The sequence below is a fragment of the Momordica charantia genome (genome assembly GCF_013281855.1).
Source record: "Momordica charantia cultivar OHB3-1 chromosome 9 unlocalized genomic scaffold, Mcharantia_2.0 BLBB01000009.1, whole genome shotgun sequence".
NCBI lineage: Eukaryota > Viridiplantae > Streptophyta > Magnoliopsida > Cucurbitales > Cucurbitaceae > Momordica > Momordica charantia.
The window spans coordinates 16,790,258-16,862,346 of NW_028275167.1; the positions used below are offsets into that span (position 1 = coordinate 16,790,258).

Below are 72,089 nucleotides of genomic sequence, written 5' to 3' on the forward strand. Positions count from 1 at the left end.
TGCTATCCTTGGTCATCCATCTTCCAGTACCGACACTGATCCTAGTCCACAACCTCCGACTTCATGAAGGGGAGGTTTCTTCTTTGCTATTTTTTGTGTTTTCTTCTTTTTGTTAATGACGTAGTTTGCATATTCTAGTATTACTACGCATGTTTTTTTTGTATTGATTATGTTTCGAGCTCAGTTGAAGCATGAATAAATTAGTATCGTTTATCTTCTGATCACTTAAAGTATGCCTTCACTTAACCTTAGTTTAGCTTTTCACATGCCTATTTTGAAGCATCTGTGCTGTGCATGTGATTTCATGTCGATGATGATTATAAGAGATTGTTGAGTTTTCTGTTCTATGCCTGACTAAGCTTTGAGCTATTTCCTTTGTTTATGTGATAAACTCATTTTCTTTTATGTCTTTTTGATCTTTACAGACTTTAAGCTTTTTCTTTGCCCCTATATAGGAAGTCCTTGTCCTTTTTACTGTTAAGCCTTTTTCATCCGATGCAAAAGTCTTTTCCCAGTGAGGACACTGTCTCTCTTAAGTTTGAGGGGGACAGTTGTTGTATCAGTCGTTGTTTTAGAAAGATAAAGTGTTATTTATATTTGAAAAATCATGCTATTTTCTTTTGAAAAAGAGTCAGTTGGAAAAACAAATGCTATTAAAAAAAGAAAGTGTTGAAAAGGAGAAAAAAACACAAAACAGAAAAAAAAAAAAAATTTTGCAAAAGAGTAAAAAGAGTCTTGTTGAGAGAAAATAAGAGTGGGGAAAAGACTTGTGTTAGAAAGAAAAGAGTGGTAAAAACAATGAGAGTTAAAGAAAATGTAGTTATGATTTCCGAGTCCTACTGTAGACACCCATTTAGTTTTAGGTTGGGTGTTGACTTTGAAAATAGCAGTAAGGATGGTGATAAGTGACTTCGTGTTTCTCATTGTCGTCGTTTTATGACCTAGCTGTTAGTTTCAAAGTCTTTCTATGAGTAGCTGTGGTTGAAACCGATGTTAGTGTGTGGAAACCTCAGGGGCTAGTAGCCGGTCTTTCAGATGTAAAAGTCTTAGTGTAAGAAGGGAGTGTGCAGATTCCTTAGGGGTATTTGAAAACGTTTTCTGTTTTTGAAAGAGAAAAAAGATTTTGAAAGAAAAAGTTTTTATCATTTCAAACTTGGTTTATAGTAACTAAGTTTACAAAGGCAATAGAATGGTAGGCTCTGACATCTTTTCCTTGAGACAATTTATGATTGAACATCTCGGTTGCTTTTGCTTTTCCTTGTCCATGTGTTAGAAAGCTGATTAAAGTTGCTAAGTTTTGCTTGAGGACAAGCAAAAAGTTAAGTTTGGGGGTGTGATTACGCTTGTTTACATGCGTAAAAAGAAGGTTTTAGATGCTGTTTTTACTATGTTTCAGCTTTGTTTCGGATTTTTCTCGATCGTTTGAGTTCCAATTCATGCAAAATTCATATACTATGGTTTGTGGATGGCTTATATTGTATTTATGACATTTTAGGACCATTTGGGAGTGCAAATTAATCAAAAGAAGCAAAAAGACGAAAAAGTTACATGGGAGGCGCCAGGCGCCTGGGAAGCCTGCAGAAAAACAGGTTTTCTTCCAACTTTGCCCTTAATGAAACGCGTCTTCCAATGCGTTTTGGTGGTTCCAACCGATGCATACGTGTAGAAGAAGTGTTCCACTATCAGTTTGAGCACGATTTGGTCAGTCAAAAGAGTTGGAAATGGGTGATTCACCATCGTTTTAAGACCTACCTAACCAATTCTGCACAGCTATAAATTCCAGCAATTTCTCCACCAAATTCATCAAGCCTTGCTTCCTTCTCTTGATCATTTTTAGTGTTTCTTTGTTGCTTTCTAAGTACTTTTGAGTTGCTTTCATTAGTTACTTTTGGTTTTTAAATCCCGAGCACTTTACATTCTTTTATTGAGCTTGTTTTGTTTCCATTTGTACTTAGTCATTTTTCTACTTATTCAAATATATAAAAATCTAGCACTTTGCTTATTCTCTCTTTGCCTTTACTTTATTTTCAGTTAAGAGAGTTGTGTTTTTGGAGGAAAGAGCACGTGACACTCTCCCTTGCTTGAAAGAGAAGGGCGAAGCTCTCAATCCCGATAAAAACTCTCCATTAGATAACTTTTGTTTTTCACACATGCATTCCACATTCAACCATTTTACTTGCTGTATTTTCTTCAATATGTCTTTCTAAATTCCCGTCTCTAGCCCGGTTATGGATAGTTAGCCTTTTATGTCTAAAAAGGGTTGCTAAGAAGTAGTGTTTTTACTTTCCATTCATTGCTCAACATGTTTTCCCAAAAAGTTAGGATTTAGAGAAGGCCACTGTAAGTCTTAACAAGTCAATACTGAAAAGGTTGCTTATTTGCATTGTTGAGTGATTAAACCGAGGAGAGGAGCGCCTTAGACATAAGGGTTCCGCTTAAGTAGCCTAGACATAGGACCTTAACCCGAGGTTGCGACTATTTCCATCCTAAAACTAAGATATCTCTCATAATAGACATATTAGGGAATGTCTTAGGACTTTGAACTTGCTTAGACATAAGTCAAGTGAGAAGCGTAGTCGTTGGTTTCTAAAGTAAAATGCATATTGTCCTTAGCATGTCCTTGATTCTTTGATGGCTAACTTGAAGTAATTCGGGCTAGGTTTTTTATTATAAGTCCAAATCCCAAATCCAAAACCATTATTTGTGACCACTTCCCATTTACAAGAATCACTCATTTCAACATTCACTATTCTTTAAAACTTCAGAGTTTGGAAATTGTTTAGAAGTCCTTGAGGATCGATACTTGGATACTCCATCCATTTTATATTACTCTGACAGGTGTGCGCTTGCATCTATATAATTGTTACCACGCTTAGCGCGTGCGTTCAGCATAAACGCCCAGTCAGCTAGGTTGTATGGCGTCTCGCCAGTAGATCGGCACAGTGTAGTTCGGTAGAACCACGACACCTCTGGCAGCTCTTCTGCCCACCGACCCTTCAGAGATTCATGCCTCGTCTTCAAACTACGTGTTATGATCTTGTTGACGGCTTCAACTTGCCTGTTTGACTGTGGGTGGGCCGGAGACAAACTGAGGTGGGGTATGCCGAGCTGCTAACAGAACTGGTTAAACCGAGCACCGTCGAACTGCTTTCCATTGTCGATAATAATAGCGTTCGGTATACCGAACCGACATATTATGCTCTTCCACACAAAGTTGACGACCTTCTCCTCGGTAATAGACGTCAGAGGTTCGGCTTCCACCCACTTAGTGAAATAGTCTACTGCTACCACAATAAACTCCAACTGCCCATTCGCCGTCGGTAGTGGGCCGATCAGATCTATCCCCCACTGAGCGAAAGCCCAATGGCTTGAGATCAGCGTTAGCATGTGACGTCCCAGAAATTTCACCATTTCCAAACAGGGACCGTTACTAAGCCTACCTAAAATTTTCGCATAAACAAGAGAATTTTCTTCACAACAACACTAAGCAATAAAACTACCACGCTTCTGCTGCGCTACTCTGATTTCCAACACTCACGAGAGCTTGAACAATTAGAACAACAATACTAATGTTTTAAGAGAAACTCACATCCTATACAAATAAACCATTTAATACCGACTTCACATTAACCAAACCCTTCAAGGAAACCTTACTAACTATAAACCATCCACTAAATGAATATTAACATCTCGAATGGCAATGAAGCAAAAGCTAATTCAAGTACGATCAACTCAAACAAATGTATTAATAAATATCCTAAGTAGATTACAATCCCGTAGTTCAAGAGGCTAACAAAATTAATGCTCTAAAAGAATAATTAATCGGCAACCTTACAACATCCTTTAGACAATAGAACTAAACAAAACCAACCACTACCAACTCAACTACAGGATTAAATGGCCACCACTATCCTAACTAAAAGAAATTAATTTCACGCAGCAAAGCTAATGGTCCTTCCGAACAAGCCTCCTCCTCGCCATCACTATCCAAAGAGCTAGCTCGATACCTGCAAACTGGAGGGGAAAAGAGGGATGAGTACAACCACAGTACTCAGTAAGCAGCCCTTATTTGAAGGGTCACGCACAAACAACATACTTATCAAGGAACAACGTGTTATGCTTATTAAAGGATCAACACACACACATCATGCTCAACCAAATCATGAAACATTCACAGTCAAGCTTTTCATCACATTATGCATTCAAACATAGACATTCTATAAAATTCAGTGACAACCACAACCAGGAACACATTAACTACCAGTACTAACCTCTAGTCTCCCTAACATCTCAAGTACCTCTACGCTTATCACGGCTATCCTAACTTTCCACAGTTAACTCCTTCGAGTAGTGTCAGCCCCTGACCATTTATACCCAGAGCCCCGACACTGCTCCATCGGCCCTCGACCATTTATACCCGAGGCCCCGATGACTTCACCATCTATTGGCCCTTGACCATTTATACCCAAGGCCTTGAACTCTGCATCGACCCTCGACCATTTATACCCGAGGCCTCGATGTCTTACAATCTATTGGCCCTTGACCATTTATACCCAAGGCCCCAATAGTTCTCCTTTCGAAAGACTCCTCGCATCGACCCCCGACCATTTATACCCGAGGCCTCGACGCTCATCTTTATCCAATATTGGCGTATCGACCCCCGACCATTTATACCCGAGACCTCGATACCCAATTAGTGACGTATCAGCCCTCGACCATTTATACCCGAGGCCCTGACACTCACACATTCACTTCGTAACTTTCATAACTCCACATATCATTTCTAGCCTCCAACCACGATTCCAGTACTACTTCCCTAATAACAGCAACCACCACAACGCCCATCACGACACAACCACTAGTATGATTTCAATGCATCACAGATCTCAAAAACACAAAGTTTGACAGCAACCAACCTGATCACAACATAGAGCACACAAAAGCATCAACAAATAACCCCATGGCATGCTTCACATAACATACATTTCACATAGCGGTTCAGAAAACTTTTAAGAACACGCCCAACACAATTCATCCAAACATTTAATATCCAACATTCGAATAAATCATCCAACATCAGTATTCAATAAGCATTGCTAGACATAAATAAACACATCAAACACGCCAAACATCTTATGCCAAATTCAGACAACAACATCTCCACAATAAGTCCACTTTAACGAGCATTCCCTGCAACATACATCATTCCACATCAGATCTCAGCAGCTCAACAATACAAAATTTCCACTATTATCATCGACGGACATGCAACACTACTCAGGCACATAAACCAACATAAACAAGAGTTACACTGCACAATAACGTATCGAAATCAATATTAAACATCATAAAACAGCACAACGGCAACCAAATAATAAACATCAACGCACGCACCCGCCCCTCGTCTACTTACTTTTCATTACTCGATAGGCCACCAATTCCAATCTTTCAAATGCATCGACAAGCCATTCACACATCTAATCAAAACACAATTATCCAACATGCTCTTCATCGTACAAAACAAGAAAATAATCCCGTAGCTTCCAACTAAGCAAACATAAACTAAATAACATAAGACTATCACGTGCATTTTCAATCCCAAGACATGCTTTCAAACATCAAAGCTTAATCGCTTCCAACCATACCGAGCAGCAACTTTCAAGGCACATCCAATAATCATGACACAAGATATTTTCCTAATATGTAAAAGGAAAGGAACAAAAGAAACAAAAAAGATGCAACCCAACAATAACAACTAGAAGTCCTCAAATGATGCCCAACAAACCCTAAATACATGAGATATTCAAGTATAGCAAAGTTAAGCACGAAACCATCTCAATAACACCTATTAACTTACATATTAATAAATAATAAACACACCGAAAGCACCACACAATTCATACATATTCGATCAACAAACATCCCCCAAGTAAGAACTACTTACCCAATGGCCATAACACTACTAAGCTCGCCGAAGTATTTCCTGAAACAAACGAGATTACATTTGCATTAGAAATCCATTGGAGACACTTCAATTAATTGAAACCATGAGGTGATGCGTTACCTACTAACTCACATAAAAAAACTCTTGGGTTAGGAGTGGGTAGATGTCGAGGAGGTTCGGCCTCCCAAATCCGAGCTCGAACGGCCTTATGCTTGCTGGTCTGATACCAAAAAGGAATGGGTAACGCTGATTTGGGTCCGATTAGCGGTGGTTCAACGCGGAACCAATGTCGAATAGAGTGGGTATCACGGAACTGACGTCGTGTGGCTTCGATCTTGCTGGTCCAACCTCGGGAGGGGTGGGTAACGCTAATCTAGCCCCTAACAAGAGTGGGTCAACATCGAAACTCGCCAGAACGAAGAAAACGTCACGGAACTGGGCTCTTCAGACTGAACGTTGGATGTCGCCGGAGGAGGTCGTGGTTCTCGTCGTCCCACCATCATCCGGTCGTTGGGTATCGTCGTTGTTCGTGGTGGTCGCCGCGGACGGCCACGATGGACGCCAGAAATCGAGTCGCTGCTGCTTCGATGCCAGCCGCCGCCGTGAAAGGACGTCGGAGTTGCCGTGAATCATCGTGTCTGAAGTAGAGGTTGCCGGATCTGCGCACCGAAGGACAACGCGTGGTGAGATCGTGCCACCCCCGGCTGTACGTCGCGCTACCTACAGACCTCGCCGGAAATGCGTGGAGCCACCGGGTCTACTGCTGTAAGTGTTGTGGGAATCGGACGCCGTCGCCCGTCGGAGGGGTGCCGTCGCTGGTGAGGATTTGTTGGAGAAGAGGAAGTAAAGGGGGGGGGTTGGCGGCTGCAACAAGTGAGGAAGAAGAAGATGAAGTGGTTTAGGGTTTTTTTTTTCTTTATTTTGTTTTAAAACCAATAGCCCAATTCCCAAATCTTAATGAGGCCCAACTAAAACTACAATGGTCCAAAACAAAAGCCCAATAATTATGCTTTAGAAATAAAATAAACCCCACAACAACCCGAAATAAAATAGTTAACTTAAACTCTAAAACCCAAGAATAATAATCCTAAAACTCGTGAATTTAGAATTTAACTAAAAATCTCCTACACAGGTCTAGAACTTAAATTATCTTAGTCCAAAGAAATTAAACTTAATTCTAATTTAGCCAAAAATTAGAATTTCAAAGTTAGAAAATCCAAGAATTAAAGTTATCAACTTAGGGAAAAATCCAAAGACACTATTTATCTCTTAAAATAAACGAGTCAAAGAACGCGGGGCGTTACACAGCATCTCCGGGGGTTGCCTCAAGATGCTTGCGAAGACCTGGCACTTGTCGCATGCTTTCGCAAACTCCCTAGTGTCGCGCTCAATTGTCGGCCAATAGTAGCCCTGGAGGACGACCTTGGCAGCCATGGACCGAGCTCCTCCGTGGTTTCCGTAGACTCTTTCGTGAATCTCGCGGATAACATACCTCGCTTCATCCGGGTCAAGGCACCGCAGCAATAGTAGGGAATATCCCCGCTTGAAGAGCTTACCTTCTCGCATCAAGTAGTGAGCCGCTTGACGTTGGAGCTTTCTGGCCTGGCTCAGATCGTAGGGAACTAAGCCACTGATAAGGTGAGGGGATGTGAATCCCGGAGCGGAAACAGATTTTCGTTGCTGATTTTCGGGATACAAAATCGTGTTTTAAAGAAGAAAAAATACAGGGGAAACCATTACCTTTGAAGAACGTTTCTTCAACTTTTCCCAACGAACACCACCAAAATATCTTCCTTGCTATCCTCTTGGGTTTCGAGAACCTTGCTTGTGGGAGCACCTTGTATGGAACAAGAGGGAGAGTTTGAGAGAGTGAGCTTGTGAGAGAAATTGGCCGTGACGATTTTCTGTTCTGTTCCTCTTTTGTTTTGCAGAACTGCAAAGGAAGAAGAACAAAGAACAGTGACGTGGGGAGTTACCCCACGTCACTTAACTGCCCACTCCCCTCCAATTTTGCAGGGGAGTTAATTATTAATTTATATATTAATTAATAATAATTATTAATATAATAATTAATATTATATATATTAATTTATTAATTAATCATATTAATTAATAAATATAATTAATTATTAATCCAATTAATAATTAATTAATAAATATATATATAAATCAAATAAATAATTAACACTTAATTATTTATTATAAAATTAGAATCATATTCTAAAAATTTCTCTCGTATAACCTATAGTTTTAATGTACATCTTATGCACATTATTTTTAACCTATAGTTTTAATATGAATTTCATTCATATTAATTTTATTTGAATCTCATACAAATAATATCTCTCATAATATATAGTTTTAATTTACAATTATAATGTATCAATATACATATAATCCCTTAAGTAATTTGAACAATTCAAATTCTTCCAAAAATTTGATCCTCGTTTTACCCGTTATGAGCTAGCAATGGGACCTAATGGACCTACAGATCCGAAGCTCCAACGATGCAAGATTAATCGGTCAAACTCATTGACCGAGTTAATCTAGATTCGTTAACTACGAGTCATTCTACTAAAGACCCGCAGTTGCACTCTTCTCACTGCAGAATGTTTTCGTGTCCATGGATATACGACCATTAATGACGAGTCAATCCTTCACGAGTGTTCGTAACTCAAGTTGGGTCAAATTACCGTTTTACCCCTGAATTACATCTTACTCCTTAAACACCACTGCTCCTCTAATGAACAACCCGGTTATGGTCCAACCAATAACCGGAAGTCCCTCTCGACCAATGAGAGGGTGGGGCCCCTTGTTCAAGTCCCGGAGTCAGCATTTAAGAGAACACTCATCTACTCCCCAAAAGTCGGGGAGGAGTGAATTCCATCTTGTGAAGTTATGTTCCCAGCTCCCCACTCGGTCTCGTCCCCAAAATGGTAGGAATTTTGAGTCGGCGACTCGGGCCACTCTCACCCATACAGATCAAAGGACGAGCCCTCACGGGCAGGAGTCCATAACTCACTCAGGATTGAGAATGAGTTGTCTGGTCATCCTAAGAAATGGCAATCTATTAGTTAACGGTGTTACATCTAAAGATTGCCTATTTCGTGGTCCGGTCTTATACAAACTCATTGTATAGGATACCCCCACTCGCATGTCTCCACACGAACGACCTGGATCGAGTCGTCTGTAACCTTTACAGAGCGGGTCGTATCCATAGTGTTGCCATGATAAGGTACCCAGCCTTATCCATATACTATAGACCCTTTAGGTTATTCACGGGACATTATCCATTCATATATCAGAGGTATATCAAATATATACCCCGTATATCAACTATATACCCAGTATATATATTGTCCCGATTACATCATAAATAACCTTGGATGTTTAGTTTATTGGATTTTGGACAATGCAAAGCTATGATTCAACAACAAATTTATTGAATAAAACTTTATTAAATAGACATTTGTTTTTACAAAATACAAACTACGAGTTTAGGGCAACACACCCAACATAAGGAAGTTTTTAATCGGGTCCATGCATGAAGGCTGAGCTGACTGAACCTCCATTACTTCAGGCTGGTCGATGGACGGCTCGGCAAGTATTTCGATTGGAACCATTCTCAGCAAGTCGGTCTCGTAGGTCGAGGCTAAGCGAGTCAGTGCGTCGGCATTGGAGTTTTCGGACCTCGGCACCTGTCGAATCACATAGTCCTCAAATGGGGGATGAGCCCTCGGGCTTTGGCTAGATACCTCTCCATACGAGCATCCTTCACTCGGTACTCCTCGGTAACCTTATTGACCATCAGTTGGGAATCGCTGAGGATCAAGAGTCGCTTCACGCCCATTCCCCTTGCGACCTTCAGAACGTTTATCAAGGCTTCATACTCGGCTTCGTTATTCGAAGCTCGGAAACCGAACCGGAGTGCGTACTCTAATCGAAGACCACCGGGGCCAAAGAGCAGCAAGCCTGCCCCACAACCCTTATCGTTGGACGAACCATCCGCGTAAAGTGTCCACTGGCCTCGGGCATCGCCCCCTTGCCTTGGTGGGGTTAGCTTGGCAACAAAGTTTGCAGCTGCCTGACCCTTCAACGCTGTTCTCGGCTCGAAGGCGATGTCATGCTCACTGAGCTCTAGGGCCCACTTCATAAGCCGACCTGACGTTTCGGGCTTGTAGAAAATCTACCTCAAGGGGAAGTTCGTCGGAACGATTATCTTGTGAGCTTGGAAGTAAGGTCGTAGATGTCGTGCCGAAGCTACCAGCGCTAGAGCCAGCTTCTCAAGACAGAAGTAACGAGCCTCGGCCTCGATCATCGACTTGCTCGTGTAGTACACAGGGCTATGCCGACCTTTTGCTTCCCGCATCAGGACTGAGCTTACTGCGTTTTCTGACACGGCTAAGTATAGGTAGAAAACGTCGCCAAGCAGTGGCTTGGATAACAATGGGGCCGTGCTGAGGTACTGCTTCAACTGCTGAAGTGCTGCCTTGCAATCGTCGGTCCATTCGAACCGACCCTTTTTCCTTAGCGTTTGGAAGAAAGGGTGGCACTTGTCAGTGGAGCGAGATACGAAGCGATTCAAGGCTGCCAGACAGCCATTCAACCTCTGCAGCTGCTTAATATTTCTCGGTGCCACCATCTCTATGACTGCTCTTATCTTGTCCGGATTGGATTCAGTTCCGCGTTCGTGGACCATGAACCCGAGGAATTTTCCTGACGAGACCGCGAAGGTGCACTTGCTCGGGTTGAGCTTCATCTGATACTTCTAAAGTACGCTTAAGGCCTCTGCCAGGTCAGCCAAATGTGAGCTCGTCTGCTTGCTCTTCACCAACATGCCGTCCACATACACCTCCATATTGCATCCGATCGGTTTGGCGAACATAAAGAGAAATTTTCTTTTATTGATAAAATTAAATTTCTTGAATGTGATCATTGTGAGAAAAATGATCTTTTGCATGTGCTTAAAGAAAAAGAAATACTTACTTGTAAAGAGCTTGAAATTGCAAAAGAATTTATTAAAAAGTTGACAATAGATACTCAAAGATTAGATAAAATAATTGAAGTAGGTAAACCTTTTGGTGATAAGAGAGGTTTAGGCTATATAGATGAATGTTCTACTCGTTCAAGTTCTAAAACTATATTGGTTAAAGCACCACCTATTATGCGTACGCTTAATATGCCTAATATTGTTTCTATGAATGCTAAATTTAGTTTTGTGCCCATTTGCCATCATTATGGTATTGAAGGTCATATTTGACCTAACTGCTTTAAATTAAAATATGCTCAAACTACTTCTTCAAGAAGGAATTCCTCAAGAGCAAAGTCTCACCATGTATCAAGAGAAAATTTCCAAAAGAAAACTAGAGTATATAAATTTGTTGCAAAAGACAATTACTTGCATAATGTCGTTTGTTCCTTATGTGGCATGTATGGACATAAATTTTTTATTTTTTTTTACTTGTCTAAATCTAAAGCTTCAAATTTCAATACAAGTGCTAAATTTATATATGAACATAGAAATGATAGAAATATGCATGCAAAATTGAAGTTTGTGCTTAAATATGCTTATGTTGTACCTAAACATAAAAATGTTAGAAATATGCATGTAAAATCAAAATTTGTACCTACTAGTCATTTTTGTGGAGTTAAAGGTCATGTTAGGCCTAATTTTTTTAAATTAAAAAATTATCCAAGAAATAACTTCTCCATGAAACCTAGTGTGCAAAATCAAATTGTTAAGAAGAAATTTTTGTCTAATGATTGCGGTAAAATTGATTATAATCTAGATTTTTTGTTGCCAAAAATGAATACTAAGAATATTGGAAATAATTTGAAATGAGTTCCAAAACCTATGCTCACTAACAATGAAGGACCCATGGGTACCAAAATCTATTGGTTGAGCTTTCATTTTGTAGGCATAATTTCATGGAAGAGAATGGTTGCTTTGGAATCCAAATTGAAAGTAAATTTTAAAGGAGCAACACTATGACTTGCTTGAAATACATAAAAAAAAAAAAAAAGAGTTTTTGGGTAACTTAAATTTTTCTTTTTGTTGAGAATATTATGATATTGGTATATTTATGGAAATTATCTCTTTAATGGGCTAGAGAAGTTTGAATTGGTATCTTGAAGTTTATTGTTCATTAGATTAAATGCCTTTTACTATATCGATAATATTTTTGGCATTAATCTTTATTGTTTGATTATTTATAGATCAGTGGATTAATTCTCTTAAAAAAATATGTGGTAAATTATTTTGAGATATATCCATACTCCTTATTGCTCATTGTTTAAAATATTGAATTAAATGCTATGAAGAAATTAAAGAATATCTATTGTAGCATGATATTTTGGATATTGAGATTGGGAAAATATTGTTCTTCATAGTTGAGATATACTGTCTATTCTCTTGAGAAGAATTGTGCTTTATTTTGCTTTTTAGATGAATTTAATTAAATTGTTAAGATGTTTTTTTGACCATAAACTATGTATTTTCCATCCAAACAATTTCAAAAATTCTCATTATTGAAAATCGTTTGTTTTGAAAAGAATCATTCAATTATTTTTCATAGGGGGACTATCTATGAAATTGATTCATATTTTAAAATTTTCATTACCATGTTGCTCAAAAGTATTTAATTGATTTTTGTAATTTTCTTTGTCTATATTTGATTAAACTATTTTGTGGTGACATAAGTTGGAGTGTACCTATGATCAATAACAATTGGTATAGTGTTTGCCTATATTTAATTTGTAGATGATATTGTTGTTTTGTTGTTAATTGATATCAATGTTGATGGTTCTTTATCAATTTTTTTTATAGCATTTGAAATTTTTGGTATATTGATGGTGTTTTAATTGTTTATGTTATTTTATATGGTTTTGATATAAGTTGATAAATAGAGATTAATTTGCTTAATGTATCATTTAGGTATTGAAACTTATTTTTGTTAATAACCAATGAGAATTAAAATTGCTCTATTGGAATTATACTGCCATATTTTCTTGAATAAAAATTTTGGTATATTTTGATAATTTTTTTTAGATTGTTTGAACTACCATGATTTTTTTTAATATATATATCTTGTGCAAATTTTTTGGATGATTTTGCTTGTATTACTTTATCTCCTTGGTAACTATTCATTTTTTATTTTCTAGAAGGAGAATGCCATATCAGGGGGAGTTATAATATTTCATTTGTGAATTTTATGAAATTGTTTCTACATATTGCTATTTTTTATTTATTGCTTTATGTGAATTATTTTCTAAGTATATGCTTAGTAAATTTGAAATGAGCATGTTGGGAGAATTTGTTCAAAATGTTCAAGTTTATTAAAGTTGAAATTACAAAAACTCTCCTGAGCACCTCCACCAAACTTGATGATGATGAAAAAGATAAATGTCTTAATGTAAAAGCTTATTGAGATATGTTAGAACTTTATCCCTTTTCTGCATATTATTTATCCTTTTAGGGGAGTAAGTATATTGAAGTAAATTTTATTTTAGAATTTCTTAATTGATACCTCTTGATTTTCTTGTTAATTATTTTTAGAAGGCATCTTGATAGGGGGAGTTGTTTAAAGAGCATGTGTTAAATGTCTTTTTGTCCCTTATTAAAGGAAAGTGTTTGATTGTTTCACAAAGGGGAGCTTTTATGTTTCTTATTTATCTGTCTTACTTATTCCTTATTGATTGATTCCAAAAGGGGGAGTGGATATAAGAAAAATGAATGAAACTGTGCTTACTTTTGTTAAAATTAAATTTATGTTTCCCTTGATTGTGCTTTTTATCTCACACACCATTTTGATTACATTTTTCTTTAGAAATTTGTCATCATCAACAAGGGGGACATTGTTAACTTTTTAGCTCTTAATCTCGGTTAATTAATTTAATTAATTTATGTCTTGATGATAACAAACAAACTTAATATTAATTGTTTTTGGTGTGTAAGAATCATTGTTATAAAGCATAAATTTATTATGAGCTTCAATAATATATGATTTATTGATAATATATATTTTGTTTATTTATAATTCTAGTGTTTTAAAGTGTCCACATCGTAAAGCTCAATACGACGATTCCAACGAATTTTGAATTGTCAAAATTGGAGATGAATTTTTTTACAAACGAGCTAGAAAGAAAAATACACGTGGTGGATGACATGGCAGATTATTTATCCATGAAGTTGAATAGAAAGATGACATGTGGCGAAATTTGTATTATTAAAAAATATAGAGAAGAGAAAGAAAATTAAAAGAGAAAAGAAAAAGAATAAAAAATCCTCGAGAGGCGCTTACAGGTTTGGATTTAATTAAAAAAAATATCAAACTTTTGTTTCAACTATGTGTTGGTTCTCTTATGCATATATACACACATATATTACATTAAAATCAAATCTCAACCTTTGATTTATTTTTACCAAAATGCAATGGTCTAAATCAAATTGGATTTCAAATCTCCTTTCCCTACTATTTAAACAACTCTTCTCCACCAAAATTAACAGCTTTCTCCCCAATTTTCTATCCAATTTCTACGTGGTTAATCTCTCTTCAAACCTTCAATTTTTGTTCTAAATTCTTGAAGGAGATTTAATTTGAGAGATATTTATGCTTCTAATTTTATTTTCTCTTAGTCATTTGAGGACTTTTATTTGTAAGAATTTTCTTACAAATTGGTGAGTGAAAGTTTGTATATCTACTCTTTGAGAGAGTTTGTAAGTGCATTCAAAATTTCAATTATTGTAAGGGTTGCTCTTGAGCCCAAAAAAGAGTGTTGTAACGGTTTGATCCTAAACCGTGGAAATGATCGAGCTTTTCTTGCTCCCAAAAAAACTAACATTGTACCAGTTGGACTCTAAGTCATGGAAAGAGTCAAGTTCTTCAATTGAACGCTCAAGAGGAGATTAGGAAGTGGAGTAGGCTGATTGTTGTCGAACCACTATAAATTTGTGGTGTCACTTTCTCTAACCCTCCTCTATTTAATTTTTGCAATTAATTATCTTTATTATAAATTGCATGAAATTAGTTGCTAAAAATTGTTATTCATGTTTTATGGCAATATTTACATTAAAATTAATTTGGGTGTTTGAAATGTTATCTTTAATTTATTGATTAATTTTTGTGTTAAAATTACGTGTTCATAAAAAGTTTACTTATTTGTTTAAATTGGGCCCACCGTATTAAAAAGTTTATAAATTGCGGTTAAACCCTATTCACCCTCCTCTAAGATTGTCATACCGATCCAACACCATTATATTACATGTGTAGAGATCTTGCTGAATGTAGTTCATGGAGGGACGAGTGGTCCTATTTCAATTATACCATATGTATAGAAGTTTTGAATATGTTGCTAAATATAGTTTGTTGATGGATTGGTGGTCCTATACATATTTTGTTTAGTTATGTATTATATGTTATCGTATTTCAGGTGTGGTTTTAGGATATCATAGTAAAGGTCATGGTCAAATTTTGACATTTATTGTTTGAGTTATGTCTGATGAATGAGAATTGAATCTTTATTGTCTATATATTGAGTTATGTAAAAGAAGGTTGTTGTTTATAACTACATATGTTTTGAGTAACTACTTGCATTCTTTTTTGAAAGACTATTGTGGTTTGTTCATAGGTTGAGAATGACATATACATATTATGATTAAGGAGGAAAGATTATTGGTTATGTACAAACAAGGTCATATACATATTATGGTTACATATACATATCTTACTTCAGGATCTTACTTCAGGTGTGGTTTAGGATATTTTAGCAGAGGTCATGCTGAAAATTTTACATTTTTTTTTGTTTGAGTTATGTTTGGTCAATGAGTATTAAATCTTTATTCTCTATCGAGTTGTGTATATAAAAATAAGAAGGGTATTGTTTAGAAAGGACACATGTGTTTTGGGTAAGTACTTCCATATTAAAGATCACTATTGAGATTTGTGTATAGGTTGAGAAATGTGGAAAGGTTGTTGGTTAGCCCATGTGAGCAACCAACAAATATATTTTTTTTATTAAATTATTACCGAAACAATGACGGGCATTTCCTGACATTGAAAACCAACATATCATGATAGATATATAATAGCAGACAATTAATGGCATACATTTATTGACGAACATTTAATGGCGAACATTTAATAGCAAACAAATTTTCTAATGGACATTGTCTACTACAATAACACAAACATATATGTCCGCCGACAAACACCATCATAAGACACAGTCATTATAAAAAACAATGACGGTCACCTATAATATCGGGCGTTGTCCGACATTGATACGTGCTCGACATAAAAAGCTACAATAACACTCGAAATGATGTCGGACACATGCCCGACATCATTTCCCTTTAGTGACGTGCACTGCCTGACATTAAAACCCGTTTTTCTACTCATAAAAACCACTGCTACTTCGAAAATTTATCATGATTTTAGCCATGGAAGTAACAATTGGATTAGGATTCTTGCGCCCTAGTTTCAACTTTCAAAAGTTTTTTTTTTTTATTTTTTTGCCAAAGCGAGCATAACTTAGTAGTAATGTTGGAAATGAAACTATACACCATTGCAATTATATTATGGCATAAAAATTCTCAACTAATAATTTCCATACTTTAATTTTCAAGATTTTTTTAACTTTCAATAAAAAAGTAAAATTTATTGCTATTAAGTAATATGCTGCACTTTTAAATTAGGGGCAACTAGAGAAATAGCTAAATTAAATAGTTTGATTTGAAAAATGGCCAAAATAATCAGATATCAGAAAAATAGCTAAATAACAGTTAGAGCAGAACTACGTGATTTTATGTAGATAAATTTACTAGGTAAATTTATCCTACCATTACCCCTATAAATTCGTCACGAAACTATCTTTCAATAAATGTGTAGTGCACCTAAATTGTAGGAAAGAAAATAATGAATGAAAATTATAAAGATCAAAAATTTTAAATAACATATAGATTTCCAAATTTCCAAATTTGTAAGCTAAATCTGTTGAATACTTTGAAATAAAAAAAAATTGAATCAAAGTATAAAATACACTAAAAAAACGTAAAATCAAATTAGAAAAGTGAAAAAATAAAGATTGAAACCGTAAAGTACTGTTTTTAAAATTATAGATGGAGTAGTTGAAGATTAATACCATATTAGGATCCATTATGGAAGGAAAGACAACTCAAATGACTTGTTCCCACTTTTGCCCTTAACTCCTTCTTCCCACACTTGCCCTAACTCTTCCTTCCTAAAATCAAATAAAATTTTATTCAATCAAGTCTCAAGCCCTTCGGCGTCCCTCTTCCGCGTACACAATCTTCGGCATCCCTCTTCCCACTATTGTCAGAACCTAAATAACCTCCTTCGGGTAAGCTTTCAGTGTCTCTCTTTGGGTACACAATCTCCTAGCTTTGTAATCTCTGATTCCTCTAGTTGAAATCAAAATCCCTTGATTTCAATGGGTGGATAGCTTTAGGCAAAATCCGTTGAAATCAAAAATTGAAATTTTAGGTGATTGTGTGATTTCAATTTTGAAACTTCAATTGCAATCCTGAGTGATTTCAAATTGGGTACAAAATCCCAATTTTATATTCTGGCATTCTTTCGGCAAAATCCCTTGAAGCTTTCGGGTACAAAATCCCTTGAAATCATAAATTGAAATCATCCATCGGCGTTCCTTCTCAAATCCTCCTTCTAAAATCCTCCTAATTTCGACGTTTCTCCTTCAAGGGTAAGTAGTCGACTGTTTTTTTTTAATCGACTATTTTGTAATACTCCAAACCTCATTGTTGTTGTTATCCAACAAGGGTATTCATCGATCGATTTTGAATGTTGTTTAAATAAATGAGGTTTGAATAATTGACCGTTTGTTAGCAACCTCCAATATTCAAGGGATTTTGTTGGACACAACCTGTTTTTAGAACACCTTGTAGATATGATCAGTTGGGGAGATTATATTGAAATATAGTTCAGATTAAATAATAAATAATAAAAATATTGTTAAAATTAGATTGTCAGGTAGTTTAGTTTGCAAAAAAAAAATTTAAATAAATTTCCATTCTTAAATCTCATCTTAAATTTCAAATTTCAATAAATTTAAACCTAGACCTCAATTCTGATGTTTCAATAAATATCATTAGTACCTGGAACTTGTCAATTCCGATGTTTTTTAGCTCAATGATACCATTTTATTGTTAAATATTTAAAATTTATTGTAGAAAAATCAAGAACATCCAATTAGATTCTCGTAGAACTAATTGATACTTATGTGGTACTAATTGATACTCATTAGGAACTAATTAATTTTAACAATATTAGAAATACGCATTCTTATTTGTTGGTTCTACCGGACGAATTTTTTTTAGGGCTTGATTCAATGGTTGAATCTTGTGGAGTTTTCTTTTTTCGTCAATAATCTAATTTTCTAAGAACTGGGTTTGCTGCAATAGGAAGATTCTTTCGAGTAATGTTTCAGTAACTCGATGACTAATTCTCATATATCAAGAATTAAAATGCAGTTTCTTAGAATGTAATAATTGTGGCATATTAGTCATGAATGTTGATGGACAAGGATAACCCAGTCAAAATGGTTATCTACTCTATAGAATCATATATCTACTCCGTTGAATGGACGTCTCTTGCTTATTTTGTGAGATAACCTCTAGTAGCCATATATTTACACATCCATCGTATCTCTCCTTAGGTAAATATTAATATATGTTTCCTTGATTGCTAATATGCATTTTTTATTTTGTTGGTTTTGGTTACCTTTTTGTCATATTTTTGCATTGATCTTTGTTCCGATTTAGTGATAAAGAAAGATTATGTGATGCAAAATATGACTATTTTCTGTAGATAGTTTTCAATCTATTTTCGGCGTCTGAACTTTCACTACCCTCATAGATGATGTTATATACAACTATGTCGTAGTCGCTACACCTGACATCCGCCAACAGGGATATGGCCCACGCCACGTCCCTATCTACTAACAACCTCATAATTATCGACTTGCCAGTACCATTTCTGAAAAGTGAAAGACGTGTAAGTTTTTTTTCCTTCTAGAAAATGAAGATCTCTAGATATACATTCACATAGTTGTTGTTGGGTGGAATCGAATAGAATTGAAACGTGCTCGGTAATGAACCCTTGATAATTGTTGTGCTCCTCCCAACTAAAATCGTCGCTAACAATGATCGCATAATGTTCCCGCGTTGATTGATTTAATTCTTGAAAAAATGTAAAAATAAAATGGGTGAGGATTATACCTTGTATAAGAATATTAAAGAAACATTGTATTTAAGGTTGCTGATTACAGTGGAATGTTCAAACCAATCAGTTATGTTTGTTTAAAAAAATTAAACATATTTTAAACTTGTTTGAATCATATATGTAGATTTGGAGGTTTAAATTTTGTGGAAAGATTTTAGGAATTATATAGATTTTGTAGTTAAAGGTGGTTTCAATATTAAGTATGATATAGGTAGATTTTGTGGTTTAAATTTTGTGGAAAGATTTTAGGAATTATGTAGATTTTGTAATTAATGTGGTTTCAATATTAACTCGATAACATTGCTAGTTTATGAGAGATTTAAGGGAATGTAGTGGGTAAAATGGAGAAAGACGGCAAGGATAATATGTGCATGAAATGTGTAGAGAGATAGATAAGTAATTATACACCTGTCCTAAAATATAGGAAACCAACTTTGGCCCTGCCATACAATTTAGAAAAACTTTGGCCATTTTTCTCAACGATAACTTGTGTAGTCATTCCTAAGGATTTCCCTTTAAATTAATTACAAATATATAAAGGTTTTTGAATTTTATATTTAACTTTTCAATTATTTAATTTTACTTTGTTATTCTTAATTATTATTAAATATAATTAATTATTATTCAATATTAGAAAAATAAAATTTAATAATATCATATTAAATATTTTTTTAGTACAACGTGTAAGGTTGAGGATCCATTTCGATTGATTTGATTCCAATTGATTTTCATTTCGATTTGTGTTCATTCCGATTACTAGTAAGTAATCAAGGCTTAAGATTGAATAGGAAGAAATTAAAAGTTTATTTATGATAAAAGTTGATACACGTTTTTTTTTCTTTATTTTTTCAATAAAATAATCGTTGAGCTATGCTTACTTTAACAGACAAAAAAATATTGTTAGATACTATCTCTAAATATTTAATTGATAATCATCATGAATTCCTTCGTTTGTTCTTTTCCCGAGGAAGGGAAATGATTTTTTTCTTTTTTTTTTTTTAGGAAATGATGAATACTTAGATGTGATATAAAATAGCGGCTGACCAATTAATTAATCAAATAGAAACTAACAAGAAAACTGAATATATTAATTCCATTTATTTTGAACGACGGAGATGATTAGGGTGCAAAATTTTGGTCAGCGCATTTTTATACGTGCATGCATTAATTCAACATCAACCTAACTAAGTGAATCAATTATTAAAAGATAAAATCCAACAAAAAATACAAAAATATAAACAACATGTAAAATTTTTTTTAATACGGATGGGGTCGAATTCACAACCTGTTAGTTGGAGATATATGTCACTCACTGCCGAGCTATGCTCACTTTTAACTAATATAAAAATATTATAACTATTAATAATTTTTATCTTATTTGAAAATGGTAAAATATTTATTTCTAAGTATCTGTTATGAATTTTTTTATTTTTATAATTTTAAAAAAATATTCATCTACTTGGATATTTTAATTTTATCAATATTTTCATCTTTTAACACATCCACATTTTAATCCACAGATGATTGAGTTCCACTAATCCATGAAGAGAATATTTTGATTAATCATGGTGTATATAAATAGATAGACATGCAGGAGGTTGGTCTAATCGCATTAATTTAAAAAACGAGTCAGTTGAAAAAGAACCCTCTTGACGGAGCCCAAACGCTTTTCACACATCCAAATTTGGAGTCAAATTCTCCTTTTTCACAAAGCCATCATCATATAAAATGATAACCAAATTGTTGAATTCAAGATGGGTGGAGCACCCTCCATTCCCTTCCACGGTGGCCACTTTCTTTTTATTTTTCATTTACTCTCTGTTCTTACATACCAAAGTTAATCACAACTTCTTTTTTCAAGTGAACAGAGAGGAAATATTATAATTATGATCTTGCAATATCGCTGTGCTTAATTACCGTTGGATGCAAATTTGAAAATTTAATACTATTGAGTAGTTTTTGGATGTTCTGGTCTTGAAAAATGATTGTCCTCTATAACTGATAGTATTCTTTATACACCACATCTATTCATGTGGAAATTATTTAACAATTTTCGGTTATTTATGACTTATTTACGTGCATAACTGATGTTTTTACCTCAAGCCATTAGAAAGAATTGGATCATAAACGATCAATTGAGAGGAGAACTAGAGCAAAAAAATAAAAGCTTAATTCAGCCACACCAACGTCGTAGCGCCATGGCGCCTGCAGGTCAGAATTGAGAGCAAATTCCCGAAGAAGCAGTGCCACAGTGCTAGTACACAGCACCATGGCGCCTGCAGACAAAGCTTGGGCCTCTTTCCGTGATGATAGCGCCGCAGCGCTGTCTTGTAGAGCCATGGCACTACGAACTTGCTCGTCCGTCACAATTTTGGGATAGCGCCATGGCACTTACTAATGGCGAGGTCCTCACATAAGTAAAATATTAGAGCGTCGTTTTTGGGGACTTTTGGGGATTCTCACATTGGAGAATTGGAATTTGGAGAGATTTGGTTCGAGATATGAAGCAAGGAGGGCGAGGAGGCGATTTTCGAAGGCTCATGATCGTGGAGATTGAGTCGGGGACGGTCAATCGACGCTAGGGCTTTAGTTTCTCTCCTTTCCCTTATGTTTTCGAGATTTATTATGAAAATCTTTGTGAGATTTTATGGTATTTTTGTGAACATGAGTAGCTAATCTTCTTGTTCTAGGGATTGACGTAGCTGTTGGATTTATAAGTTGAATTTATTAACAATTGTCTTGATTGATTTGTTTTTAATCTATTTGTGCATTTATTCGCTTAATGCTTCTAATCTCTTGATCACGGATTAATTGTTGCTGAATCTGAATCTTACGCTCGGGAGAAGTGGTTTAGATTGGAACTTGAATGCATGACTGTGGTAGTTCTAAGATCGGGCGATTTAGAATTATCTTAAAGGTTGTTAAAAGACTAAGACTTAAGACCCTACTTGTTAATGAAACTAGATAGGGATATTGGTTTCTTAATAAGTGGTGCTCGGGAGAGATAATTATGATTCTTCATTTCTTGACTTATAATTAATTGCATATTCAATCTTGGCATGTTTAATTTGTCCGCTTGTAGGTTCAGTTGGTGAAATCACTTCCCTAGGACCCGTTCTACATAAGAGTTTTCTTTAGAGTTTTTTTATTCGCTTTGTTATTAGATTTTTGTGTGTCAAAAGAAATTCCTTGTTGTTTCTCTAGATAAAATTGGACATTAATATCTGTAGTACTTGAGTTACTAGAAACCCAATCCAGTGGACGATATCGGTAATTACTTACCACTTTTATTAAAACTTGACCCGTACACTTGGGGTAGGCATTTTATGCGACAATAACTATTAGGTGTAGACTAAAGTGCACGTGCTTCCTAAAACTATTAAATACCAACTCTTCAATAACGTGACCGATCTCTAATAATTGTTGGAGGTAGATTTGTAAATTTGCATCATACAAATTTAAATTATTTTTATGGTTTCTCTCTCGTATATTCAATAGTGATGTGATGACGGGCTCATCCGACAACTTTTGGAAGGGGAGAGTTTTGGTCAAATGGGAGATGAGCAAAAAGTGCAATGGGAGTATGTGGCGGGTGCACTTGGTTGTATTAGTGGGTTTTGGTATTGTTCTCAATGAAAACTCGGAAGACTCTTCTATTTTTGTGGCTGAGAGCAAAAGCCTAGCCCTCCATAATTTGAATAAAATTATCACATGATTAAATAAATAAAAAAATATATTGACTACACTATTTTCTGTTTTTGGACTATCCCAAGCAAAGACTGCACGCTTCCACTCTCTTACTTGTGGCTGCGACTTCCATTCCAGATTATCTAGAAGCTAATCATCATTCCTTCTCCGCGATTGACTTGAATAGATGTTCTATAATGGATACAATTCTGTTCAGACTTCCAAATTTTTTTTTTATAGTAATAAAGATATAGTTTTATATTATGTGTTTGTAGAATAACAAAATCAGTCTTAAGGTCAAATATGGTCAAATTATAATAATGGAAAGAAATTGGAGTATCTTTCGTAAGGAACGACCTGTACAAAGTGAGACAAACATTTCGATGCTGAAGTCAATTTAAGCTCGACCTTAATATAGAGAATGAGATAGAATGCGATACCTGATACGTAAGTGAGACCCTCTATTTATAGGCCGGAGATCTAACAGCGATTAATTGTGTCGTCCTGAAAGTCGGGTTGTCAAGTGCTCATGGTCAATTATGGGTTATACCTTCGTTGTACGATGATGCCTTTGTAGCATTTGCAGCTAAAGTATGGAAGGTCAATCCATCCAGAGGTGGTTATCAAGTAAGACCTTATCTGATGTGATCATAAATGACTCAAAGATCCAAGACTCAACCTACATCAATAAATAGGACGAGCTAGAATAAAGACCTTCAAAACGAGGAAGACTTCATTGGACACACCAACAAATTTTGTCAATTTTGAAGGACAATGAACAACTAACAAAGGTAAAGAGGAAGAGAGGAGTTGAGGAAAAACCAAGTGAGTGGCCACATGATCTCAAGGATTTGCTCATCCCTAGGCCAAGGACATGCCCCAAAGACACGCCAAGCGCATTTCGAGCGCCATCGCATGCCCACGCACAGCAGCGCCCTTGCGTATGCTCAGGCCATGCACGCTCCAGCATGCACGCGCCCTGCCGCGAAGCCACCCACGCAAGGTGCTAACCTCCCAAGGCCCCTACCTTGCGTGCCCCTTACAACACTAACCTCGAAAGCGCCCTAATCAGCGCGCCCCACCTGCCTCGCTAACCTCACAACGCCAACTTTCACTGCCCATGCCCGTGCGCCCCTGCCTGGCTAACCTCACAAGCGGCCAACGCCACTCTTAGCGCGCGCCCGCCAGCCCCTACGCCCGCCCACGCCATGCCACCCGCGCATCCCCGCTTGCTACCAACACCCCCAGTGCATGCCTGGCACGCCCCAGCCTTCGCCCGACGCACGCCCCTGCCCACACCCAGTGCGCACCATGCCGCTAGCCCCATGTGCACTCTGTGTGATGCCACCACCCCTCTTAGGATGCACCCACCAATTGTTTTCATAATTTGTTTCAAGAACAATGGAGGATATTATCTTTAGTTTTATTTTATTTGCTTTTATTTTTAGCAAAACATTTTCGATTTTATGATTTCACATTTTACTGTCGGACTATACATGTTTGATTTGTTATCAAACTCGTGCAGTGTTTCCGACCTCGAGCATAGTGAATATTCTGTCTACTCAAGATAACAACTACAAAGGTAATTCATCTAACCCTTAACCTTTCAGGTTGAACTTCTTGTACAATTGGATTCAAGTGGCTAGTGGATCGAGTAAGTCCATACGCTTGAGTTATCGCGTATCATTATCTTTTAACTTTCCTTTGTTCTGGTGACAAGACTATTTTATTTTATTTTTTTTGCCCAACATGTGTTTTTATCAAAAGTCCTTTTAACTTTTGAATTCTAAATTTGATCAGCAATACATAAAAATTTCTCAATGAGTCCTTTTTAAAAAACTTTTTGTTAATTTCGTTCACCTATAATATTAAATTATTATTTTATTAACATAATTACACATATGGGTATGCTACATATACATGCCCTATGAAGCTAAAATCTCACAGGTACGAAAGCATGAAAGTGCGAAAATATGTTAGTAAAGCAATAATTTAGTGATTTATCAGCTTTTTGTTAACAATTTTGATGTGAAATTACTTAATTGAGAATTTTAAATAAATAAGGAAGAGATTGAGAATTTCAAAATACTAAGGAACCAAATTGAGAATTAAGTGAAAGAATAAGGATTATCTTGAATATTTAACCTACTTACAAATAATCAACCTCATCAGTAGTTTGAATTCCTCTTAAACCTAATAAGAAAGTCAACATTTTATTTTATATTTATTTATTTATTTTGACACAGGAGTCAACATTTTATTTAATTTGCCCCGTTTGACCCATTCATTAGATTGAAGCAAAATTATCTCAAATATCCACTTTTTAGACATCATTTAAAAAATAGTTACACTTTAAAAAAATTGATATATTTATTATTTTATACATTTTTATAATCCCTATGAATAAATAGCATTTTAAATATGATATATTAATCGGTATCAATAAATAGCATTAAATATTGACTGTTTTCACTATGATATATTAATGGGGTAAATTAATAAGCTATTAAAGATGTTTGAATACTGAATTTCTAGATCGTTTATATATGAGACCGTTCTAAATATTTCAAAATATTTACTAAAGTTAAGCAAAATAATAATTACATTTAGTTTTTTTAATACTTATAAAAAAAACGTACGTCCAATTTTAAAATCATATACATTTACAATATATCTGTAATCTGTAATATATATGTAATATATTTGACTACTGATATATGTATATGATATACATCTAATATATACTGATACGAGTATCTATGCAATATATATATTGATATATATATAATACACTACTGATATGAGTGTATGATATATTACTAATATACTATTGATATAAGTATTTGATATAAGTGAAAATTTTTACTATATTTGAAAATTTTAAAAACAATGACATATTTCGAAATGGATAAAAAATTTTTGTTACCAATTGCAATTCTCTTTATAGGTCTAATGAACCCTCTCCTAATTTTTTTAATTTAAAATTTTGGTTTTTAGAAACTGTTATCGGTGGTTGTTTATATTCAGAGAGAAAGAAACTGTTATTGATCGAAGACTTGTGTATAAAGCTTTTTGCTTTCCAAAATCTTACTTTTTATTCTAATCATGTTTCTCTTCTATCTTCAACATATCTATCACCAAAAAATCTCTCTAAATTTTTTCCTCTATATCATTTTCTCTCTCTCATTTTATCTATCAAACTTCTTTATATCTATAACTTTTCTTTCTTGTCTTACTTTTCTCACTCTAAAATTTTAGGTGTTCTCTAAAAATGTTCTCTCTCAGTGCTTGTATTTTTTTCTTCTAACATGTCTCTCTCTACTATTTGCTCACTCTATCATTTTCCCTCCTGATAATTTATTCTTTTCTCTAACATTGTATATTTCAAACTTTTATGTGTTTGCTTCACTCTTTAAAGATTTAGTTAAAAACATATTTCATCACAGGCACGTACAGGACAGAACTTTCACCGCTAAAACAAATATTTAGGCAATCTTGGGCAAGCCAACTAAGGGAGGTACAAAAAAAAGGGAAAGATAAACATAAGTAAAACCCCGAGTCCCTAAACCTTATAAAAGAGTTCCAGTTACAAGACTGTGGGAACTTTCAACTAATCGGCTAATAACAGTTTACAATTCCAAACTTGGGCATAAGAGGTATTGGATAAAATTACAAATGAAGCCCAAAATGAGGTGCTACCATGAATTCCATGGAAATTACGCTCCTGAGAGTTTAACCCTAAATAACCTCTAAAAAGCAGCTCTCACTTTTGGAGTACATTTCAAGTTTCTTGAAGCTTCTTTCTCCACTTTTCCTCCTGAATCTTGAATAATGTTTCACATGTTGTAGCAGAGATCCTCTTTCTTCTTTGTTAAGCTCTAACTTAAACATAAGAAGCAAGTCTTGAACTTTGGCTTGTTCATGGCGAGTAATTTTGCAACCTTGTGATTGGTCTCTTAGCTAAGTAATATTGTTAAGTCTTCCTTGATGCACATCAGGAGGTGTTTGAGGATTGAAGCTCTTCTACGAAGAGGGAGATTTGACGAAGAGAAAGAGATATGTGTTGGAGGCAATCAAAGAAAGTAGGAGAAGGATTTAGAATGGAGAGACAAATATGGAGAGAAACTTCTAATATTGTGCTTGGCATTTTTCTTAATTTAAGTTTTGGTTTTTCTTTATTACATACAAGGGGAGTTAACACCTCTATTTATAGGTGTTTGAGAGAACTCTATGGAGAATTCTAGAGAGTTAGGGAGATCTCTAGATACATATTAATCTATTCTTATCTAAAAGAATTCTCTAGAATTCATTGGAATCTAGGAAAAATGCGGGATGATTCTAAAGTATTTTATTTACAAACTTTTAGATAAATTTATAGATAACTATTTTGTGTGGATAACTCTAGAAGCGTCTAGGCATATTTAAAAATTACAAATTACTATTTTTCAACACCCCCTTTTAATTTGTAATTTTCAAAAACTTCTTGAACTTCTCTATCATAACAGCTTCGGTGAACATATCTGCGAGTTGATCATTAGTGTTGATGAATTCCTAAAATATTTCTTATTTGTTTACCAAATCTCTGATATAGTGATGACGTAGCTCAATATGCTTGGACCGAGCATGAAAGACAAGATTTTTGGTCATTGCAATTGCTGACATATTATAGCAGAAGATTTTTGTCGGCATGACCTACTCCGTCTGAATATCTTTTAGGATTCTCCTTAGCCAAACGGCTTCACAAGCGTCTTCAGTTGCGGCTATTATGCTTCAGCAAAAGACAAAGATACATTTTGTTGCTTTTTCGAACTCCGAGATATTGTATTAGATCCTAAACAAAACACATATCCTGAAGTGCTCTTTTGATCATCAAGAGAACTTGCCTAATCACTATCGGTGTAGTGAACGAGCTTGAAATCTTTCTCCCTTACATACTTGAGCCCATGACTTTTGGAACCCTGTAAATATCTCAAAACTCTTTTTGCAGCAGCATAGTGATATTTGCTTGGATCATTCATCTACCTTGAAATAATGCTTACAGAATGTATAATATCTGGCCTGGTATTAGTAAGATAGATTAACGAACCAACCAGATTTCAAAAAGTCTGTGGATCTGCTTTACTAGATTTATCTTCACAATATAACTTCTCATTGGGTGCCGTAGGAGTCGTAGCAGGCTTGCAATTTCTCATGTGAAGTTCCTTGAGTAAATTATCGATATATTTTTCTTGAGAAAGAAAAATCTCACTTTGATGTTGCTTTACTTGAATTCCAAGAAAATATCTCATGAGACCCAAATCAGTCATTTCAAAATTCTTCATCATACTTTGTTTAAATTCTTCCAACATTTATGAGTTAGTCTCAAAATAGATTAGATCATCAACATATAAGCAAACATCAAGGAAATTTGTACCTTCATTCTTCACATAGAGAGATGGTTCAATGGGGCTTTTTTGAAATCCATTATGGCAGAAATATTCGTCGATTTTGCTGTTCCATGCATGAGGCACTTGCTTTAATCCGTACAAGGGCATTATAGAGTCGATAAACTTTCTCCTCCTTTCCACGAACAATATATCTTTGAGGCCGCTCTACATATATTTCTTCTTCCAACTGGCCATTTAAAAAAGCAGATTTGACATCCAGTTGAAACACATCCAATTGTAGCTGGGATGCTATCGCTTCTTTTCCTGTTGGCAAGTCTTGAAGCTCCATGTCTTATTTCTTTCGATGCTTGCCATTTCTTCATCCATAGCTTTGATCCAAACTTCTGAGCATAAATATCTTGCAAAGAACACATTCTTCTTAGGAGAAATTTAGAGCTTTCTTGATTTGAAGTAGCTTCAACTGGCGATCTCGTAGGAGTTTAAGGAGAACTTCTTGGTGAGGTCAAATTCTGAGAGTCTTGTTGGGTATCAGACTCTTGTATATCTTCATACTACTGCCCTTACAGACCAACACTTTGTCCTCACTCACATGCTTCCTGGTAAAGCAACTAAGAGTCACCCAACCTAAGATTGCTCCAAGCCAAGCACGCTTAACTTTGGAGTTCTTACAATTGAGCCACCGAAAAGGAAGGTGCACCTTGTTGGTATAGGTAGTGACTATCAATTCTTTTTAACCCTTTATTGACCATTCTTCAATAATCTCAGGATCCCTCTCATTCGGATGTGGTATCGGTTCATTCATGTACCCCTCCTCTCGGGCGTCACATGTCTGTAACGCCCCGAGTCCCCCAGGTTAGTTAGTCTCGGATCAGGAGATTTTTTTTTCATTAAATTTTAAATTGATTATTAATTAAATTTATCTTTATTATCGGGCTCTAAACTCCAATTTAAATTAATAATTATCGGACTCCGTATGTTGGGTCTTGTTTTAAGCGGAATGGACTCCTTTTCTCTTGGGCTTGGATGGTTGGGCCTCCATTCAGGTAATTTGGTTTTAAAACAAAACAAAAGAAAAAGAAAACCCTAGCCAAGCCCCTTTTTCTTTCTTCTTCTTCTTTCTTCTACCCTAGCCGCCCCCCCCCCCCCCCCGATTTCTTCTTCATCTTCCAACCCCGCCGCCCCCCTTCTCTCGTTTTCCGGCGAGGTGTAGCGGCGTTCCGGCGGTGCTTCTCCGGATCAAACAGCAGCGGCGGCGGCGCCCTTCGGATCGAGCAGCAGTGTTGCGGTGCTCCTTCGAACAATAGCAGAGACGTCCCGATCCAGAGGCGCGACCTCCTCCTCGCAGCGGCGCACGGCAGACTGTTACGGCGGCGGACCGACGACGAGACTCCCCGACGTTCCGACGGTCTGCAGCAGCGGCGGCGCATCCCGGCGGTCTGCAACGAACCAGCGCGGCCTCCTCCTCGCGGCGGCGCACGGCGAACGGGTGGTACAGCGGCAAAAAGGCGACGACTTGCTGCAACGATCCGACGAACAACAACTCCAGCGGCGGGATTTGTACGTTACAGCAGTGTTTAGGACGTTGGCGGTGACCCACATTCGTTCGAAGCTCGATTTAGGCTACCCACACCTTGGCGAGCTAGATCTAGGTGACCCACATCTATACGAAGTCGGTTTTGGTGGTAATGCGCCATTCGAACCCTTTTAGAGTTGATTTCGAAGGCTAAATAGCGTACGTAACGTGCTGTATTTTCTGTTTTGGTGTGCTTAGGTGTGAGGTCGACGCAAAACTTAAGGTCGCGATAGTGTGTAAGTAGACAAGGGGCGTGTGCGTGTGTTAATGTATGCGAAATGGTCTCTAACGTGCTGATTTTGTAGCGATTTATGCAAATTCTTTTACGTCTTTGTGCTAATTAATTGTCGTTGTGTTAGTCGATATACTTGAAGTTGTGTTGGAGGTTTGTCGATGAAAATAGTGAGATTTCTGCTTGCTAAACTGTTGAGTATTGCTGTGGAAATGTTGGTTGCTTGATATGCATGTTTAGTTCGGCGTGTTTTGTGAGCTATTATCCGTAGTAATACTTGTTAAATAATGATGTTGGATATCGAGCATGATTGGGTTATTATCTCGTTTTTTTTAAAAGTCGTCTGGGTTGTGAAACATGTTGAATTGTACTTGTGAGATGAAAGATGCCGGGTTGGTGGTATCAGAAAGTTTATGGTGAGACTCTGGTAAATGTTGGATTTTTGGAAGGAAGGAAAGAGTGGGTGTCAGGGCCTCGGGTATAAATGGTCGGGGTCTGATATGTAACGCCCCGCGTTCTCTGGCTAATTTACTTTACGACTTAATTTGTCCCTTTGGATTTTCCCCTAAGCTCATAATTTAATTACTTGATTTTCTTTTTATTTGGAGTTCTAACTTTGGGTAAATCAGATTTAAGTTTAATTTCGTTGGATTAAGATAAATTAAGTTTTCGAACTTTTGATTAGATTCTTAATTAAATCTTAAATCCAAGGTTTTTGGAAATTTAAATTAATTTATTTTCTTTTTTGATTTAACTTTTGGATTGCAGAGGTTAAATTAATTATTTTGTCGAGTTGTTGTGAGTTTTAGTTGGGTTATAAAAGTTTAATTTTGGGCCTTCTTTTATTGGGTTATTGGGCTTTCTAATTTTTGAAAACTAAATAAGTGAAAAAAAAATGTTGATAAAATAAAACAAATAAAAGAAAACATGGAAATAACCCAAAAGTAACCCTAGGTCCCTTCTTTTCCATTCCATTCTCTTGTAGGTTAAATTAACAAGGCATGTCTTCGCCGAATTGCCCGATTCAACTTCATATCCGGCGTCCTACGACAGCGATATCGGACCTCGACGTTTCAGCAGGGCTACGATGGTGAGATTCGAGCAGAACCGACACTTGTAGCCGCCGAACAACCATATTTGCGGCTCTCTCTGGCGCTGATCTCCGTGACCAGCAACGCGATCCCTCCGACGACTTTAAACATCCTAGATTAGTGAAGTCCAGCAAGTTTCGTGGTGTTATTTTGTTCCGGCGACATTCGGAGTTGACCCATTCCATTTCGGACTCGAATCAGAGTTCCCATCGTTTTTCTTCATCAGGCTAGCTAGCACAAGGCAATTGGAGCTTTGTTTTGGGTGCCTGAACATCCTCGGCGTCGACCCACTCCTAACCCAACAGGTTTTAGGGTGAGTTAGTCGGTAACAAATCACCTAAACTTAGTTTTGATGCAAGTTAAGTGTTTTTCAGTAGGATTCTAACCCAAAGATTGGTATCTTTTGTTTAGGTGTCGATTATTAAGGTGTTAGTGACGCGTTAGGACATTTGTGTAAGTAGTTCTTACTTGGGGGATGTTTGTTGATTGAATATGTATGAATTGTGTGGTGCTTTCGGTGTGTTTAATATTTATTAATATGTAAGTTAATTGTATCTTATGAATATTGGCTAATGGTTGTAAGTAGTTTCTTACTGGAGGGATTGGTTGTTGTGTGCTGATATGATATGATTGTTTGCTCGTGTGCCCATGTGTGATACTTGCATGTCGCTTGTCGTTGTTATCATTTAGTAAACGTCATTGTTTATGAAACTGTTGATATATCTTGGGAAAAGTATGTGGTTGTGTGAACAAATTGTAGCTAGGTAATCCTGGATGACTATGGTTGAATTGCTATTATGTTCTAATTGGTTTTCATGATGAAAATTGTATACCGGTACTATAATCTAGTGTTTCGAAAGCGTATTGAATATTTATGAGAAATCGGTTGTGTTTGATGTATGCTGGGTATTTATCAATTATATTTTGGTTAAGTGGTTGATTGTGCTTTTTCTGTGAATGATGCCTGCTGGAGCTGTTGGATCTTGTTGGACTATTTTAGATTGATTGGCTGTTACATATGATCATTTTGGTGTATCGCATATTGGACTATTATGAGATTGTTGATGCTTGAGGCATGGCGTAGTAGCAAGTAGGACTCTTATGAGAATTTTGGGACATAACAAAGTAAGTAGCACGTGGGCGGGTGTGTGCGTTGATCTGTGTTAATAAAAATTGTTCTTGCTGATTTTACATTATAAACATGTTTCTCTTATTATTTTAATTGTTGGACAGGTTTGTGAGGTCGATGCTGTTATTGTAACTTGCGGTTATTTTATATATATTGGATATGTATATGACTGGTATTCATGTTTGTTGTCTGCAACTTTAGGAACTTACTGATATTGTATGGTTGGAAGTGATTAGGATTTGTTAGGTTGTGAAAAGCATGTTATGTGAAGAATGTCATAGGGTTGTTTGTTGAAGCTTTGTGTGCGCTATGCTGTGAGCAGGTTGGTTGTTGTCAAACTTTGTGTTTTTGAGATCTGTGATGCATTGAAATCATACTAGTGGTTGTGTCGTGATGGGCGTTGTGGTGGTTGGTGTTATTAGGGAAGTAGTACTGAAATCCTGGTTGGAGGCTAGAAATGATATGTGGAGTTATGAAAGTTACGAAGTGAATTGGTGAGTGTCAGGGCCTCGGGTATAAATGTTCGAGGGCTGATACGTCACTAATTGGGTATCGAGGCCTCGGGTATAAATGGTCGGGGGTCGATGCGAGGAGTCTTTCGAAAGGAGAACTATTGGGGCATTGGGTACAAATGGTCAAGGGCCAATAGACGGTGAAGTCATCGGGGCCTCGGGTATAAATGGTCGAGGGTCGATGCTGCAGGGTCGGGGCTCTGGGTATAAATGGTCAGGGGCCGACTCTGCTCGAAGGAGTTAACTGTGGAAGGCTAGAGTAGCGGTGATAAGCGTAGAGGTACTTGAGATGTTAGGGAGACTAGAGGTTGGTAGTTAATGTGTTCCTGGTTGTGGTTGTCACCGAGTTTTATAGAATGTGTCTATGTTTGAATGCATAATGTGATGAAAAGCATAACAATGAATGTTTCATGATTTGGTTGAGCATGATGTGTGTGTGTTGATTCTTTAATAAGCATGACACGTTGTTCCTTGATAAGTATGCTGTTTGTGCGTGACCCTTCAAACAAGGGCTGCTTACTGAGTACTGTGGTTGTACTCATCCCTCTTTTTCCCCTCCAGTTTCCAGGTATCGAGCTAGCTCTTGGGATGGTGATGGCGAGGAGGAGACTTGATCCGAAAGGCCATTAGCTATGCTGCGTGAAATTAATTTCTTTTAGTTAGGATAGTTGTGGCCATTTAATCTTGTAGTTGAGTTGGTAGTGGTTGGTTTTGTTTAGTTTTATTGTCTAAAGGATGATTGTAAGGGTGCCGATTCATTATTCTTTTCGAGCATTAACCTTGTTAGTCTCTTGAACTACGGGATTGTAATCTACATAGGATAGTTATGAATACATTCGTTTAAGTTGTTCGTACTTGAATTAGTTTTTGCTTCATTGCCATTTGAGATGGTAACATTCATTTAGTGGATGGTTTATAGTTAATAAAGATTTCCTTGGAGGGTTAGGTTAAGGTGAAGTCGGTAATAAATGGTTTATCTGTATAGGATTTGAGTTTCTCTTAAAACTTTAGTGTTGTTGTTCTAATTGTTCAAACTCTCGTGAGTGTTGAAAATCAGAGTAGCGCTGACTGGTGGTTTATGTTGAACGCACGCACTAAGCGTGGTAACAATTCTATAGATGCAAGCGTACACCTGTCAGAGTAATATAAAATGGATGGAGTATCCAAGTATCGATCTTCAAGGGCTTCTAAATAATTTCCAAACTCTAAAGTTTTAATGAATAGTGAACGTTGAGATGAGTGATTCTTGTAAAATGGAAAGTGGTCACAAATAATGGTTTGGATTTGGGATTTGGTCTTATAATGGTAAAACCTAGTCCGAATTACTTCAAGTTAGCCAACAAAGAATCAAGGATACGCTAAGGACGATATGCAGTTTACTTTAGGAACCAACGACTACGCTTTTCACTTGACTTATGTCTAAGCAAGTTCAAAGTCCTAAGACATTCCCTAATATGTCTATTATGAGAGATATCTTAGTTTTAGGATGGAAATAGTCGCAACCTCGGGTTAAGGTCCTATGTCTAGGCTACTTAACCGGAACCCTTATGTCTAAGGCGCTCCTCTCCTCGGTTTAACCACTCAACAATGCAAATAAGCAACCTTTTCAGTATTGACTTGTTAAGACTTACAGTTGCCTTCTCTAAATCCTAACTTTTTGGGAAAACATGTTGACCAATGAATGGAAAGCAAAAACACTACTTCTTAGCAACCCTTTTTAGAAATAAAAGGCTAACTATCTATAACCGGGCTAGAGACGGGAATTTAGAAAGACATATTGAAAAAAATACAGCAAGTAAAATGGTTGAAATTGGAATGCATGTGTGAAAAACAAAAGTTAACTAACGGAGAGTTTTTCTCGGGATTGAGAGCTTCGCCATTCTCTTTCAAGCAAGGGGGAGTGTCACGTGCTCTTTCCTCCAAAAACACAACTCTCTTAACTAAAAATAAAGTAAAGGCAAAGGGAAGATAAGCAAAGTGCTGGATTTTTATATATTTGAATAAGTAGAAAATAGCTAAGTACAAATGGAAACAAAACAAAGCTCAATAAAGGAATGTAAAGTGCTCGGGATTTAAAAACCAAAAGCAACTAATGAAAGCAACTCAAAAGTATTTAGAAAGCAACAAAGAAACACTAAAAATGATCCAGAGAAGGAAGCAAGGCTTGATGAATTTGGTGGAGAAGCTGCTGGAATTTATAGCTGTGCAGAATTGGTTAGGTAGGTCCTAAAACGATGGTGAATCACCCATTTCCAACTCCTTTGACTAGCTAAATTGTGCTTAAACTGATAGTGGAACACTTCTTCTACATGTATGCATCGGTTGGAACCACCAAAACATATTGGAAGACGCATTTCATTAAGGGCAAAGTTGGAAGAAAAACAGTTTTCTGCAGCCTTCCCAGGCGCCTGGCGCCTCCCATGTTGGTATTTCCGACTTTTTGCTTCTTTTGATTAATTTCCACTCCCAAATGGTCCTAAAATGTCATAAATATAATATAAGCCAACCACAAACCATCATATATAAATTTTGCATGAATTGGAACTCAACCGACCGAGAAAAAGTCCGAAACAAATCTAAAACATAATAAAAACAGAATCTAAAACCTTCTTTTTACGCATGTAAACAAGCGTAATCACACCCCCAAACTTAACTTTTTGCTTGTCCTCAAGCAAAACTTAGCAACTTTAATCAGCTTCCTAACACATGGACAAGGTAAAGCAAAAGCAACCGATATGTTCAATCATAAATTGTCTCAGGGAAAAGATGCCAAAGCCTACCATTCTATTGCCTTTGTAAGCTTAGTCACTATAAACCAAGTTTGAAATGAAAGAAACTTTCTCTTTCAAAATCCTTTTTCCTTTCAAAAACAGAAAACGTTTTCAAATACCCCTAAGGAATCTGCACACTCCCTTTTTACATAGAGACTTTTACATCTCAAAGACCAGCTACTAGCCCTTGAGGTTTCCACACACTAACATCGGTTTCAACCACAACTACTCGTAGAAAGACTTTGAACTAACAGCTAGGTCATAAAACGACGACAATGAGAAACACGAAGTCACTTATCACCATCCTTACTGCTATTTTCAAAGTCAACACCCAACCTAAAACTAAATGGGTGTCTACAGTAGGACTCGGAAATCATAAATACATTTTCTTTAACTCTCATTGTTTCTACCACTCTTTTTCTTCTAACACAAGTCTTTTCCCCACTCTTATTTTCTCTCAACAAGACTCTTTTTACTCTTTTGCAACTTTTGTCTCTTTTTTTTCTTTTTTTGTTTCTATTTTTTAAGCTGAGTGCTTTTCAACACTTTCTTTCTTTCCAACTGACTCTTTTTCAAAAGAAAATAGCATGATTTTTCAAATATAAATAACACTTTATCTTTCTGAAACAATGACTGACACAACGACTGTCCCCCCCAAACTTAAGAGAGACAGTGTCCTCACTGGGAAAAGACTTTTGCATCGGATGAAAAAGGCTTAACAGTAAAAAGGACAAGGACTTCCTATATAGGGGCAAAGAAAAAGCTTAAAGTTTGTAAAGATCAAAAAGTCATAAAAGAAAATGAGTTTATCACAGAAACGAAGGAAATAGCTCAAAGCTTAGTCAGGCATAGAACAGAAAACTCAACAATCTCTTATAATCATCATCGACATGAAATCACATGCACAGCACAGATGCTTCACAGTAGGCATGTGAAAAGCTAAACTAAGGCTAAGTGAAGGCATACTTTAAGTGATAAGAAGATAAACGATACTATTTTATTCATGCTTCAACTGAGCTCGAAACATAATCAATACAAAAAAAAAAAACATGCGTAGTAATGCTAGCATATGCGAACTACGTCATTAACCAAAACAGTAATACACAAAAAAAAAATAGCAAAGAAAGAACCTCCCCTTCATGAAGTTGGAGGTTGTGGACTAGGATCAGTGTCGGTACTGGAAGATGGATGACCAAGGATAGCAGCTAGCGCTGGAGGCCATGAAGGTAAAACCGCAAAATCCAATGAAGCCCTCAAGTGGTAGATATGTTGCACGACTTCTCGAACCTGATCTCGCAGGTGTTGGTTCTCCTCTCGAAGACGACGAATCTCCGATGTAGGAGACGTCCCAGTACCTTCCCTTCTTTGTAGCGCATGGGCGATAATTCTCCGAATATTCTTCTCTTCCACAAATGGAACATTCCCTAATATTTTCCGAAATGCTGGAAAAAATAGGGCAGGCGCCAGGTGCCTGCGTAAAATTTTTTTCAACGTTTTTTTTTCTTTCTTTTGTTTTTCAACGTTTTAAAAAACATTCTCTGAATAAGAAATTTTTTTTATAATTAAACAAAAAGAAAATACAAGATACAAAGACTTCCTTCCTTTACTTTTGTTCTTTCAAAAACGGATAAGAAGGACAAACATTTTTCGCAAAAATTTATTGTCCTGAAAGTTGAATAGAGGTTTTTCCTCTATCCACTGGTTCTCCAAAATACGGCTTAAGTTTCTGCCCATTTACTTTAAAAACACTTCCCTTAGAATCAACTAGATCCACTGCCCCATATGGGTACACTTTAAAAATTTTAAAGGGACCAGACCATCTAGACTTAGGTTCCCAGGAAAAAGTTTCAACCTAGAATTGAACAACAGAACCAGATCACCTTCTTGAAGATTGTTCGGCCGAAGACGTCTATCATGCCACTGTTTAGTTTTTTCCTTAAACAGCTTAGCATTCTCATAAGAAAATTGCCTGTGTTCCTCTAATTCCAACAATTGTAACTTCCTCGCTTCACCTGCAGCTGACAAATCAAAATTTAATTTCTTAGTAGCCCAAAATGATTTATATTCTAGCTTAAGAGGCAAATGACATGCTTTTCCAAAAACTAGCCTATAGGGGGACATGCCGAGGGGAGTCTTAAATGCTGTCCTATATGCCCAAAGTGAATCATCAAGCTTAAAAGACCAATCCCTACGGTTAAGATTTACAGTTTTTTCTAAAATGTTTTTTATCTCTCTATTAGATATTTCGGCTAACCCATTCGACTGAGGATGATATGCTGTTGCAACCCTATGACGCACATTGTATTTAGCCAACAACTTTTGCATAGACCTATTCACAAAATGAGCCCCCCCATCGCTTATCAGACAACGCGGGGTTCCATAACGCGTAAAAATGTGCTTTTGCAGAAAACGAATGACAACTTTGGAATCATTGGTAGCAGTTGCAATGACTTCTATCCATTTCGAAACATAATCTACTGCTAACAATATATAAAGCTTACCATTAGAAGATGGAAATGGACCCATAAAATCTATACCCCACACATCAAATATTTCAATCTCCAGGATCGGGGTTTGAGGCATTTCGTGGCGTTTAGATATATTACCTGTCCGTTGGCATTTGTCACAAACCTGGGCAAACTTATGTGCATCTTTGAACAGAGTGGGCCAAAAGAACCCACTTTGCAAAACTTTAGCTGCGGTTTTGTGTCCTGCAAAATGTCCTCCATATGGAGACATATGACAAGCGTCTAATATCGCCTCGTGCTCTTCTTCTGCTACACACCTGTGTAAGATATTGTCAGGTCCTAGCTTATACAAAAAAGGTTCATCCCAACGATAAAATCGAACTTCATTTAGAAATTTCTTTACCTGTTGCTTGTTAAACTCATAAGGAACTATTCGACTTACCAAATAATTTGCTATATCGGCATACCACGGAACTGAATCAACTCGCAAGAGTTGCTCATCAATAAATTGTTCACGTATAATAGTTCCATCATCATAGAGCGGGGATTCCAATCTAGACAGGTGATCAGAAACTTGGTTTTCAGTACCCTTCCTGTCCCTAACTTCAATATCAAACTCTTGAAGTAACAAAATCCACCATATCAAACGTGGTTTCGCATCTTTTTTAGCAAATAAATATTTTAAAGCAGAATGGTCAGTAAAAACAATGACTTTTGTGCCTATCAAGTAAGACCTAAACTTATCAAAGGCGAACACAACTGCTAACAGTTCCTTTTCAGTAGCAGTGTAATTGAGTTGTGCACCGATTAGAGTCTTACTAGCATAATACACAGGATGCAAGATCTTATTTTTACGTTGTCCTAACATAGATCCTATTGCATAATCACTAGCATCACACATGAGCTCGAAAGGTAAATCCCAATTAGGTTCGATAATTATAGGGGCTGAACATAAAACAACTTTCAACATTTCGAATAATTTTAAACAGTCATCATAAAAAACAAATGGTCTATCATGTTCTAACAATTGACACAAAGGTTTAGAAATTTTAGCAAAGTGTTTTATAAAGCGGCGGTAAAATCCCCCATGCCCTAAAAAACTTCTAATCCCTTTAACATTTGTGGGAGGAGGTAGCTTTGAAATGATGTCTATCTTAGCGTGGTCTACCTCTATTCCTTGCATGGAAATTTTGTGACCCAAAACAATACCCTCTTGTACCATGAAATGACACTTCTCCCAATTTAGGACTAGGTTTGTTTGTTCACATCTCTCCAATACTGTCTCCAAATTAACTAAACATGCGTCAAAAGAATTTCCAAAAACAGAAAAGTCATCCATAAAAACTTCTAGAATATTCTCTTCCATGTCAGAGAAGATGGCCATCATACACTTCTGAAAAGTCGCGGGTGCATTGCATAATCCAAAGGGCATTCGCTTGAAAGCGAACGTACCATACGAACACGTAAATGTTGTCTTCTCCTGGTCTTCTGGAGCAATAGTAATTTGATTATAACCCGAATATCCATCTAAAAAACAATTGAAATCCTTTCCTGTCAGACGGTCGAGCATCTGGTCAATAAACGGTAGAGGAAAATGGTCCTTCTTCGTTACCTTGTTGAGTTTGCGATAGTCAATGCTAACTCTCCACCCACTCACAGTTCGGGTTGAGATGAGCTCATTCTCCTCGTTGGCCACCACGGTTATACCCCCTTTCTTTGGTACACACTGTACTGGGCTTACCCAGCTGCTGTCGGATATTGGGTATATAACACCGGCGTCAAGCCATTTAAGAATTTCTTTCCTTACAACCTCTTTCATCTTCGGGTTCAACCGCCTTTGACTCTCGGTAGAGTTCTTAGCATCTTCTTCCAATAAGATTTTGTGCATGCAAAAGGCCGGGCTTATCCCTCGGATATCCGCTATCGTCCATCCAATGGCCTTTTTGTGCTTCTCCAAAATCTGCAATAAAGAATATTCATTAGTAGGTGATAAATTGGAAGCTATAATAATTGGTAAAGTGTCGTTATCCCCTAGATATGCATATTTCAAATGCGACGGTAATGGCTTCTGCTCCAACGTGGGTGGTTCCACTATGGACGGAAGTAACGACTTGCATTCTTCTTTTTGTATTTTTTCAACAGGATTAATCACATCTTCCGGTCCTTCTGCTATCTTATCAAGCTCTTCTTCAATCTCTGTAACTAACAAGTCAGAAAACTCATCAAACATAACAGGATTCAAGCTATTTATAGCAGAGCACTCTTCAAAGTCTCCTGGTAATTTCATGGCGTCTAGAACGTTAAATTTAACTTCTTCATTATTTACCGTCATTGTAATTTCTCCCTTCCTCACATTAAAAACTGTATCCCCAGTGGCTAGAAATGGTCTTCCTAAAATAATGGGAACGTCTAAGTCTGCCTCGCAATCTAGAATGATAAAGTCCGCAGGGAAAATGAATTTGTCCACCTGGACTAAAACATCTTCTATCTTTCCCTCAGGTCTTATGATAGATCTATCTGCTAGTTGGAGGGTAACCGTAGTAGGTTTAGCTTCTCTTATGCCTAAAGATTTGAAAACTAATAATGGCATAAGATTCATGCTAGCGCCTAGATCACATAATGCCCTGCCTCAGTTTTTTCCTCCTATGGAACATGGAATGGTAAAACAGCCATGATCGTTACATTTCATGGGTAGCGGGCTGCCTACAGCTTCACTACTACATTTTGTCATGGCTACCAGTTCATGCTCTCCTATCTTTTTCTTCCTAGAAATATATCTTTCAAAAACTTAGCATAATTTTGCATCTGTTCTAGAGCATCTACTAATGGTATATTTATATGCAATTGTTTTAAAATATCTAAAAATTTTCTAAACTGGGAATCATTATTTTTCTTAAATAATCTTTGTGGAAACGGGGGAGTAGGGGTAAAAGAAGGTTTTACCTGTGGAGGAACACTCGGGGTGTCCTCATTACCTTTTCTAATATTTTCTTTTTTTGGTGTTGTTGGATTTTCTGGTATCTTTACAGTTGGTTCAGTGGACGGAATCTGTACATCTGTTGTTGGTATTGTTTGTCCATCATATGCCAGTCCACTCCTAAGGGTGACAGCTTTGCACTGTTCTTTCCCTTCTCGTTTTGGTAATTCAGTATGGCCTGGAAAAGAACCTTGTGGTCTATTCTTCAATTCATTGGCGAGCTGTCCCAATTGGGTCTCGAAATTCCTCGTTGATGCCGCTTGGGATTGTATCACTGCATCGGTTCAGGCCATGTACTTCTTCATCATATTCTCAAGATTTGTGTTGTTATTTTGAACTGGTGGAGTCTGTGTTCTCTGATTGTACTGCTGTTGCGGTGGCGGGATGTATTGCTGTGTAGGTGGAACATATGGCTGCTTGTTCTGCTGGCTCTGCCCTTGATTAAAACCGCTCGAACCTCCTTGACCTCCCCATGAGAAATTAGGGTGGTGCCTCCAACCTGGATTGTAGGTGTTCGAATATGGGTTAAAGTTCCTATTGTTCCCATGTCCTACATAAAAAACGGAAGCAGCGTTATGTGGACAATTATCATAAATATGGTTTTCACTGCAAAATGAACAAATGAGATCGTTGACTTGGCAAACAGGGGCAGGAGTGCAATAATCCGACTGCACAGGTTGTATCGGTGTGGCTAATGGATTTTTTATTCCCAACGCCATCTCTTTCAGCCTCTGGTTCATTGTAACCATCTCTTTTTGCATCGAGGTCGCAATGTCCAGAGCCTAAACTCCAGCTGGATCTTGCTTCTTTGGTGCTGCCCTAGATCTTTGCGAACACCATAGTTCGTTGTGCGAAGCTAAGTCATTTAGGATGTCGACTATCTCGTTGAATGTCTTCTTTGTAAAGGCTCCGTTGGCAGCATTGTTTAGCATTATCTTAGTAGGATGATCTAAACCTCTAAAGCAATGTTCTATCTGGATGCATGCCGGCAAGCCATGGTTGGACATTTCTTGATTAGTTCTTTAAATCTTTCCCACGCCTCGTGAACAGGTTCACGATCATACTGTCTAAAGGAGATGATCTCCTCTCTGATATCAGCGTGGCGAGTAGGTGGGAAGAATTTTGTTAAGAACTTCTCCACTAACGACCCACATGTGGTGATGGATCCCGGTGGAAATGCATTGAGCCATGCTCTAGCTTGGTCCTTCAAAGAAAATGGAAAAAGTGTTAGTCTAAGACAATCGTCTGTTATACCCGGTAATCGAAATGCATTTGCAATTTGAATGAATGATTTTAGATGATCATGTGGATCCTCATGTTCCTGCCCTCCAAAATGTCCAATTGTCTGCAACATTTGGAACATCATTGGTTTAAGCTCAAAGTTTTCGTGGGCTGGAATAGGGTTGACTATCCCTGAATCAAAGTTCTGAAAAGCCGTGGCGGCATATTCTCGCATTGCCACGTCTCTGTTGTCCGCCATCTGGATATGGTTGAATTCATCATTTCTTGCATGATCCCTCATATTACCGTTAACAGCAGGTGGATCAACCGGATCACGAGGTGGAATATCTGCCATTGATGTGCTCCTACTCTCTACCTCACTTTCAGGACTGATTTCACCTTCTCCCTCTTTTTGCTTTTCTATTTGTTTTCGAAGTCTTTGCTCCTTTCGAGTTTTTCGAAGGGTCCGCTCAATCTCAGGGTCAAGGGGTAGAAGAAAAGATCTTGTGCTCATGCACTTTAACTTACCCTTGTGAGATAAACGACCAAAAATATAGAACAAAAACGGTGGATGGAAATTACACCCAATAACAATTCACAAAAATAAAAACTAAAAGAATTTGAAAATAATTTAAAACTAAAGTCCCCGGCAACGACGCCAAAAACTTGACTGGTGGTTTATGCTGAACGCACGCACTAAGCGTGGTAACAATTCTATAGATGCAAGCGCACACCTGTCAGAGTAATATAAAATGGATGGAGTATCCAAGTATCGATCCTCAAGGACTTCTAAATAATTTCCAAACTCTAAAGTTTTAATGAATAGTGAACGTTGAGATGAGTGATTCTTGTAAAATGGGAAGTGGTCACAAATAATGGTTTTGGATTTGAGATTTGGTCTTATAATGGTAAAACCTAGCCCGAATTACTTCAAGTTAGCCAACAAAGAATCAAGGGTACGCTAAGGACGATATGCAGTTTACTTTAGGAACCAACGACTACGCTTTTCACTTGACTTATGTCTAAGCAAGTTCAAAGTCCTAAGACATTCCCTAATATGTCTATTATGAGAGATATCTTAGTTTTAGGATGGAAATAGTCGCAACCTCGGGTTAAGGTCCTATGTCTAGGCTACTTAACCGGAACCCTTATGTCTAAGGCGCTCCTCTCCTCGGTTTAACCACTCAACAATGCAAATAAGCAACCTTTTCAGTATTGACTTGTTAAGACTTACAGTTGCCTTCTCTAAATCCTAACTTTTTGGGAAAACATGTTGACCAATGAATGGAAAGCAAAAACACTACTTCTTAGCAACCCTTTTTAGAAATAAAAGGCTAACTATCCATAACCGGGCTAGAGACGGGAATTTAGAAAGACATATTGAAAAAAATACAGCAAGTAAAATGGTTGAAATTGGAATGCATGTGTGAACAACAAAAGTTAACTAACGGAGAGTTTTTCTCGGGATTGAGAGCTTCGCCCTTCTCTTTCAAGCAAGGGGGAGTGTCACGTGCTCTTTCCTCCAAAAACACAACTCTCTTAACTAAAAATAAAGTAAAGGCAAAGGGAAGATAAGCAAAGTGCTGGATTTTTATATATTTGAATAAGTAGAAAATAGCTAAGTACAAATGAAAACAAAACAAAGCTCAATAAAGGAATGTAAAGTGCTCGGGATTTAAAAACCAAAAGCAACTAATGAAAGCAACTCAAAAGTATTTAGAAAGCAACAAAGAAACAATAAAATGATCAAGAGAAGGAAGCAAGGCTTGATGAATTTGGTGGAGAAGCTGCTGGAATTTATAGTTGTGCAGAATTGGTTAGGTAGGTCCTAAAACGATGGTGAATCACCCATTTCCAACTCCTTTGACGGGCTAAATCGTGCTCAAACTGATAGTGGAACACTTCTTCTACACGTATGCATCGGTTGGAACCACCAAAATGCATTGGAAGATGCGTTTCATTAAGGGCAAAGTTGGAAGAAAAACAATTTTCTGCAGCCTTCCCAGGCGCCTGGCGCCTCCCGTGTTGGTATTTCCCACTTTTTGCTTCTTTTGATTAATTTCCACTCTCAAATGGTCCTAATATGTCATAAATATAACATAAGCCAACCACAAACCATCATATATAAATTTTGCATGAATTGGAACTCAAACGACCGAGAAAAAATCCGAAACAAAGCTAAAAATAGTAAAAACAGCATCTAAAACCTTCTTTTTACGCATGTAAACAAGCGTAATCAAGCGCAGCGAAAGCGTGGTAGTTCTATTGCTTAGTATTGTTGTGAAGAAAATTCTCTTGTTCATGTGAAAATTTTAGGTAGGCTTAGTAACGGTCCCTGTTTGGAAATGGTGAAATTCCTGGGGCGTTACATGATACGTCACTAATGGAGTATCGAGGCCTCGGGTATAAATGGTCGAGGGTCGATACGAGGAGTTCTTTGGAAGGAAGTCTGTTGGGGCCTTGGGTATAAATGGTCAAGGGCCAATAGATGGTGAAGTCATCGGGGCCTCGGGTATAAATGTTCGAGGGCCGATGCAGCAGTGTCGGGGCTCTGGGTATAAATGGTCAGGGGTCGACTCTACTCGAAGGAGATAACTGTGGAAGAGTAGGATATCTGTGATAAGCATAGAGGTACTTGTGATATTATGGAGACTAGAGGTTGGTTGTTAACGTGATTCCTAGTTGTGGTTGTCACTAAATTTTATGGAATGAATACTAGTATTCATAATGACTATTTCAGGCGAAGGACTCGTGGGCGACCATGGTGATGGGACAGAGGAGACATGACGAGCGAGGACCATAGGCTGCTTAGGCACTCTTGCTTAGCTTAAGTGTTTAGTTAAGACCTTATGTAGGGTCAATAAACTATTTGTTCGTATTTGAATAATTGGGATATTCCCCCTTGTTGTTAGTTTCATTTCGGGATAGGTGCTTATTTTAGTTTGATTCCATGCATTGAGTTTTGCCTAGTTTGAATAATAATAAACTTGCCTCGTGAGGTGGTCCACGAATGATGTTGAATGATATACTATGAGATTGATTTATCGTTAAATTGATGAGAGCTGGAACTTGATTTTATATATTTGTTTGCGTAGGGAGTTGGCATGACGTATTTAGGGGTTAAGTTTAATTAGTTGGATAGTTAACGTGACCTAGGATTGTGTGGGAAATTCTGGGTCGTTACAAAGAGTCAGTATTATTGGATTTTTTGTTGTGCCCATTTCCCTTGTCTCGTTGATCATGTTGCCCATCCTTCTTTTGCATAGGATTCCACCGTTTTTGATGATTAGACTTGAACGTCATTTTTCTGCAAAATTTAGGTTGGTATGAAAGGCTTGCTCCACAGATTGAGTTGGACACTTGTTCAATCTCTCTTTGTGAGCTTGAAGTGATCCCATTAGTTCAAAGATTGTCAATTTAGACAAATCTTTGGACTCTTCGATTACTGCAACGACATGGTTAAATATTAGAGGAACGCTTCGAAGAACTTTTTCATTGACTCTTTTTTTTGGATTAGTCTCTCCATAGTTCTTCATTTGGTTAATAATTTTAGCAACTCGAGAAAAGAATTCCCGAATGTTTTCGCTTTCCTTCATCTCCAGGTTGTCAAAATCTCTCCACAAGGATTGCAACTTGATGAAGATAATTTTTTCAGATCCCTGAAATTATTTTTGCAAAATTTCCCAAGCATCTTCAACTTTTTTAATACCAAAAATTCGAGGGAAAATGGAATTACTAACACCTTGCTCAATGAGTTGGAGAGCTAAAGTATTTTGCCTTTTGTTCTTTTTAAACTCATTCTATTGTTTTGGTGTCATCTCCTTGGTGCCTTCATCTTTATAGTCTTCGTCGATGATATCCCAACGATCTTGAGAAATGAAAATTGACTCCATTTGACTCTACCAGTATTCATAATTCTCTCCATCAAAGACGGGAACTTGGTTCGTTGGAAGGGTAAATAAGTTTGGAACACAACTAGTAGTCATGCTCGATTTTAGGATGGCTCTAATACCAAATTTGTTGGAGGTAATGAAAGAAAGTAGGACAAGGATCTAGAATGGAGAGACAATTATGGAGAGAAACTGATAAGAAAACAATAGCCAATTGGATCTAAGAACCTTTATAGATATGCAAACCCGTAGATCACAAATGCTAAAATCCCCAAATCAAGATGATGTCAACCCAAGGAAGAAGTTAGAACGAATTTACCTTGATGATCAATATCAAGAGTAGAGAAAACTTGTTTCTAAACTCAAGATTCGAACTACTGCACAAGATAACCTTGTTGGGTGTGTTGCCCTAAACTCGTAGTTTGTATTTTGTAAAAACAAATGTCTATTTAATAAAGTTTTATTCAATAAATTTGTTGTTAAATCATAGCTTTGCATTATCCAAATCGAATAAACCAAACATCCAAGGTTATTTGTGATGTAATCGGGACAGTATATATACTGGGTATATAGTCGATATACGGGGTATATATTTGATATACCCCTGATATATGAATGGATAATGTCCCGTGAATAACCTAAAGGGTCTATAGTATATGGATAAGGCTGGGTACCTTATCCTGGCAACACTATGGATACGGCCCGCTCTGTAAAGGTTACAGACGACTCGATCCAGGTCGTTCGTGTGGAGAAATGTGAGTGGGGGTATCCTATACAATGAGTTTGTATAAGACCGGACCGCGAAATAGGCAATCTTTAGATGTAACACCGTTAACTAATAGATTGCCATTTCTTAGGATGACCAGGCAACTCATTCTTAATCCTGAGTGAGTTATGGACTCCTGCCCGTGAGGGCTCGTTCTTTGATCTGTATGGGTGAGAGTGGCCCGAGTCGCTGACTCAACATTCCTACCATTTTGGGGACGAGACCGAGTGGGGAGCTGGGAACATAACTTCAAAGATGGAATTCACTCCTCCCCGACTTTAGGGAAGTAGGTGAGTGTTCCCTTAAATGCTGACTCCGGGACTTGAACAAGGGGCCCCACCCTCTCATTGGCCGAGAGGGACTTCCGGTTATTGGTTGGACCATAACCGAGTTGTTCATTAGAAGAGCAGTGGTGTTTAAGGAGTAAAATGTAACTCAGGGAAAAACGGTAATTTGACCCAACTTGAGTTACGAACACTCGTGAAGGATTGACTCGTCATTAATGGTCGTATATCCATGGACACGAAAACATTCTGCAGTGAGAAGAGTGCAACTGCGGGTCTTTAGTGGAATGACCCGTAGTTAACGAATCTAGATTAACTTGGTCAATGAGTTTGACCGATTAATCTTGCATCGTTGGAGCTTCGGATCTGTAGGTCCATTAGGTCCCCTTGCTAGCTCATAACGGGTAAAACGAGGATCAAATTTTTTGGAAGAATTTGAATTGATTAAATTACTTAAGGGATTATATGTATATTGATACATTATAATATATATAGTTAATTGTAAATTAAAACTATATATTATGACAGATATTATTTGAATGAGATTCAAATAAAATTAATATGAATAAGATTCATATTAAAACTATAGGTTAAAAATAATGTGCATAAGATGTACATTAGAACTATAGGTTATACGAGAGAAATGTTTTAGAATATGATTCTAATTTTATAATAAATAATTAAGTGTTAATTATTTATGTATATATATTTATTAATTATTAATTGGATTAATAATTAATTATATTAATTAATTTGATTAATTAATTAATTATATATATATTTTTTAATTATATATATATATTATATATATATATATATATTAATATTATTATCAATATTAACTCCCCTGCAAAATTGCAGGGGAGTGGGAGGTTTTGTGACGTGGGGAGTTACCCCACGTCACCCTTCTTCTTCTTCTCCAAGTGTTGGAGAATTAGACAGAAGGTGTTATAGAACAGAAGAGAAAAGAAAAAACTCCCAGATCTCTCTAAAAAAAATTCTCTCGATCTCTCCCTCTCTTCTATCAAGGTGCTACCACAAGCACGATCCCGAGACCCAAGAGGATAGCGAGGAAGATTCGGTGGTGGTGTTCGAGGGGAATTCACTGAAGAAACGTTCTTTAATGGTTTGGAATTTTCCCTGTATTTTCTGTTTTAAAACTCGATTTTGTATTTCGAAAATCAGCAACGAAAATCCTTTTCCGCTCCGGGATTCACATCCCTTCAAACCTGATCAAGGCTACTTGAATGATCCTAGCATGCAAATCTAGCACTCAATAAATGCAAAGAAAAACAAGCTCTAGGCTTCTTGAAGCAAATATCAACTTTCATTCAATCATAAAATATGTATTTCAAAGGGACAAGCTAGGCTATTTATAGCCTCCAAAACAACCCTAAAAGTAACCTAAAGGTATTTGAAAGGTTGTAACTCCCAATTACATGATGGTCATAACACCCACTAGCTAAAATGTAACTTAAAACACATAAATGTAATGTTTGAAACTGAAAATATAACAAAAAGAGGTTTAAATCCGAGAATTGAAGTCTTGGTCACCCATCAAAGTCTTTGTAACCTCCTAATTGTAAATGAAGGTTCACTTGAAGTAGTTTGAAGTGCAGTTCCATTAATTGATAGATGACTTGCAATAAATGGAGTTTGGGATGCACTTAAGTTCATTGAATGCAACTTGAGTTCCTTGAATTGAACTTGACTTTATTGAATGCAACTTGAGTTAAACTCCACTCTAACTTCAGCTCCTTTAAATGAACTCTAAGTTCATTTAATGCAAAACCTCCCTTAAGCTCTACTTGGAAGATATTGAGTTGAAAAGTTCGATCTCTCTTTTGATCATTCCTAGCCAAGCTCACCAAGTATTAAACATGAGAAAGTAAAGTTGTTGTAGCGTCTTGGCTCTTGATCTCGTTATGGGTCCTTGAGGCATCACAATGGTGTTTACTTGGTTCACATCATCGTCCGTCTATTGAGAAGGATTCGTCCTCGAATTATAGCCATCACCTACATAAAAATGACTCAAATAAGCAACATTAAACGTTGCACTAACACCATACTCACTTAGTAAATTAATTTTATAAGCATTGTCGTTGATGCGCTCGAGAACTTGAAATGGACCATCTCCTTTAGGATTGAGCTTAAAATGTCGTTGGAGGGGAAAGCTCTCCTTTCGAAATTGCACCCACACCCAATCTCCCAGGTTGGATATAATATGCCTTTGCCCCCCTTATTAATTCTTGAAGCAATATTGGCATTTTGCTTCTCAATCCTCTTCTTGACCTCCTTGTGTAGCTTATGAACGTATTCAACCTTAGAATGAGCATCAAAATTCACAAATTCAGTAGGGGGCAAAGGTAGCAAATCAAGAGGTGTTATAGGATTAAAGCCATAAACAATTTCAAAAGGAGTGCATTTAGTAGTACCATGGACAATAATATTGTAAGCAAATTCAACAAATGACAAACAATCCTCCCAAGATTTGATATTTTTATCAATAACAGCCTAAAGAATAGTAATGAATGTCCTATTTACTACGTCAGTTTGACCATCCGTTTGAGGGTGACATGTAGTAGAATAGACTAGCTTAGTATCTATCTTTCCCCATAGGACACGCAAGAAGTGACTTAAGAATTTTACATCTCGATCACTAACAATGCTGTAAGGAATTCCATACAATCGAACAATCTCTCTAAAGAACAAAATCTGCAATGTATTTAGCATCATTAGTTTTGTGACATGGAATGAAATGAGCCATTTTACTAAATCTATCAACAACCACAAATATACTATCTCTACCTTTTATAGTCCTTGGTAAACCTAAGACAAAGTCCATTGATATATCCATCCAAGGAGCAATTGGAACGAACAAAGGAGAATATAAGCCATGCGGTTTAAGACTAGATTTAGCTTGCCTACATGAAATGCAATGCTCACAAACTTTATGAACGTCATGTCTCATCCTAGGCCAATAAAAATGTTCAAAAAGCATGTCACATGTTTTTGCTACTCCAAAGTGCCCCATTAATCCTCCTCCATGAGCTTCTTTAACAAGCAATTCATGAATAGAGCAATTTGGAATGCACAACTTACCTTTCTTAAAGAGAAATCCATCAAACAAGTTGTACCCATCCAAAATAGTACCATTTTCAAGAGACTCAAAAATAAAACCAAACTAAGGATCATCATGGTACAAGGATTTAATATGCTCAAATCCAAGTAGTTTAGCATTCAAAGTGTTAAAAGATCATACCTTCGAGACAAAGCATCGGCAACTACATTCTCTTTACCTTGTTTATACTCAATGACATAAGGAAATGTCTCAATGAACTCCACCAATTTAGCATGGCGACGATTGAGCTTATCTTGACCTCTCGAGTGTTTTAAACTTTCATGATCAGTATGGATAACAAACTCTGTAGGGCAAATATAATGTTGCCATGTTTGTAATGCACGAACCAAAGCATAAAGTTCTTTGTCCTAAGTGGGATACTTCAAAGAAGCACCATTCAATATCTCACTAAAGGACATTAAAGGTCATTGATTTTGCATTAAAATAACACCTATACCTATCCCACTAGCATCACATTCAATTTCAAAAGTTAAATCAAAATTAGGTAATGCAAGTAGTGGAGCGGAACACAATTTTTGTTTCAAAGTGGTAAAAGCACATTCTTGGTCCTCTCCCCACACAAAAGTAACATTTTTCCTAACAAGCTCATTCAAAGGTGAAGCAATTGTACTAGTGTATTTTATGAACTTACGATAAAAACCCACAAGTCCATGAAAACTTCTTACCTCACTTACACTGTTAGGTGTACGCCAATCCCTCATAGCATTTACCTTTTCTTCATCAACCTCAACACTTTTAGATGAAACTACAAAGCCAAGAAAGTTAACTTTTTCCATACAAAAGCTACATTTTTTTAAGTTTGCGTTACAAACACTCCTTTTTTAAAGTAGTCAAAATAGAACGTACATGCTCATTTAATGACTTAAGAGTAAACAAGAATATCATCAAAATATACAACCACGAACTTCCCTAAATATTCACTCAATACATGGTTCATCAACCTCATGAATGTACTAGGTGCATTAGTCAATCCAAAAGGCATAACTAACCATTCATAAAGACCATACTTAGTTTTGAAAGCAGTTTTCCATTCATCCCCAATATGCATGCGAATTTGATGATAACCTGACTTCAAATCAATCTTATTAAAGAAACTACATCCATGCAACTCACCAAGCATATCATCTAATCTAGGAATTGGATGCATATACTTAATAGTTATGTTGTTTATAGCCCTACAATCAACAAACAGACGCCATGACCCATCTTTCTTAGGTACAAGAATAACCAGAACAGAACATGGACTTAAACTATCACGTACATACCTTTTAGCAAGAGGTTATTCACTTGCCATTGTATCTCTTCGGCCTCGCTAGGACTAGTCTTATACGCCGGACGGTTGGAATGGTCGCTCCCGGAATGAAGTCAATCTTATGCTCGATTCCCCTAAGTGGTGGCAATCCACTTGGCATCTCCTTGGGAAATAATTCTTCAAACTCCTGCAAAAGTGCAACAAAAACACTAGGCAAAGAAGGGTTAAACTCGTTAGTAAGGAAACAAGATCCTTTGTACAAAAGTACCAGGATATTTTGTTTTGCAATCAAAGCATTCCTAACCTCACCCATTCTAGCACACAAGCTCACAGTTTTGGTTTTTCTCTCATTTTTCTCACTATGTCGATTGCTACTCTCTTGCTTTTCACTCAAACTCCTTTTTTTATCTAAATTCTTTTTCTTTCATTTCTTTTGCTTTTGCATCGACCTCTTGCATTTTCTTTTTAAGTTTAAATTGATCAACATATACATATTTTGGAGACAAAGGTACAAGAGTAGTTTCCTACCGTTATAAGTAAAATGATAACGATTAACATATCCATCATATATTACCCGACGATCAGATTGCCATGGTCTCCCTAACAAAATATCTCCGACATGCATTGAGACAACATCACACAAAACATCATCAGCATACTTTCCAATGGTAAAAGAAACAAGAGCTCGCTTATTCACCCTTACATCCCCACAATCACTCAACCATTGAAGCTTATACGGTCTAGGATGTGGTTTAGTCTCTAAATTATGTCTTTTGACTAGAATTGAACTCACAACATTGGTGCAACTACCGCTGTCGATCACCATACTGCAAGGTACAGATTGAACAAGGCACCTAGTGTGGAAATAAATTCTCTCTTTGGTCTAAGCTATCCTCCTTAACTTGGGTGCTTAAAGATCTCTTAGTGACTAAGGACATATGTGTAGGGTCTTCTTCACTATGCTCCTCACTATCACAATCTTCATTTTCTTTCTCTATTACCCCATCTTCCTCCTCATCGTCCGTCACCAACTCTCCCTCCCTAAGGATCATATTTCTCCTATTAGGGCAATCTCTACTATTGTGACCAATCCTTTGACAATTCCAACATTTAATATCTCTATTTCTTTCCTTAGTCTCATCAACCTTTTCTTTCCCCTTATAAGAAGTCTCTCCCTTATCCTTAGGTTTCTCACTTAACTCTCGGGTCTTAGACTTATATTCAGCATGCTTAGTATCCCTTTTTAATGTAGAAGTACTTGAAAAAGGTTTAATAGAATACCTTTGGGACTTTCGTTGGAGTTGCTTCTCGATCTTCATGGTAATATGCAACATCTCCTGAATGTTAAAGTAAGGTTGTAGATCAACCTTATCAGCAATCTCTTTGTTTAAGCCATTAAGAAATCGTGGCATGAGATTCTCCATATCTTTTTCAAGATCAAGCCGATCCATCAACAAATCCATCTCCTTATAATAGTCCTCCACGGACTTGCTACCTTGTCTCAACACTTGTAGCTTTTGCACCGTGTCATTTTGGAAATGTCTAAGAACAAATCGCCTTCTCATCAACTCCTTGAATTCATACCATGAATCGATTGAAGCCTCAAGGTTTTGTCTCCTACTTGACATTCATTTGTCCCACCATGTTATTGCATAATCTTTAAATTGAGCAATACATAGTCTTACCTTCTTTTCTTCGCTGAAGTTGTGACAATCAAATACGTACTCCACTTGCTTCTCCCACTGAATGTATGCTTCAATTTGATAATTCCTAAGTTTCTGTCAACTTGAGCATCCTCCCGTGGAGCTCTCCATTGGAGATTATGGTAGCCTCTTCCTCGACCTCGCCCTCGATATAAGCCACGACCAACATGTCTCTCTCCCCGTCTTGGAGCCGCCAAGACTATAACTTCATCGTCCTCCCAATGGTCAGATCCATCACCTTCATTATTATCCTCATCTACAACACGTGGTGGTGAAATTCTCTCCAGAGCTTGGGTTTGAGCCTCCAACCTTCATATCCATTGAGTCAAAAGCCTCCATTCCACGAATCAATAGTTCCATAGTTCCTTCTAGTGCCTTTATCCTTCGGGCATCAGTATTATCTTCAGGATTGGACATGCTGCAAAACAAGTTAAGGTAACCAGAAATGGACTTCACAAGCACTCCCTCACATGTTTCCACTCATTAATGAATTTCACTCGTGTTTAACAATCACACAATGAATCACTCCCTCCCAAATGCTCAAAATGATGATGGAAGCCTTAGAAAAGTGAATATGAACATGCTTAGGTTCTATACAAATTATTGGGAAAAGTTCATTGCCAAAACTAGACTAAAAGAAACCTTTTCTTACAGAAAAGGCAAAACCCTGGAATCCGGATTCGACACCTCCTTGCCCCGACATTCCCCTACGACCTGGCCACGCCATCGTCAAACTCTGAGCCACTTAGAAGAGCAAGGACACCCAACTTAAGATTGCTCCAAGCCAAGAACGCTTAACTTTGAAGTTCTTATGATTGAGCCACCGAAAAGAAACGTGCACCTTGTTGGTATAGGTAGTGACTATCAATTCTTTTAAGTCTTTCTTGACCATTCTTCCATGGTCTCAGGATCCCTCTCATTCGGATGTGGTATCGGTTCATTCATGTACCCCTCCTCTCTAGTCGGGCGTCACAGGAACAAACTTCCTCTCTCTCCTCATGTATGGCCGATTACTTAATGGGATTGTGAGAGTTTTTTGATCTTCCTAACTAACTTATTTACTACATGTGTCTCTTGGGTGGAAGGTGAGTTATATTGCCTAATCATGATTATGAGTTAAGTAAAACTCGTTATTCCCCCAATTAAGTTAATTTAATTAAGGTAGACAAATAAATAGTAAAATAAATGTAATGTGTGGCTTTACTTGGTTAATTACCTTATAATAAATCTTTGAGTAAAATGGACGAAACTTTATAAATACTCAAATAATTCCACCATTACAATTATCATAATTCACAACATTTATCTAATTACTAAAGTACTATTACAAATTTTGTTACTTAAATACAATTATAATCTTGCTAATATTATTAATCTCTTATGCATATTCATTTTTTATTATCATACATAATTAATTAAACATTGATAAGATGAATCACTAAATTTTGTTGTAGGTTTCTTTTAATAAGTAAATAAAATTAATTTGTGCTTAACTAGTTAAAGCATAAGAAGCCTCCAATTATTAACTAAGCTGGATTAAAGTTTATTCACAGAAAGTTGGATTAGATTTGACTACCTTAGCTGAAAGAAAATAATAATTTAAAGTCACGAAAATACTCTAAAGACAATGCAAGGCATTACAAATTCGTTCTATGGTAGTTTGGTGGCATAATCGTTCTTTTCATGAGTTCCTTGAATTCGATCAAATAATCTATGGGTCCTTTGTGGTTCCTCCTTCTATGAGACATCACTTTATCCCACCAAGTTAGTGCGTAATCTTTAAAATGAGTGACTACGAGAATTACCTTCTTGCCATCATCATAGTTGTGACATGCGAAAACTAACTCAAATTCCTTCTCCCATGATTCAAACTCCTCGGGTGTAGATTTTCCATGAAACGTTGGGATTTTCAACTTGATGCTCCCTAGGTAGTTCAGTTGGGTGTGTTGCCCTAAACTCGTAGTTTGTATTTATGTAACGCCTCGAGTCCCTCAGGTTAGTTAGTCTCGAATCAGGAGATTTTTATTTTTAAAATTAAACTCTAATTAAATTTATATTTATCGGGCTCCGTGTGGTGGGTCTAGTTTTAAGATGGGATGGATTCCTTTTCTCTTGGGCTTGGTCATGTTGGGCCTTTATTGGGTTAATTTGGTTTTAAAACAAAGGAAAAGAGGAAAAAAAGGAAAACAAAAGGACTTCATCTTCTTCTTCTCTTCTCTCCCTTGTTGCCCTAGCCGTCACCTACCCCTTTCTTCTCCTTGTTCACCGACGACCGTACCCATCCTCCGGCGACGACGGCAGCAGCGTGAATCGACGGTAGCGCAGCAGGCACGGCTTCTTTCGGCATCGTTGGTAGCAGCAACTGCGGCAGGTGGCGAGGGGTAGCGGGTCGCGCGATTTCCTCCGGCGACGTGTTTTCCGGTGAAGCCCAGCGTTCTCCACGAACCCCGGTGATCTGCAACGAGCCAGCACCGCTTCCTGCAGCATTCCTCATGGCGGGGCACGGCGAACGGGTCAGATCCGCGGCGAACCTCGACGGCCTGCTGCTACGACCTCATTCTCCGACGAACAGCAACTCCGGCGGCCACGAACGGCGACGATCCCTCAGCATCGAGCAAAAGCAGCCACTCGAGTAACAAAACCAGCGACGAGATTCGTGCGTTACAGCAGCATTTTAGGACGTTTGGCGGTGACCCACATCCGTTCGAAGCTCGATTTAGGCTACCCACACCTTGGCGAGCTAAATCTAGGTGACCCACACATATAAGAAGTCGGTTTTGGTGGTAATGAGTCATTTGAACCCTTTTAGAATTGATTTTGAAGGCTGAATAGTGTACGTAACTTGCTGTATTTTTCTGTTTTAGTGCTTAGGTGTGAGGTCGACGCAAAACTTAAGGGCGCGGTTGTGAGTAAGTAGACAAGGGGCGTGTGCGTGCGTTAATGTGTGTCAGATGGCCTCTAATGTGCTGTTTTTGTGATGTTCGATATTGTTTTTTGATACGCTGATGTGTTAGGTAGCTCTCGGTTGTGGTAATCGGTATACTTGGAGTATTGTTGAATATTTGTCGGTGATAATGGTGTAATTTCTGCCTTGCTAAACTGCTGAGAATTGTTGTGGGGGTGTTTGTTGTCTGAATATGCATGAATTGTTCGGCGCGTTTCGTTTGTTTTATTATATCTAGCAATGCTATTTAAATATTGATGTTGGATAATAAGCGTTTTGGGTGAACTGTGTTTTATTATATCGGCGCGTTTCGTTTGTTTTATTATATCTAGCAATGCTATTTAAGAATTTGCTTGGCTATGCTTTGTTGTGACAAACTCATTGTGGAGCTGTTGTTAAGAAATGTTATATCGTGGAAGCATGATTGGTTTATTATTTCATTATTAGAATGTTGTTTATGTTGTGGAAGCATGCCGAATTGGTTGTGAGCTGAAGAATGCATGAGTCATGGCTTAAGAAAGTATATAGTAAGACTCTGGGAGAGTTGGATTCTTGGAGAAAGTGAATGGGTGGGTGTCAGGGCCTCGGGTATAAATGGTCGGGGGCTGATACGTCACTAATTGAGTATCGAGGCCTCGGGTAAAAATGGTCGAGGGTCGATGCAAGGAGTCTTTTGGAAGGAAAGCTATTGGGGCCTTGGGTAAAAATGGTCAAGGGCCAATAGATGGTGAAGTCATTGGGGCCTTGGGTAAAAATGGTCGAGGGCCGGTGCGGTAGTGCCGGGGCTTTGGGTAAAAGTGGTCAGGGGCCGACTCTACTCGAAGAAGTTGACTGTGGAGGGCTACGATAGCTGTGATAAGCCTAGAGGTACTTGAGTTGTTAGGGAGACTCGAGGTTGGCAACTAATTGGTTCATGGTTGTGGTTGTTGCCAAAACTTATAGAATGTGTTTATGTTTGATTGCATATTGTGATGAAGAGCATGACTATGAATGTTTCATGATTTTGTTGAGCATGATATGTGTGAGTGTTGGTGAAGGCTACTTACGGAGTATATTTATATACTCACCCCCTCATCTACAATTATTGTTTCAGGTGAAGGATTTCTTGGTGACCATGGTGATGGGACGGAGGAGACGTGACGATCAAGGACCATAAGCTGCGTAGTTACCTTTGCTTAGCTTAAGTTTTAGATGGTTAAGACCCTTTGTTTGGATAAGGGTGGGTACGTTATCCTACAACACTATAGATACGGTCCACTCTTTAAATGTTACAGACTACTCGATCCAGGTCATTCATGTGGAGATATGAGAGTGAGGGTATCCTACACAATAAGTTTGTATAAGACCGAATTGCGAAATAACCAATATTTATATGTAACATCGTTGACTAACAGATTGCTATTTGATAGGATAACCAGACAACTTATTCTCAATTCTGAGTGAGTTATGGACTCCTGCCCGTGAGGGCTCGTCCTTTGATCTGTATGGGTTAGAGTGGCCCGAGTTGCCGACTCAATATTCTTACCATTTTGGGGATGAGACCAAATGGGGAGTTGGGAACATAACTTCACAAGATGGAATTCACCCCTTCCCGACTTTAGGGAGTAGATGAGTGTTCTCTTAAATGCTAACTCTGGGACTTAAACAAGGGGCCGCACCCTCTCATTGCCCCGAGAGGGACTTCTGGTTATTGGTCGGACCATAACAAGGTTGTTCATTAGAGGGGCAGTGGTATTTAAGGAGCAAGATGTCATAGTGGTAAAACGGTAATTTGACCCATTTGTGTTACGAACACTTGTGAAAGATTGACTTGTCATTAATGGTCGTCTATCCGTGGACATGAAAACATTCTGCAGTGAGAAGAGTGAAGCTGTGAGTTTTTAGTGGAGTAACCTGTAGTTAACTAATGTTAATTAACTCGGTCAATGAGTTTTACCGATGAAGCTCGTATCGTTGGAGCTTCTTGTCTGTAGGTCCATTATGTCCCCTTGCTAGCTCATAATGGGTAAAACGAGGATCAAATTTTTGGAAAATTGGGAAATGTTCAAATTGCTCAAGGGATTATATGTATAGTGATACATTATAATATATAGTTAATTCTAATTGAAACTATATATTATGAGATAAATTTTTTGAATGAGATACAAATAAAATTCATATGAATATGATTCATATTGAAACTATAGGTTAAAAATAATGTGCCTAAGATGTACATTACAACTATAGGTTGTATGAGAGAAATACTATAGAATATGATTCTATTTTTTTAATAAATAATTAAGTGTTAATTATTTATTTGATTTATGTATATATATATTAATTGCTAATTAGATTAATAATTAATAATTATTTTTTAATTAATATGATTAATTAATTAAATAAATAAATAAATAAACAGAACAACGCCCAAAAAAAAAAAAAAAGAACTCTTAGCATCTTTCTCAAGCTCTCTCTACTCCATTCTCATAGATCCATATTGAACGCTCCCACAAGCTTGTTCTCAGTACCCAGAGGATAGCACAGAAAGTATATTGGTGGTGTTCGGTAATTCTTTGAAGAATTGTTCATCAAAGGTAAATGAAAACTTTCCCTTGTTGTTTTCCTCATTTTCATTTGTATGGTTTTTGTTCTTCAAAAAATTAGAAAACACGATCCGTTTCCACTGCAGGATTAAGTCCTTTCAATTGGTATAAGAGTGGCGTTTACGTTCCAAATTTTTTGGGGTCAAAATCACACAAAATGGTGGGTATTTCTTCATTTTAGAAATGTGGATGTTGACGAATTTTGGCATGTGGATTGCGTTTTCCTTCTTGATTTGATCATGTAAGGGCCCAGTGTTTTGGGCATTATGTTTTTGTATCAAGTCTATAAGTCCGGCTCACTCGAAAGCTGTTCGTGGCATCGAATTGGGCGAAAAATTACAGAAAACAGCGAAGAAGACAAAGCAGGCCGCTGCGAGGACAGCGAACAATGCCACGATGCTGCATTGTAGCGCCGTGGCGCTGTGCTGCTATTTTTTTGCTGCAGCAGTGCTGCCCTCATACGCCACAGTGTTGTCCCCAGTATTTTTTCTGACTGTTTCATTGTCCCGATTTGTGTTCCGAGTGCTGTTTCGAGCGTTTTCTTCTGTTTTTTTAATTATTTATTTATTTTGCTTTCTTAGGATGCCAAAATTTTGTCCAACTTTGCTATTTTATTATTTTATGAATTTTGAATGTATATTTTAATTAAATGTATATTGCATAATGTATGCCATATAGTTTTAAAATCCCACCATAGGTTACATGCATAATATGTATATTTGATATATAGTATGTATGTATAATCATGCATCATATAGTTATAAATGTTATAATGTATGAATGCATGTTATGTTTTCAGGATTAATATAAGTGTTGTATTAATTAGATGAAAATAAAGTTGCATTGAGAATGACATTACTTGTAACGCCCCAAAACTTCCCACACACTTCTAGGTCACGTTAACTACCTAACTGTTTAAACTTAACCCTAACCTCGAGATGTCAACTCCCTGTGCAATAATTATATATAAAATAAAGCTTCACCTCTCATCAATTTGACAATGAATCAATTCTATAGAATATCAATCAACATCATCCGTGGACAACCTCACGAGGCAAATTTATTATTCCAACTAAGCAAAACTCAATGAATGAAAGAAAACTAAAAATAAACACCTATCCCGAAATAAAATAAACAAAAAGTGGGAACCTCCCCATTATTCAAATAAGAACAAATAGTTTATCGACCAATACATAGGGTCTTAACCATCCAAAACTTAAGCTAAGCAAAAGTAACTACGCAGCCTATGGTCTTTGCTCGTCATGTCTCCTCCGTCTCATCACCATGGTCGCCAACGAATCCTTCACCTGAAACAATAAATGTAGAGGGGGGGGTGAATATATAAAATATACTCCGTAAGTAGCCCTCACCAGCAACACACACACATCATGCTCAACAAAATCATGAAACATTCATAGTCATGCTCTGGATCACATTGTGCAATCAAACATAGACACATTCTATAAGATTTGGCGACAACCACAACCATGAACAAATTAACTACCAACCTCGAGCCTCCCTAACATCTAAAGTACCTCTACACTATCATTGCTATCCTAGTCCCCCACAAATAACTCCTTAGAGTAGAGTCGGGCCCTGACCATTTTTACCTAGAGCCCTGACACTACCGCATCGGCCCTCGACCATTTTTACCCACGGCCCCGATGACTTCACCATCTATCGACCCTTGACCATTTTTACCCAAGGCCCCAATAGCTTTCCTTCCAAAAGACTCCCGCATCGACCCTCGACCGTTTTTACCTGAGGCCTCGATACTCAATTAGTGACGTATCACCCCCCGACCATTTATACCCGAGGCCCTGACACTCACCCATTCACTTTCTTCAAGAATCCAACTATCACCAGAATCGTACTATATACTTTCTTAAGCCATGACCCACACGTCTTTCAGCTCACAAATACAATTCAGCATGCTTCCACAACATAAACAACATTCTAATGACGAAATGATAAACCAACCATGTTTTCACAATATAACATTTCTTAACAACAGCTCCACAATGAGTTTTGACACAACAAAGCATAACCAACAAATTTTAAACAATTAGAGCCCAACACAGTTCACCCAAAACACTTAATATCCAACGTCAATATTCAATAAGCATTTCTAGATATAATAAGCACACGAACCACGTCGAACAATTCATGAATTCAGACAACAAACATCCACACAGCAGTTCTCAGCAATTTAGCAAAGCAGAATTTACGCCATTATCATCGACAAATATTCAACAACACTCCAAGTATACAGATTACCACAACCGAGAGCTACCTAACATATCAGCGTATAAAAAATAATATCGAACATCACAAAAACAGCACAATAGAGGCCATTTGACACACATTAACGCACGCACACGCCCCTTGTCTACTTACACACAACCGCACCCTTAATTTTTTGCGTTGATCTCCCACCTAAACACTAAAACAGAAAAATACAGCAAGTTACGTACACTATTCGGTCTTCGAAATCAATTCTAAAAGGGTTCAAATGACTCATTACCACCAAAACCGACTTCGTATAGGTGTGGGTCACTTAGATCTAGCTCGCCAAGGTGTGGGTAGTCTAAATCGAGGAGCTTCGAATGGATGTGGGTCACCGCCAAACGTCCTAAAACGCTGTTGTAACGCACTAATCCCGCCGCTGGTTTTCGTAGTAGCAGGTTGTCGAGGTTCGCCGCAGATCTAATCTGTTCGTCGTGCACCGCTGCGAGGAACGCTGCAGGAACGGTGCCGGCAGATATGGGTCGTTCGCCGGAGAACACGTCGCCGGAGGAAATCGCACCGCCGCTGCTGTGGATCACCGGGACGTCAGGTCGAAGTCGCGCCGCCTCTGGATGGGTCACCGTCCGCCGCTGCAGCTGTTACGGAGGTGGTCGCCGACCGCCGCTGCTGCTGTTTCGTGGAGGCGCCGCCGCTTCCGTCGCCGCCGTGAGGTGTGCTCGCTGGTGAACACGAAGAAGAAGAGGGGTGGGTGACGGCTAGGGCAACAAGGGAGAAAGAGAAGAAGAAGATGAAATCCTTTTGTTGTCTTTTTCCTCTTTTCCTTTGTTTTAAAACCAAATTAACCCAATAAAGGCCCAACATGACCAAGCCCAAGAGAAAAGAAATCCATCCCATCTTAAAACTAGACCCACCACACGAAGCCCGATAATTATAAATCTAATTAGAGTTTAGAGCCCGATAAATATAAATTTAATTAGAGTTTAATTTGAATTAGTCAATATTTTATATACGTGGTATAATGTCGTTAGTTTATTAAAATATTTAATAAACTAAAACATTAATTTACAACTACCAATATAAAAAGTTATATTGGGCCAACAAAAAATTCACTTAGTTAATTTCACTTAGCCGGGATTTATCCAAGTAATATACCCTAGTCTTAGAATAGTAAGTGGGAGCAAAATAGAATATGTACTATACCATATATGTGTTTGATATACAAGGTGTATATAACATATTTTTCTCTCATTTCCACGTTCTCCTTTACATTGACACTGTGAGTTCCATGCTCAGCCTTGTGTCATCCTCGGTGTGGCCTCCCTACAGAAGGTGTTTGCATGGTTCAATATCGAGCTGAATGGAGATGGTATTTATAGTAAGTCGAAGAAGGACGTGTGACAACATATCATGCGGTCTCCACCATTGGTTTGCACCGTGAGGTTTCATACATGACATGCGTGTCGTCCTGAAGCGACCACGTTTTTAGGGTTTATGTTCATGTTTTGGTTGTTCATTTCTTCGTTTTTCACACTTTTACCTTTCATATTGCTTTTAATACAAGTACTTACTTCCGTTCTTTGTTCATTATGTTATTTTAAAGTTCTTTAGTGAGTTTCAATTCCCCTCACGCTCGACAGAGATTAGGGTCAAGCTATAACTCCTTGTACGACTTATTTATTCATTTAAATTCAATGAAAAATACTCTCTTTATGTTTTCGTGCATTTACTTTCACTTAATTATGTTCTAAATTAGTTATCAACCTCCTTGTGGTCCTTAGTGAAATGATTTGATTTTCAACACACTCGAGATTTTGGTCAGATTGCGCCTGACACCTTTTTGGGTTGGCTTCTAAAAACTTCTCTTTATGTCTTTTTTCCATTTGGCCAGTGGGAACTTAATTTATACACTAAAGCCTAACCTTGGAAAAGGTGAGTTAGGTAAAATAATAGGAAACCAATATGGGATGTCACTTAGGAATAAGCGCATAAAAATGATCCTAGGCATAGGCCATCTGACCCATAATGGAAATGAGTTGGTAGATATTCTCTAGGATTGTAATCACACATAGGAATATGATTGTAGGTTACCATAACATCTGGAGCAACCAAAAGCGGTAGTGAAAGAGTATAACTTAAATCCTAAGAAAAGTCAGGAATGATACCTGGTGATTTTCCCAACGTAGTGTGTTTTCCATGTTTTGCATCAAAACTAAGCAGGGCTAATTCCTCGTATGTCTGCTGTGGTCCATTTAATAAACCTCTTGTACTTAGAAAATACCTGCAAACTGAAATATTCATGTTCATTAGTCAAACACGAAGAAATGATAACCGACAAGGTATCATTTGAACCCAAATTTGCATATTTTAAGTGAGATGGTCGAGGTTTCTCCTCCAATTCTAGAGTTTTAACGATGGAAGGCTGCATGGCTTTCAAATAAACTATTGTTGGCTGCAAGAACTCAAATTTCTCCATTTTTTGCCAAAATAACGCCAGGCGCAATTTTGCCTTCTCTTTTGCAGCGTCCAAATTTGCTTTTAAGTCTTTTACAATCATTTCTTATAGTTCTTCCATAGTTGCCCCTATTACAGAGCACTCCTCTGTTTGGTGTGTTGCCCTAAACTCGTAGTTTGTATTTTGTAAAAACAAATGTCTATTTAATAAAGTTTTATTCAATAAATTTGTTGTTCAATCATAGCTTTGCATTGTCCAAAATCCAATAAACTAAACATCCAAGGTTATTTTTTATGTAATCGGGACAGTATATATACTAGGTATATAGTTGATATACGGGGTATATATTTGATATACCCCTGATATATGAATGGATAATATCCCGTGAATAACCTAAAGGGTCTATAGTATATGGATAAGGCTGGACACCTTATCCTGGCAACACTATGGATATGGCCCACTCTGTAAAGGTTACAGACGACTCGATCCAGGTCGTTCGTGTGGAGACATGCGAGTGGGGGTATCCTGTACAATGAGTTTGTATAAGACCGGACCGCGAAATAGGCAATCTTTAGATGTAACACCGTTAACTAATAGATTGCTATTTCTTAGGATGACCAGACAACTCATTCTCAATCCTGAGTGAGTTATGGACTCCTGTCCGTGAGGGCTCGTCTTTTGATCTGTATCGGTGAGAGTGGCCCGAGTGGCCGACTCAATATTCCTACCATTTTGGGGACGAGACCGAGTGGGGAGCTGGGAACATAACTTCACAAGATGGAATTCACTCCTCCCCGACTTTAGGGGAGTAGAGAGTGTTCACTTAAATGCTGACTCCAGGACTTGAACAAGGGGCCCCACCCTCTCATTGGCCGAGAGGGACTTCCGGTTATTGGTTGGACCATAATCGAGTTGTTCATTACAGGAGTAGTGATGTTTAAGGAATAAGATGTAACTCAGGGGTAAAACGGTAATTTGACCCACCTTGAGTTACGAACACTCGTGAAGGATTGACTCGTCATTAATGGTAATATATCCATGGACACGAAAACATTGTGCAGTGAGAAGAGTGCAACTACGGGTCTTTAGTGGAATGACCCGTAATTAACGAATCTAGATTAACTCGGTCAATGAGTTTGACCGATTAATCTTGCATCGTTGGAGCTTCGGATCTGTAGGTCCATTAGGTCCCCTTGCTAGCTCATAACGGGTAAAAGGATGATCAAGTTTTTGGAAGAATTTGAAATGTTCAAATTACTTAAGGGATTATAGGTATATTGATACATTATATTATATACTTAATTATAAATTAAAACTATATATTATGAGAGAAACTATTTGAATGAGATTCAAATAAAAATTAATATGAATAAGATTGATATTAAAACTATCGGTTAAAAATAATGTGCATAAGATGTACATTAGAACTATAGGTTATACGAGAGAAATGTTATAGAATATGATTCTATTTTTATGATAAATAATTAAGTGTTAATTATTTATTTGATTAATATATATATATATGTTAATTAATTATTAATTGGATTAATAATTAATAATTATTTATTAATTAATATGATTAATTAATAAATTATTTTTATATTTTAATTATTATATGTATATATATATATATTAATTATTTATAATTATATATATTATATATATTAATATTCACATTTAACTCCCCTGCATTATTGAAGGGGAGTGGAGGAGTTATGTGTCGTGGGGTAACTCTCCACGTCACTGTTTTTCTGCAAAACCCAAGAAAGGTTACAGAAAACAGAGATGGTACAGAACTCCCAAGTTTCTCTCTCGTTCAAGCTCTCAATCAAACTTTCCCTATTGTTCCAAAGAAATTCTCTCACAAGAACGATCTCGTACCCAGAGGATAGCGAGGAAAGCTCGGTGGTGGTGTTCGAGGGAATCTCGTTGAAGAAACGTTCTTCAAAGGTTTGAATTTCCCCTGTATTTTCTTCTTTAAAACTCGATTTTGTATCCCGAAAATCAACAACGAAAATCCGTTTCTGCTCCGGGATTCACATCCCTTCATCCTCGACGTCATATGGGATACGCATCGCATCAGGGATGTTGAATGTGACTTGCTCATCATTGACCTTCATAGTGATTACTCATTTCCTAACATTGAATATGAAGGGATTAGATTCCGCAGCAGAATCGCGCGAACGTGTGTGCTTCGATCTTGTTTTAGAATTATAACAAAGAAAAGACATAGCATGATTAAAAAATGAAGTTAGTGATACATACCTTTGAAGATATCTATTCAATAAAGACATCAACGCCATCACAAAGTCTTCCTCGCTATCCTCTCAATATTAAGAACTTGGTTTGTGGGAATCGTCGTATAATGGAAAGGGAAATTGAGAAATCGAGAGAGAGATTTTCACGTTAGAGTTTTGGAAACTCGATCAACCCATGTTCAAGCATCCGGAAATAAATGGGAGAACCCCATTTTATAGGGAAGGAGGAGTGAGGGGGAAGTCAAAACTTCCCCACTCACTTCCCCACTTCCCACCATTAAAGGTGGGAAGTGGGAAAACCTCCCCACTTTCCACCATGAGGTTTTCCTCCCATTTTCTTCTTCTTTTTTCTTTTTTCTATTATTTTTTTCTGTTATTTTAATCAAAACAATTATAATTAAAATAATAGTTAATAAAATCTAATTTAATTAATTACAAAAAAAATTATTAATTTAATTTAACCAAATTAATATATCACATTAATTTAATTAAATCATATTTATTTAAATTAAACATAAATTAATAAACTACATTAGAACCAAATTCTAATATTTATCTCTCTCATAATTTTAAATCGAATTGAAAATTAACTTTATATTATAATGTATCAACATACCTTATATTAATTGCATCTCATACAATTAACCTTAATTCCCTTTAATGAAATTGATCCATCCATATGCTTTTCAAGACTAAATGTTCTAACTATCATTTACGAGTCAGCAAGGGGACCTAATGGACCTACATATAAGGTCAAATGATACAAGAGTAATTGATTAAACTCATTACCCAAATTAATCAACATTCATTAACTATCAATCAGTCTACTAAAATCCCACAGCTGCACTCATCTCACTATATAATATTTTGCATCCACGGATCTTAACCATTGACGGTAAGTTAATCCTTCACCAGTGTTCGTAAGCACAACTGGGTCAAATTATCATTTTACCCTTTGTTACATCTTGTACCTTAAGTACCGCTAATCCTCTAATAAACAAATTGATTATGGTCCAATCAATAACCGGAAGTCCCTCACGGACAAGTGAGAGGGTGGGGCATGTTGTTCAAGTCCCGAAGTTAGCACTTAAGAGAACACTCATGTACTTATCGACAAGTCGGGAATGAGTGAATTTCATCTTGTGTAGTTATGTTTCCAGCTCAAAACTCGGTCTTGTCCCCAAAATGGCAGTAACATTGAATCGCGACTCGGGCCACTCTCACCCATACAAATCAAAGGACAAGTCCTGACAGGCACGAGTCCATAACTCATTCGGGATTGAGATCGAGTTACCTGGTCATCCTATTCAAATATTAATCTATTAGTTAACACTGTTACAACTAAAGATTAATTATTTCGTGGTCCGGTCTCATACAAACTCATTGTATAGGATACCCCCACTCGCATGTCTCCATACGAGCGACCTGGATCAAGTCATTTGTAACTGTTACAAAGTCGGCCGTATCCATAGGTTACCTGGATAAGGTACCCAAACTTATCCATATACTATAGACCCTTTAGGTTACTACTGGAACATTATCCACCTGTATATCGAATATAAACTGATACCACTTGATGGAACTCTTAGACATGCACAGCGGAAGCTAAGGATCATAATACACTTAATGAAGTAATTTAACTAAAATAAGCATGCTTGAAAATATGATGAAAAAGGTAAAGAGAAAGAGATTAACTTTATACCTTTGAAGACCTCCACTATAACTTCTTCTCCTAACTCAATGAGACCACCAACGACAAATCCGTGCTATCCTAGGGTTGATGAACACGGTTGTGGGATCGAATTTTGAGTGAAAACAATGGGAAAACACGAATGGCTAGGAGAAGACAACAGAAATTTGAGTGGAAAAATTATGCACTTATGCAAGGAAGCACTAACCTTATCCAAGTGATCTTCATCACCTATATAAAGACCAAATGCATGCAAAGACAAGCCTTGCATGCCTTCCACTTCAAACTCCACTAGCATGTAAAAGATAGGTGTCATTACTTTGAAGAAACACTTCAAAAACCACTAGTTAGTGGGAAAATCCAACTTTGAAGTTGGATTTTTCCACTAACTTGATTTTTTAAATAAAACTTTGATAAAACTAATTGTTATAAGAACAAAAATTGAAATATCAATTTTCTATTAAAACAAAAACCAAGTCAAATCAATATCTTATATTAATTGGTCTTTGACACCTAAGCTTGATTAATCACACTAATCAAATTACAAATCTTTTTCGTTCTTTGAACTTATTTAAAGCTAATTTAAATGAGTCATACTCTCCATAATAATTAAATGTCAATTAGATTATATATTATATCTCATATAAAATACAATATTCCCTTAAAAACTGAATTTGAACACTTCAAATTCTTGTTTCACCTAGTTTATCAATTTTATCCTTTATGAGCTAGCATGGAGACCTGTTCGACCTACAGATCATGGGCTCCAACGATTTGAGACTAACCGGTCAAACTCTTTAACTTAGTTAATCAACATTCGTTAACTAACAGGACTGTCCACTATAGCCTGTAGATGCACTCCCCTCACTGTAGATATATTTATGTCCATTCGATATAACCGTCATCGGTAAGTTGATCCTTCACAGGCCGTTCGTAACCTCAGCTAGGTAAAAAAAAACCGTTTTACCACTGAGTTACATCTTTTCTCCTTAAGTACCACTATCCCTCTAATGAACAATTGATTTAGGATCAAATCACTAAATCCAATTCCTCTCGGGCCAGTGAGAGGACGTGGCCCCTTGTTCAAGAACCGGGATCAGCCCTTAAGGGAACAACCTCTCTACTATCCCTAAATCGGGTAGAAGTGAATTCCGTCTTGCTAATTCTATGTCCCCAGCTATCTACCCAGTCTTATCCCTTAAATGGAGGCATATTGAGCAGCGCTGATGAGCTTACTCTCACCTATGCAGATCAAGGGAGAATCCTGAATAAAAAGAAGTTCATAGATGGCTCAGGATTTAGATCAGGTTATTTACGTCATCGATAAACGAAATTAATCAGTGTTATCCGTAAACGGTGTTAATACGTAACAGTGATTATTTAAGGGTCAGCCTTACACAATATCATTGTGTAGAACACCCCCGCTCACATGTTTCTACACGAATGAATCAGGATCACTTCGTTTATGACACCTTACAACATTTGTAACAATCATAAAGCGGGTCGTATTCAATAGTGTCTCCAGGAAAAGGTACCCAACTTGATCCATGTACTATAGACTATTTAGGCTATTTACTTGAACTTGATCCAGTTTATGTCTCCACATAAAGTCCAAGTACTCATTATAATAGCCAAGGGTTCGTAGTTTATTGGATTTATTAAAAAACAAATTCACTTTTATTTAACAAAACTTGTCTGAATAACCTCACATTAATGTTCACTGTTTACAAACTACGAGTTTTAGGACAGAGTACCCAACACAATTACATGACATAACCTCCGATGTTAGTTTACTGAACTTGTGTTAATGAAATTCTAAGAGAAACATCAATAACAACTTTATTAAATGAATATTTATTTTATGTTTACAAACCACGAGTTTAGGGCATAAAACCCAACAAACTCCCACTTGAACTAAACTCTAGTGGGGCGTGTGGGAGACTTGTAAAGAGTATGATGTCTCCTTAAGTAATACTCGGAAGTAATCCAAGGTCGAATCTTCATGCAGTGAAATAGTTCAAATATGCAATTGTGATTTAGGAAGAAAAATGCAATGAGATGTTGTCGTTTGGGGTTTTAACTAACAAGAAATTTAATGAAACTCAACCTCTTTGTCTCCTACCTTAGTTTTGATGCAAAACATGGAAAACACACTACGTTGGGAAAATCACCAGGTGCAATTCCTTACTTTTCTTGGGATTTAAGTTATACTCTTTCACTACCGCTTTTGGTTGCTGCAGAGGTTAGAGTAACGTACAATCATATTCCTATGTGTGATTACAATCCTCGAGAATGTCTGCCAACTCATTTGCATTATGGGTCAGAGGGCCTGCCTAGGACCATGTTTTATGCGCTTATTCCTAAGTCACATCCCATCTTGGTTTCCTATTATTTTACCTAACTCACCTTTCACAATGTTGGGCTTTAGTGTATAAATCAAGTTCCTACTGGCCAAATGGAAAAAAGATGTAAAGAGAAGTTTTTAGAAACCAACCCGAAAAAGTGCCAGACGCAATCTGGTCAAAATCCCTAGCGTGTTGAAAATCAAATCATTTGACTAAGGCATTCCACAAGGAGGTTGATAAATAATTGAAAACATAATTAAATGTAAGTAAATGCACAAAAACATAAAAAAAAAAAGTATTTTTCATTAAAGTTAAATGAACAAATAAGTCGTACAAGTAGTTATAGTTTGACCCTCTTCTCTCTCAAGCGTGAGGGGAATTAAAACTAGCTAAACAAAGAAAAGAAGTAAGAACTCGAATTAAAAGCAATACGAAAGTTAAAAGCGTGAAAAATGAAGAAATGAACAACTAGAACATCTAAAAGAAGATGAAATGAAGCTTGGAAGGGATGATTTTCTTAGGGATGGATGACTTTCTTTTATAGCACCATCGGTTGGTTGAAACTCCCCTCCATTTTAGGTGGAAAAGTGTTGAGATTCACCTAACAACCTCACTTGAACTTGGACTCACAGTTTTGAACATGTGAGAAATGTCCTCCTTGCTCTTCATTAATCAAAACGTGCGTTTTGACAATTTGCCCTCCCAAAATGCGCCGGGCGCAATTATGCAAAAACAGAATTATGTTATTTTCTTCCAACTTTGACCGCATTTATCTCATATTTTTCCTAAAGTACCATGTTTGACTTTTATGCAGAAATAATCTAGACATGTTCTACTTTAAGAATATGTGGTCCTTTTTGGCCAAATAAGTATGGGAAAAGGGTAAAAAATGTGGTCAAACTAGGCTACCGACACATGTTTTTGCAGGAAAAAGTCAACCCTAACAGGAAACCTACATCATTCCCAATGAGTTGGATATCATCCACATACAACACCAAGAAACCTACAGTGTTGTTGATGATCTTCTTGTATACACAAGGTTCATCAATATTCTGGTCAAAACCATAAGACTTGATTGCAGTATCAAATCTTACATTCCAAGATCGATATGCTTGTTTTAATCCATAAATGGATCGTTTAAGCTCGAAAGCCATTTACTCTTGACCTTGGTTAATGAACCCTTTTGGTTGGGAAAATTAAATACTCTCTTCTAGATTGCCATTTAAAAAAGCAGTCTTGACATCCATTTGCCAAATTTCATAGTGATAAAATGTGGCAATGGACAAGAGTATTCTTATATACTTTAGCATGGCAATTGACTGATGTTATGCTGAACGCACGCACTAAGCGTGGTAACAATTCTATAGATGCAAGCGCACACCTGTCAGAGTAATATAAAATGGATGGAGTATCCAAGTATCGATCCTCAAGGACTTCTAAATAATTTCCAAACTCTAAAGTTTTAATGAATAGTGAACATTGAAATGAGTGATTCTTGTAAAATGGGAAGTGGTCACAAATAATGGTTTTGGATTTGGGATTTGGTCTTATAATGGTAAAACCTAGCCCGAATTACTTCAAGTTAGCCAACAAAGAATCAAGGATACTCTGAGGATGATATGCATTTTTACTTGAGGAACCAACGACTACGCTTTTCACCTGATTTATGTCTAAGCAAGTTCAAAGTCCTAAGACATTCCCTAATATGTCTATTATGAGAGCTATCTTAGTTTTAGGATGGAAATAGTTGCAACCTCGGGTTAAGGTCCTATGTCAAGGCTACTTAACCGGAACCCTTATGTCTAAGGCGCACCTCTCCTCGGTTTAACCACTCAACAATGCAAATAAGCAACCTTTTCAGTATTGACTTGTTAAGACTTACAGTGGCCTTCTCTAAATCCGAACTTTTTGGGAAAACATGTTGAGCAATGAGTGGAAAGCAAAAACACTAGTTCTTAGCAACCCTTTTTAGAAATAAAAGGCTAACTATCCATAACCGGGCTAGAGACGGGAATTTAGAAAGACATATTGAAGAAAATACAGCAAGTAAAATGGTTGAAATTGAGATGCATGTGTGAAAAACAAAAGTTAACTAACGGAGAGTTTTGGTCGGGATTGAGAGCTTCGCCCTTCTCTTTCAAGCAAGGGGGAGTGTCGCGTGCTCTTTCCTCCAAAAACACAATTCTCTTAACTAAAAATAAAGTAAAGGCAAAGTAAAGATAGGCTAAGTGCTAGATTTTTATAAATTTGAATAGGTAGAAAATAACTAAGTAACAACGGAAA

The 72,089-nt window shown here is 37.1% G+C and overlaps 2 long non-coding RNA genes and 1 other non-coding gene across 3 annotated transcripts; 2 read left to right on the plus strand and 1 right to left on the minus strand.

Annotated features, from left to right (window-relative positions):
- Positions 1-3,729: 3,729 nt before the first annotated feature.
- Positions 3,730-5,931, minus strand: LOC148209096 (uncharacterized). The gene is made up of 2 exons (XR_015787076.1): positions 4,682-5,931; positions 3,730-4,621 (listed from the first exon to the last, which is right to left on the minus strand). It is a non-coding gene; the product is annotated as an uncharacterized LOC148209096 (long non-coding RNA).
- A 25,115-nt stretch (positions 5,932-31,046) lies between these two features.
- LOC111025023 (uncharacterized) lies at positions 31,047-33,662 on the plus strand. Its single transcript, XR_015787336.1, has 3 exons — positions 31,047-31,486; positions 31,585-31,626; positions 33,376-33,662. It is a non-coding gene; the product is annotated as an uncharacterized LOC111025023 (long non-coding RNA).
- An 8,358-nt stretch (positions 33,663-42,020) lies between these two features.
- LOC148209097 (small nucleolar RNA R71) lies at positions 42,021-42,126 on the plus strand. Its single transcript, XR_015787490.1, has one exon. It is a non-coding gene; the product is annotated as a small nucleolar RNA R71 (small nucleolar RNA).
- Positions 42,127-72,089: the final 29,963 nt, after the last annotated feature.